The sequence below is a fragment of the Pleurodeles waltl genome, chromosome 12, assembly GCF_031143425.1.
Source record: "Pleurodeles waltl isolate 20211129_DDA chromosome 12, aPleWal1.hap1.20221129, whole genome shotgun sequence".
Taxonomy (NCBI): domain Eukaryota; kingdom Metazoa; phylum Chordata; class Amphibia; order Caudata; family Salamandridae; genus Pleurodeles; species Pleurodeles waltl.
Genome location: NC_090451.1, coordinates 114656000 through 114716947, shown reverse-complemented (window position 1 = coordinate 114716947; position 60948 = coordinate 114656000). Strand labels below are relative to the sequence as shown.

Genomic DNA, 60948 nt, shown 5'->3' with positions numbered 1-60948 from the left:
TCAGACTCTAACCGACTGAGCTAACCAACCTTGCTCATGTAGCATCTTCTCGTGACACTGAAAGGGAGGATGTACAACACACACCAGGCTTCACATTGAAGAAAACACAAAAGCCGAGATACGTGGAGGCGATGTGTGGTAGTGATTGGTCACACGTTTTGAGGTCACGGGGCACTGGTTACATTGCCTCTCAGTGACATCACTTCCTCTGAGGGACAGGTTCACTTTTGAAATGGTCTCTTGATGCCAATAAATACATCACAGCTTCTTATTGGCAGGTTTAGTGACATCATTGTTTCTGATTCGTAGTGACGTCACGGCCTCTTGTTGGTAGGTTTAGTGACACAAGTGCCTTTCACCGGCAGGGGCCAGGCTGCATCTCTGTGGTAGGATCATTTATAGCAGTTCCTGACGGTGGCCTGTTAGTGACAGGCAGGTGGTGTCTCTGCCACAGTTTTTGAGTCAGTGCCATCAGTGGCTCATTTTGTCCGTGTCGTTACCCCATCAGTGGCCAGTGACATAATGTTCTCCAAGTTAATCTGCCCTTAGACCCCTCACACTTAAGGCATATTGACTAACACACTGTGCACTGGGACTGTTTTCGGCATGTGAGGTACCATTAATTATTTATTATTATGAACTATTTATATTATTCAGTAAAAACACAAGATTCTTTGTTCTATACCTACCGCATTTCACACACCTCTACTGTCCGTCACCAGATATAGAGAGCTGGTAAAGGTCGGTTTACGGTGGACGAGGTGGCCGAGTGGTTAAGGCGATGGACTGCTAATCCATTGTGCTCTGCACACGTGGGTTCGAATCCCATCCTCGTCGAGTGTTTTGCTTTACTATGCATGGTGTGTGTTTCTGTAAAATACTGCATTCACCAACATCCATATTTCTTGAAAAAGAATAGGATTGGTTGTCCTTGCTAGTCAACTCCGACCCTCAAGGCTCAACCACCACTCCCTTCAAAGCTGTGATTCTGAACAAAATCACTCAATTTGTGACTAAAACGACAACAACAACAACAACAAAAAACAACCTGACCTTGTGTAATCTGATGCTCACGTAAAGAGCTCCAATACCATTGGACGGAGCTCGCGCTATAGTTTGCAGGTTTATAACGTTCGCGTTATATTAAAAAAAGCTGGAGGCAGCGCGAACTCGGTCACATTACACGTCACACTCATTTCTTATTTGCACAGAATCTCATGTTGAGTCCACGCCAAGACTCCGACCACTTTTCTATTCTGTAGCAAATCAATTCAATCACCGCATTTTCCCTCTCTCCTCCATTCACTGTTGTATCGAGGACCAGATTTATAACCCCCTTTTTGTTTTTCCTGTACTTGTCAATCATATTTTTACTGTGCTTTGCATTTATAAACTTTTCTAATCTGTGCCAATTCCATAAATGGCCTGCAGATGTCGCTGTGCTACACCCTGTAGAAATCTCCTGCCCTGGTGCGGCAGGTGAACTGCACCATAGGCAGCTCCTGGAAACTGCATCTGTGAAACAGTCAATTACGGGTCTAGGTAGAATTTAGTGTTTTAGGAGGTGCTGCTCATGCTGTCACCATATGATTCACGATGCAGTAAGGAGCAGTCACCACTCTTTATTATTGTGTGGACACGTTACTTCTCACGCAAATCTGATAGAATGACGTATATGATCCTTTGGGCAATATTATGTGATGATGCTAAATGCTACTTTGGTATTCCTCTGTGCTGTAAGAGGAGTCGTCGTCTTACACGTAGTTTAGAGATGAAAAGGAAATGGATTTCCATGTGAGATCTGGTAAAACTAGTCTCGTCCCCCCGGGTGGGCTCGAACCACCAACCTTTCGGTGAACAGCCGAACGCGCTAACCGATTGCGCCACAGAGACGGGGTAGTGAGAGCTTTTCCGGTTTGGTTCTGGAACAAAGGACAAGGACCGTGTGTCACCACATTGTACAGTGTGGATGTGAATTGTGGCCGCGCAGTCAGCATTAACTGATTATCTCAAGCACCACAAAGCTAAACATTGCTATGGAAATGACCTACTCTTCAAGGTAATCTCTGGGGTTCTTCGGGAGGGGGTTGTAAAGGCGCATTTCAGTCGATACTGGGGAGCGCTTTGGATTTAAGTCTTATTGTTAATCTATGTTGTGTGGCAGTGACACAGGTTTGGCACCGTTCAGTGGCTTTGTCATTGCAGGTTTCAATTCCAGGGGTAATTGCACTTCACTGAATTTTATGAAGGTGGCTCAACCTCTGCCAGGTGGGCTCTCTTGAATGTCAGATGCTGAGATCTTAGGCCAAAGTTTGTCTATTTTGTCTCAAGAAAGCATAGAGTGTTCCACAATCATTACAAATGGCCACAATTGAGGAGCTTGGAGTGAAGGTAGCTTGCTGGTGGTCTCTTGACTAGTCCTTGGGCGAGGAAGACTGATTATACAGGACAAGTTGGAAAGGGATTGATGGAGGGGAAATCCTACTGTTCTAATCACAGATCAAGGTCAAGGGAAGGTTTGATTTCCTTAAGCACCTGTCCAGGGGCTCGTCAACATTTCAGGAGGAGTTTATATGTGCAGGATGTATTGCTCGTCGATGCAGATGAGTGTATAGTTAGTTGGGCTTCTCATAGGGGTGAAGCAGTGTTCACCGACAAGACCAGGATATCTGAGGGTGCACAGACCTGCACAGGAGTGCCAGAGCATAGATGGCAGCACTTGGACAGGTTCTGGCCCACATACTGACTAGTTTCTTAGCCAGTAGTTTCAATTTTATGGTTGTATGAAATTCGTGTAAAGTCTTTTGACATAAATAATGCAGCAGTTAGGAAGAATTATAAAAAAAATTGGGCAATAAAAAGATGGCACAAGGATGCACTTCACACTATAAAACAGAACGAAAACACAAGAGTTGCAAACAGCAGTCATTCACATTCTGTTCTTTGATGTTGTTCCAATGTTCCAACTACAGAATAAACATTTGGATTATCTGTGTATTGTGAAGCAATTGGATCCGGCGTGGTTGATGCAAGTGCATGCCTAATCTCTAAAGGTTGGCTCGGCTGCCACTATGAGTACCGGTACTCAGGAGGAGAAAAAAAGTGCCTGTACTCAGTACCTGCGAGCACCGGTGCATTTAAAGCCCGGAGGACAGTGTATTAAAGCCGATTGTATACAAAGAGTTAAAGACGTGGCATGATGGGTGAACATTTCCACGTGAAACACCAGGGGCGGGCAGGAGCCCCTGCAGCTGCTTCCAATGAAGGACCCAGTGAACTGTTCTAGTTCACACATGAACAATTGATGCAGCGCGCTCTGTTTGCACAAATGTGTGTTTAGGCTGATTTGTAATCTTTGAAAATACTTCAGAATTTACATAATAAAAATAAATGTACAAACACAAACGTGCATTAGCCAGGAATTGAAATCGGACCTCCCGCATGCCAGGGGAGAATTCTACCACTGAGCCAGCAATGCTTCATGCAGTCAGAGGCAGGAGACTGTTCATAGAAGAATCCCATTCTCTAAAGACCATGATTTCTATATTTATTTTTGTCGTTGTATTATTGCAGACAACTGGCAAGCAGTTCTTGTCAATGTGTACTACAGAATTACAAAGTGCACAGTGGTTAAGTGCCACCTTACCACACCTTCAGTCAGCCTTAGTGTTTTTTTATCCATATGCGTCTTTCGAATTGACATGTTTTCAGCACATTCATACACTTTTAAGAGCGAAACAATACAATTTCCAGAATGCCGGTTTTGCTGTGGCAAATATTAGGGTCAGTTGAAGATTGCTCACCTCAATGTAACATTTTGTAGCAACTGGAGATTACAAATTTTTCTAGCTTTGCCTTAAGAATTTTAGATTCTATTGAGGACACGGAGGCGAGGATTACGCTTCTCAATCTTTCCTACTAAAAAGAACAGCAGCCTATAAAAAAGCAGTAAACACTTATTGAGGCTGTGAACCCCGCCTCCCATGACCACGAATAGCAGACCAACATAGTCTATAAACTGGTGAGGCATCATCTGACTTCCTCTTTCTTTGTATACTGGCTATACCATTCAGTGCCCACGTCCAGAAACAGTCTCCTGACCGCAAGGAACATCAACCAAGGATTCATGCTTGCCAAAAAGAAAAAAGGATGTTCCACCAAAACTAAACCCTTTTTTGGAATCAGATTCTAAAAAAAATAAAAAAACATGAGGAGACAAGTATATTAAAACCAGTAATTTCAAGGGTGGGAAATATGCTTGCATCACAAACCAAATTGTGTAAATAACATTTTAATTCAATGTATTTACTGGGTGGGATAATCCTGGTCTCCGTGTCCTTAATAGAATCTAAAATTCTTAACACAATTTTGTATGCTATGTCAGGACCGGAGGCTCTGATTATGCTGGTTCAAGGCTGGCCCACCACCAAATTAGAAACATGCACTACTGGTTTATAATAAAACCTTTTAAACATGGGATTCCAGGAAGAAACTGTGCCATGTAATACAGAGTCCAACAGGTCACAGCACGCCAAGACTGTCTTTAGGACCTCAAGCAACACCAACACTCCTGACGCGCCCTGTTTTGAACTATTGACACCAACCACAAATCATCCTCAGCAGAGTGGATCAGCTCCAGATGAGGGACATGATTCCACCCGGTGTGCTGCCAGAATGTCACTGATCTGTGCGAGCCAGCATCTATGTCCTGAACCATTATGGTTAAATTATGAAGGTGAATGGAGATATCCTAGTCAGCCAACATCATCTGTCCATGTACTCACTGCTATCCTGCTGACTGACTATAGAGACTGATGGACTATGTGGTATCCAGTTTGTTTTGTTTCGTTTTCCACAGTTTGCACGTGTCTTTTTGTTTGGATTTTTCCAGGGATGTAGTGTCCTGCTGGGCATGTAATGAGGCAGCCCCTACCCAAGGGCCGTGCTAACACCCACTCCTCACCCATCAAACACCGGCGTCACCAGTCAGCTGACCTGGACTGGACTCACGTGTCCTGGGCCAGATATGTATCCACCATACTAGCTACTGACGATGGGTCTGCTTGCAGAGGGCGTAGGTTAAGCAAAAATGAACACAAGCAAAAACTAGACAAAACATATGAGGGTGACGTACAGGTATGACACCCGTGACCTTATTGGTCTTGTCAGCTACCCAACTGAGGTTACATACATCTCCTAATCGTGAAGCTGTTTTTCTGTCTCCTCGGCGGGAATCTGTTTTTTTTTTCTGTTTTGAAGACGGAAAGGTAGCAGCGCGTTGCAAGAACTTTCCTTTGAAACGAGACATTATAGAGGGGGGTGGGGGGCATAAGGAGGCATTTTCTTCCTCGCACTGAGATCAAACAATGGCGGTATTAACACCAGACTCTAACCAACTGAGCTATCAAAACATCAGACTCTAACCGACTGAGCTAACCAACCTTGCTCATGTAGCATCTTCTCGTGACACTGAAAGGGAGGATGTACAACACACACCAGGCTTCACATTGAAGAAAACACAAAAGCCGAGATACGTGGAGGCGATGTGTGGTAGTGATTGGTCACACGTTTTGAGGTCACGGGGCACTGGTTACATTGCCTCTCAGTGACATCACTTCCTCTGAGGGACAGGTTCACTTTTGAAATGGTCTCTTGATGCCAATAAATACATCACAGCTTCTTATTGGCAGGTTTAGTGACATCATTGTTTCTGATTCGTAGTGACGTCACGGCCTCTTGTTGGTAGGTTTAGTGACACAAGTGCCTTTCACCGGCAGGGGCCAGGCTGCATCTCTGTGGTAGGATCATTTATAGCAGTTCCTGACGGTGGCCTGTTAGTGACAGGCAGGTGGTGTCTCTGCCACAGTTTTTGAGTCAGTGCCATTAGTGGCTCATTTTGTCTGTGTCGTTACCCCATCAGTGGCCAGTGACATAATGTTCTCCAAGTTAATCTGCCCTTAGACCCCTCACACTTAAGGCATATTGACTAACACACTCTGCACTGGGACTGTTTTCGGCATGTGAGGTACCATTAATTATTTATTATTATGAACTATTTATATTATTCAGTAAAAACACAAGATTCTTTGTTCTATACCTACCGCATTTCACACACCTCTACTGTCCGTCACCAGATATAGAGAGCTGGTAAAGGTCGGTCTACAGTGGACGAGGTGGCCGAGTGGTTAAGGCGATGGACTGCTAATCTACTGTGCTCTGCACACGTGGGTTCGAATCCCATCCTCGTCGAGTGTTTTGCTTTACTATGCATGGTGTGTGTTTCTGTAAAATACTGCATTCACCAACATCCATATTTCTTGAAAAAGAATAGGATTGGTTGTCCTTGCTAGTCAACTCCGACCCTCAAGGCTCAACCACCACTCCCTTCAAAGCTGTGATTCTGAACAAAATCACTCAATTTGTGACTAAAACAACAACAACAACAACAACAAACAACCTGACCTTGTGTAATCTGATGCTCACGTAAAGATCTCCAATACCATTGGACCGAGCTCGCGCTATAGTTTGCAGGTTTATAACGTTCGCGTTATATTAAAAAAAGCTGGAGGCAGCGCGAACTCGGCCACATTACACGTCACATTCATTTCTTATTTGCACAGAATCACATGTTGAGTCCACGCCAAGACTCCGACCACTTTTCTATTCTGTAGCAAATCAATTCAATCACCGCATTTTCCCTCTCTCCTCCATTCACTGTTGTATCGAGGACAAGATTTATAAACCCCTTTTTGTTTTTCCTGTACTTGTCAATCATATTTTTACTGTGCTTTGCATTTATAAACTTTTCTAATCTGTGCTAATTCCATAAATGGCCTGCAGACGTCGCTGTGCTACACCCAGTAGAAATCTCCTGCCCTGGTGCGGCAGGTGAACTGCACCATAGGCAGCTCCAGGAAACTGCATCTGTGAAACAGTCAATTACGGGTCTAGATAGAATTTAGTGTTTTAGGAGGTGCTGCTCATGCTGTCACCATATGATTCACGATGCAGTAAGGAGCAGTCACCACTCTTTATTATTGTGTGGACACGTTACTTCTCACGCAAATCTGATAGAATGACGTAAATGATCCTTTGGGTAATATTAGGTGATGATGCCAAATGCTACTTTGGTATTCCTCTGTGCCGTAAGAGGAGTCGTGGTCTTACACGTAGTTTAGAGATGAAAAGGAAATGGATTTCCATGTGAGATCTGGTAAAACTGGTCTCGTCCCTGGGTGGGCTCGAACCACCAACCTTTCTGTTAACAGCCGAACGCGCTAACCGATTGCGCCACAGAGACGGTGTAATAAGAGCCTTTCCGGTTTGGTTCTGTAACGAAGGACAAGGACCGTGTGTCACCACATTGTACAGTGTGGATGTGAATTGTGGCTGCGCAGTCAGCATTAACTGAGCACCACAAAGCTAAACATTGCTATGGAAATGACCTACTCTTCAAGGTAATCTCTGGGGTTCTTCGGGAGGGGGTTGTAAAGGCGCATTTCAGTCGATACTGGGGAGCGCTTTGGATTTAAGTCTTATTGTTAATCTATGTTGTGTGGCAGTGACACAGGGTTGGCACCGTTCAGTGGCTTTGTCATTGCAGGTTTCAATTCCAGGGGTAATTGCACTTCACTGAATTTTATGAAGGTGGCTCAACCTCTGCCAGGTGGGCTCTCTTGAATGTCAGATGCTGAGATCTTAGGCCAAAGTTTGTCTATTTTGTCTCAAGAAAGCATAGAATGTTCCACAATCATTACAAATGGCCACAATTGAGGAGCTTGGAGTGAAGGTAGCTTGCTGGTGGTCCCTTGACTAGTCCTTGGGCGAGGAAGACTGATTATACAGGACAAGTTGGAAAGGGATTGATGGAGGGGAAATCCTAATGTTCTAATCACAGATCAAGGGGAGGTTTGATTTCCTTAAGCACCTGTCCAGGGGCTCGTCAACATTTCAGGAGGAGTTTATATGTGCAGGATGTATTGCTCGTCGATGGAGATGAGTATATAGTTAGTTGGGCTTCTCATAGGGGTGAAGCAGTGTTCACCGACAAGACCAGGATATCTGAGGGTGCACAGACCTGCACAGGAGTGCCAGAGCATAGATGGCAGCACTTGGACATGTTCTGGCCCACATACTGACTAGTTTCTTAGCCAGTAGTTTCAATTTTATGGTTGTATGAAATTCGTGTAAAGTCTTTTGACATAAATAATGCAGCAGTTAGGAAGAATTATAAAAAAATGTGGGCAATAAAAAGATGGCACAAGGATGCACTTCACACTATAAAACAGAACGAAAACACAAGAGTTGCAAACAGCAGTCATTCACATTCTGTTCTTTGATGTTGTTCCAATGTTCCAACTACAGAATAAACATTTAGATTATCTGTGTATTGTGAAGCAATTGGATCCGGCGTGGTTGATGCAAGTGCATGCCTAATCTCTAAAGGTTGGCTCGGCTGCCACTATGAGTACCGGTACTCAGGAGGAGAAAAAAAGTGCCTGTACTCAGTACCTGCGAGCACCGGTGCATTTAAAGCCCGGAGGACAGTGTATTAAAGCCGATTGTATACAAAGAGTTAAAGACGTGTCATGATGGGTGAACATTTCCACGTGAAACACCAGGGGCGGGCAGGAGCCCCTGCAGCTGCTTCCAATGAAGGACCCAGTGAACTGTTCTAGTTCACACATGAACAATTGATGCAGCGCGCTCTGTTTGCACAAATGTGTGTTTAGGCTCATTTGTAATCTTTGAAAATACTTCAGAATTTACATAATAAAAATAAATGTACAAACACAAACGTGCATTAGCCAGGAATTGAAATCGGACCTCCCGCATGCCAGGGGAGAATTCTACCACTGAGCCAGCAATGCTTCATGCAGTCAGAGGCAGGAGACTGTTCATAGAAGAATCCCATTCTCTAAAGACCATGATTTCTATATTTATTTTTGTCGTTGTATTATTGCAGACAACTGGCAAGCAGTTCTTGTCAATGTGTACTACAGAATTACAAAGTGCACAGTGGTTAAGTGCCGCCTTACCACACCTTCAGTCAGCCTTAGTGTTTTTTTATCCATATGCGTCTTTCGAATTGACATGTTTTCAGCACATTCATACACTTTTAAGAGCGAAACAATACAATTTCCAGAATGCCGGTTTTGCTGTGGCAAATATTAGGGTCAGTTGAAGATAGCTCACCGCAATGTAACATTTTGTAGCAACTGGAGATTACAAATTTTTCTAGCTTTGCCTTAAGAATTTTAGATTCTATTGAGGACACGGAGGCGAGGATTACGCTTCTCAATCTTTCCTACTAAAAAGAACAGCAGCCAATAAAAAAGCAGTAAACACTTATTGTGGCTGTGAACCCCGCCTCCCATGACCACGAATAGCAGACCAACATAGTCTATAAACTGGTGAGGCATCATCTGACTTCCTCTTTCTTTGTATACGGGCTATACCATTCAGTGCCCACGTCCAGAAACAGTCTCCTGACCGCAAGGAACATCAACCAAGGATTCATGCTTGCCAAAACGAAAAAAGGATGTTCCACCAAAACTAAACCCTTTTTTGGAATCAGATTCTAAAAAAAAAAAAAAAACATGAGGAGACAAGTATATTAAAACCAGTAATTTCAAGGTTGGGAAATATGCTTGCATCACAAACCAAATTGTGTAAATAACATTTTAATTCAATGTATTTACTGGGTGGGATAATCCTGGTCTCCGTGTCCTTAATAGAATCTAAAATTCTTAACACAATTTTGTATTCTATGTCAGGACCGGAGGCTCTGATTCTGCTGGTTCAAGGCTGTCCCACCACCAAATTAGAAACATGCACTACTGGTTTATAATAAAACCTTTTAAACATGGGATTCCAGGAAGAAACCGTGCCATGTAATACAGAGTCCAACAGGTCACAGCACGCCAAGACTGTCTTTAGGGCCTCAAGCAACACCAACACTCCTGACGCGCCCTGTTTTGAACTATTGACACCAACCACAAATCATCCTCAGCAGAGTGGATCAGCTCCAGATGAGGGACATGATTCCACCCGGTATGCTGCCAGAATGTCACTGATCTGTGCGAGCCAGCGTCTATGTCCTGAACCATTATGGTTAAATTATGAAGGTGAATGGAGATATCCTAGTCAGCCAACAACATCTGTCCATGTACTCACTGCTATCCTGCTGACTGACTATAGAGCCTGATGGACTATGTGGTATCCTGTTTGTTTTGTTTCGTTTTCCACAGTTTGCACGTGTCTTTTTGTTTGGATTTTGGCAGGGATGTAGTGTCCTGCTGGGCATGTAATGAGGCAGCCCCTACCCAAGGGCCGTGCTAACACCCACTCCTCACCCATCAAACACTGGCGTCATCAGTCAGCTGACCTGGACTGGACTCACGTGTCCTGGGCCAGATATGTATCCACCATACTAGCTACTGACGATGGGTCTGCTTGCAGCGGGCGTAGGTTAAGCAAAAATTAACACAAGCAAAAACTAGACAAAACATATGAGGGTGACGTACAGGTATGACACCCGTGACCTTATTGGTCTTGTCAGCTACCCAACTGAGGTTACATACATCTCCTAATCGTGAAGCTGTTTTTCTGTCTCCTCGGCGGGAATCTGTTTTTTTTTTCTGTTTTGAAGACGGAAAGGTAGCAGCGCGTTGCAAGAACTTTCCTTTGAAACGAGACATTATAGAGGGGGGTGGGGGGCATAAGGAGGCATTTTCTTCCTCGCACTGAGATCAAACAATGGCGGTATTAACACCAGACTCTAACCAACTGAGCTATCAAAACATCAGACTCTAACCGACTGAGCTAACCAACCTTGCTCATGTAGCATCTTCTCGTGACACTGAAAGGGAGGATGTACAACACACACCAGGCTTCACATTGAAGAAAACACAAAAGCCGAGATACGTGGAGGCGATGTGTGGTAGTGATTGGTCACACGTTTTGAGGTCACGGGGCACTGGTTACATTGCCTCTCAGTGACATCACTTCCTCTGAGGGACAGGTTCACTTTTGAAATGGTCTCTTGATGCCAATAAATACATCACAGCTTCTTATTGGCAGGTTTAGTGACATCATTGTTTCTGATTCGTAGTGACGTCACGGCCTCTTGTTGGTAGGTTTAGTGACACAAGTGCCTTTCACCGGCAGGGGCCAGGCTGCATCTCTGTGGTAGGATCATTTATAGCAGTTCCTGACGGTGGCCTGTTAGTGACAGGCAGGTGGTGTCTCTGCCACAGTTTTTGAGTCATTGCCATCAGTGGCTCATTTTGTCCGTGTCGTTACCCCATCAGTGGCCAGTGACATAATGTTCTCCAAGTTAATCTGCCCTTAGACCCCTCACACTTAAGGCATATTGACTAACACACTGTGCACTGGGACTGTTTTCGGCATGTGAGGTACCATTAATTATTTATTATTATGAACTATTTATATTATTCAGTAAAAACACAAGATTCCTTGTTCTATACCTAACGCATTTCACACGCCTCTACTGTCCGTCACCAGATATAGAGAGCTGGAAAAGGTCGGTCTACAGTGGACGAGGTGGCCGAGTGGTTAAGGCGATGGACTGCTAATCCATTGTGCTCTGCACACGTGGGTTCGAATCCCATCCTCGTCGAGTGTTTTGCTTTACTATGCATGGTGTGTGTTTCTGTAAAATACTGCATTCACCAACATCCATATTTCTTGAAAAAGAATAGGATTGGTTGTCCTTGCTAGTCAACTCCGACCCTCAAGGCTCAACCACCACTCCCTTCAAAGCTGTGATTCTGAACAAAATCACTCAATTTGTGACTAAAACAACAACAACAACAACAAAAAACAACCTGACCTTGTGTAATCTGATGCTCACGTAAAGATCTCCAATACCATTGGACCGAGCTCGCGCTATAGTTTGCAGGTTTATAACGTTCGCGTTATATTAAAAAAAGCTGGAGGCAGCGCGAACTCGGCCACATTACACGTCACATTCATTTCTTATTTGCACAGAATCACATGTTGAGTCCACGCCAAGACTCCGACCACTTTTCTATTCTGTAGCAAATCAATTCAATCACCGCATTTTCCCTCTCTCCTCCATTCACTGTTGTATCGAGGACAAGATTTATAAACCCCTTTTTGTTTTTCCTGTACTTGTCAATCATATTTTTACTGTGCTTTGCATTTATAAACTTTTCTAATCTGTGCTAATTCCATAAATGGCCTGCAGACGTCGCTGTGCTACACCCAGTAGAAATCACCTGCCCTGGTGCGGCAGGTGAACTGCACCATAGGCAGCTCCAGGAAACTGCATCTGTGAAACAGTCAATTACGGGTCTAGATAGAATTTAGTGTTTTAGGAGGTGCTGCTCATGCTGTCACCATATGATTCACGATGCAGTAAGGAGCAGTCACCACTCTTTATTATTGTGTGGACACATTACTTCTCACGCAAATCTGATAGAATGACGTAAATGATCCTTTGGGTAATATTATGTGATGATGCCAAATGCTACTTTGGTATTCCTCTGTGCCGTAAGAGGAGTCGTGGTCTTACACGTAGTTTAGAGATGAAAAGGAAATGGATTTCCATGTGAGATCTGGTAAAACTGGTCTCGTCCCTGGGTGGGCTCGAACCACCAACCTTTCGGTTAACAGCCGAACGCGCTAACCGATTGCGCCACAGAGACGGTGTAATAAGAGCCTTTCCGGTTTGGTTCTGTAACGAAGGACAAGGACCGTGTGTCACCACATTGTACAGTGTGGATGTGAATTGTGGCTGCGCAGTCAGCATTAACTGATTATCTCAAGCACCACAAAGCTAAACATTGCTATGGAAATGACCTACTCTTCAAGGTAATCTCTGGGGTTCTTCGGGAGGGGGTTGTAAAGGCGCATTTCAGTCGATACTGGGGAGCGCTTTGGATTTAAGTCTTATTGTTAATCTATGTTGTGTGGCAGTGACACAGGGTTGGCACCGTTCAGTGGCTTTGTCATTGCAGGTTTCAATTCCAGGGGTAATTGCACTTCACTGAATTTTATGAAGGTGGCTCAACCTCTGCCAGGTGGGCTCTCTTGAATGTCAGATGCTGAGATCTTAGGCCAAAGTTTGTCTATTTTGTCTCAAGAAAGCATAGACTGTTCCACAATCATTACAAATGGCCACAATTGAGGAGCTTGGAGTGAAGGTAGCTTGCTGGTGGTCCCTTGACTAGTCCTTGGGCGAGGAAGACTGATTATACAGGACAAGTTGGAAAGGGATTGATGGAGGGGAAATCCTAATGTTCTAATCACAGATCAAGGGGAGGTTTGATTTCCTTAAGCACCTGTCCAGGGGCTCGTCAACATTTCAGGAGGAGTTTATATGTGCAGGATGTATTGCTCGTCGATGCAGATGAGTGTATAGTTAGTTGGGCTTCTCATAGGGGTGAAGCAGTGTTCACCGACAAGACCAGGATATCTGAGGGTGCACAGACCTGCACAGGAGTGCCAGAGCATAGATGGCAGCACTTGGACATGTTCTGGCCCACATACTGACTAGTTTCTTAGCCAGTAGTTTCAATTTTATGGTTGTATGAAATTCGTGTAAAGTCTTTTGACATAAATAATGCAGCAGTTAGGAAGAATTATAAAAAAATGTGGGCAATAAAAAGATGGCACAAGGATGCACTTCACACTATAAAACAGAACGAAAACACAAGAGTTGCAAACAGCAGTCATTCACATTCTGTTCTTTGATGTTGTTCCAATGTTCCAACTACAGAATAAACATTTAGATTATCTGTGTATTGTGAAGCAATTGGATCCGGCGTGGTTGATGCAAGTGCATGCCTAATCTCTAAAGGTTGGCTCGGCTGCCACTATGAGTACCGGTACTCAGGAGGAGAAAAAAAGTGCCTGTACTCAGTACCTGCGAGCACCGGTGCATTTAAAGCCCGGAGGACAGTGTATTAAAGCCGATTGTATACAAAGAGTTAAAGACGTGGCATGATGGGTGAACATTTCCACGTGAAACACCAGGGGCGGGCAGGAGCCCCTGCAGCTGCTTCCAATGAAGGACCCAGTGAACTGTTCTAGTTCACACATGAACAATTGATGCAGCGCGCTCTGTTTGCACAAATGTGTGTTTAGGCTCATTTGTAATCTTTGAAAATACTTCAGAATTTACATAATAAAAATAAATGTACAAACACAAACGTGCATTAGCCAGGAATTGAAATCGGACCTCCCGCATGCCAGGGGAGAATTCTACCACTGAGCCAGCAATGCTTCATGCAGTCAGAGGCAGGAGACTGTTCATAGAAGAATCCCATTCTCTAAAGACCATGATTTCTATATTTATTTTTGTCGTTGTATTATTGCAGACAACTGGCAAGCAGTTCTTGTCAATGTGTACTACAGAATTACAAAGTGCACAGTGGTTAAGTGCCGCCTTACCACACCTTCAGTCAGCCTTAGTGTTTTTTTATCCATATGCGTCTTTTGAATTGACATGTTTTCAGCACATTCATACACTTTTAAGAGCGAAACAATACAATTTCCAGAATGCCGGTTTTGCTGTGGCAAATATTAGGGTCAGTTGAAGATAGCTCACCGCAATGTAACATTTTGTAGCAACTGGAGATTACAAATTTTTCTAGCTTTGCCTTAAGAATTTTAGATTCTATTGAGGACACGGAGGCGAGGATTACGCTTCTCAATCTTTCCTACTAAAAAGAACAGCAGCCAATAAAAAAGCAGTAAACACTTATTGTGGCTGTGAACCCCGCCTCCCATGACCACGAATAGCAGACCAACATAGTCTATAAACTGGTGAGGCATCATCTGACTTCCTCTTTCTTTGTATACGGGCTATACCATTCAGTGCCCACGTCCAGAAACAGTCTCCTGACCGCAAGGAACATCAACCAAGGATTCATGCTTGCCAAAACGAAAAAAGGATGTTCCACCAAAACTAAACCCTTTTTTGGAATCAGATTCTAAAAAAAAAAAAAAAACATGAGGAGACAAGTATATTAAAACCAGTAATTTCAAGGTTGGGAAATATGCTTGCATCACAAACCAAATTGTGTAAATAACATTTTAATTCAATGTATTTACTGGGTGGGATAATCCTGGTCTCCGTGTCCTTAATAGAATCTAAAATTCTTAACACAATTTTGTATTCTATGTCAGGACCGGAGGCTCTGATTCTGCTGGTTCAAGGCTGTCCCACCACCAAATTAGAAACATGCACTACTGGTTTATAATAAAACCTTTTAAACATGGGATTCCAGGAAGAAACCGTGCCATGTAATACAGAGTCCAACAGGTCACAGCACGCCAAGACTGTCTTTAGGGCCTCAAGCAACACCAACACTCCTGACGCGCCCTGTTTTGAACTATTGACACCAACCACAAATCATCCTCAGCAGAGTGGATCAGCTCCAGATGAGGGACATGATTCCACCCGGTATGCTGCCAGAATGTCACTGATCTGTGCGAGCCAGCGTCTATGTCCTGAACCATTATGGTTAAATTATGAAGGTGAATGGAGATATCCTAGTCAGCCAACAACATCTGTCCATGTACTCACTGCTATCCTGCTGACTGACTATAGAGCCTGATGGACTATGTGGTATCCTGTTTGTTTTGTTTCGTTTTCCACAGTTTGCACGTGTCTTTTTGTTTGGATTTTGGCAGGGATGTAGTGTCCTGCTGGGCATGTAATGAGGCAGCCCCTACCCAAGGGCCGTGCTAACACCCACTCCTCACCCATCAAACACTGGCGTCATCAGTCAGCTGACCTGGACTGGACTCACGTGTCCTGGGCCAGATATGTATCCACCATACTAGCTACTGACGATGGGTCTGCTTGCAGAGGGCGTAGGTTAAGCAAAAATTAACACAAGCAAAAACTAGACAAAACATATGAGGGTGACGTACAGGTATGACACCCGTGACCTTATTGGTCTTGTCAGCTACCCAACTGAGGTTACATACATCTCCTAATCGTGAAGCTGTTTTTCTGTCTCCTCGGCGGGAATCTGTTTTTTTTTTCTGTTTTGAAGACGGAAAGGTAGCAGCGCGTTGCAAGAACTTTCCTTTGAAACGAGACATTATAGAGGGGGGTGGGGGGCATAAGGAGGCATTTTCTTCCTCGCACTGAGATCAAACAATGGCGGTATTAACACCAGACTCTAACCAACTGAGCTATCAAAACATCAGACTCTAACCGACTGAGCTAACCAACCTTGCTCATGTAGCATCTTCTCGTGACACTGAAAGGGAGGATGTACAACACACACCAGGCTTCACATTGAAGAAAACACAAAAGCCGAGATACGTGGAGGCGATGTGTGGTAGTGATTGGTCACACGTTTGAGGTCACGGGGCACTGGTTACATTGCCTCTCAGTGACATCACTTCCTCTGAGGGACAGGTTCACTTTTGAAATGGTCTCTTGATGCCAATAAATACATCACAGCTTCTTATTGGCAGGTTTAGTGACATCATTGTTTCTGATTCGTAGTGACGTCACGGCCTCTTGTTGGTAGGTTTAGTGACACAAGTGCCTTTCACCGGCAGGGGCCAGGCTGCATCTCTGTGGTAGGATCATTTATAGCAGTTCCTGACGGTGGCCTGTTAGTGACAGGCAGGTGGTGTCTCTGCCACAGTTTTTGAGTCATTGCCATCAGTGGCTCATTTTGTCCGTGTCGTTACCCCATCAGTGGCCAGTGACATAATGTTCTCCAAGTTAATCTGCCCTTAGACCCCTCACACTTAAGGCATATTGACTAACACACTGTGCACTGGGACTGTTTTCGGCATGTGAGGTACCATTAATTATTTATTATTATGAACTATTTATATTATTCAGTAAAAACACAAGATTCCTTGTTCTATACCTAACGCATTTCACACGCCTCTACTGTCCGTCACCAGATATAGAGAGCTGGTAAAGGTCGGTCTACAGTGGACGAGGTGGCCGAGTGGTTAAGGCGATGGACTGCTAATCTATTGTGCTCTGCACACGTGGGTTCGAATCCCATCCTCGTCGAGTGTTTTGCTTTACTATGCATGGTGTGTGTTTCTGTAAAATACTGCATTCACCAACATCCATATTTCTTGAAAAAGAATAGGATTGGTTGTCCTTGCTAGTCAACTCCGACCCTCAAGGCTCAACCACCACTCCCTTCAAAGCTGTGATTCTGAACAAAATCACTCAATTTGTGACTAAAACAACAACAACAACAACAAAAAACAACCTGACCTTGTGTAATCTGATGCTCACGTAAAGATCTCCAATACCATTGGACCGAGCTCGCGCTATAGTTTGCAGGTTTATAACGTTCGCGTTATATTAAAAAAAGCTGGAGGCAGCGCGAACTCGGCCACATTACACGTCACATTCATTTCTTATTTGCACAGAATCACATGTTGAGTCCACGCCAAGACTCCGACCACTTTTCTATTCTGTAGCAAATCAATTCAATCACCGCATTTTCCCTCTCTCCTCCATTCACTGTTGTATCGAGGACAAGATTTATAAACCCCTTTTTGTTTTTCCTGTACTTGTCAATCATATTTTTACTGTGCTTTGCATTTATAAACTTTTCTAATCTGTGCTAATTCCATAAATGGCCTGCAGATGTCGCTGTGCTACACCCAGTAGAAATCTCCTGCCCTGGTGCGGCAGGTGAACTGCACCATAGGCAGCTCCAGGAAACTGCATCTGTGAAACAGTCAATTACGGGTCTAGATAGAATTTAGTGTTTTAGGAGGTGCTGCTCATAGTGTCACCATATGATTCACGATGCAGTAAGGAGCAGTCACCACTCTTTATTATTGTGTGGACACGTTACTTCTCACGCAAATCTGATAGAATGACGTATATGATCCTTTGGGTAATATTATGTGATGATGCCAAATGCTACTTTGGTATTCCTCTGTGCCGTAAGAGGAGTCGTGGTCTTACACGTAGTTTAGAGATGAAAAGGAAATGGATTTCCATGTGAGATCTGGTAAAACTGGTCTCGTCCCTGGGTGGGCTCGAACCACCAACCTTTCGGTTAACAGCCGAACGCGCTAACCTTGCGCCACAGAGCCGGTGTAATAAGAGCCTTTCCGGTTTGGTTCTGTAACGAAGGACAAGGACCGTGTGTCACCACATTGTACAGTGTGGATGTGAATTGTGGCTGCGCAGTCAGCATTAACTGATTATCTCAAGCACCACAAAGCTAAACATTGCTATGGAAATGACCTACTCTTCAAGGTAATCTCTGGGGTTCTTCGGGAGGGGGTTGTAAAGGCGCATTTCAGTCGATACTGGGGAGCGCTTTGGATTTAAGTCTTATTGTTAATCTATGTTGTGTGGCAGTGACACAGGGTTGGCACCGTTCAGTGGCTTTGTCATTGCAGGTTTCAATTCCAGGGGTAATTGCACTTCACTGAATTTTATGAAGGTGGCTCAACCTCTGCCAGGTGGGCTCTCTTGAATGTCAGATGCTGAGATCTTAGGCCAAAGTTTGTCTATTTTGTCTCAAGAAAGCATAGAGTGTTCCACAATCATTACAAATGGCCACAATTGAGGAGCTTGGAGTGAAGGTAGCTTGCTGGTGGTCCCTTGACTAGTCCTTGGGCGAGGAAGACTGATTATACAGGACAAGTTGGAAAGGGATTGATGGAGGGGAAATCCTAATGTTCTAATCACAGATCAAGGGGAGGTTTGATTTCCTTAAGCACCTGTCCAGGGGCTCGTCAACATTTCAGGAGGAGTTTATATGTGCAGGATGTATTGCTCGTCGATGCAGATGAGTGTATAGTTAGTTGGGCTTCTCATAGGGGTGAAGCAGTGTTCACCGACAAGACCAGGATATCTGAGGGTGCACAGACCTGCACAGGAGTGCCAGAGCATAGATGGCAGCACTTGGACAGGTTCTGGCTCACATACTGACTAGTTTCTTAGCCAGTAGTTTCAATTTTATGGTTGTATGAAATTCGTGTAAAGTCTTTTGACATAAATAATGCAGCAGTTAGGAAGAATTATAAAAAAATTTGGGCAATAAAAAGATGGCACAAGGATGCACTTCACACTATAAAACAGAACGAAAACACAAGAGTTGCAAACAGCAGTCATTCACATTCTGTTCTTTGATGTTGTTCCAATGTTCCAACTACAGAATAAACATTTGGATTATCTGTGTATTGTGAAGCAATTGGATCCGGCGTGGTTGATGCAAGTGCATGCCTAATCTCTAAAGGTTGGCTCGGCTGCCACTATGAGTACCGGTACTCAGGAGGAGAAAAAAAGTGCCTGTACTCAGTACCTGCGAGCACCGGTGCATTTAAAGCCCGGAGGACAGTGTATTAAAGCCGATTGTATACAAAGAGTTAAAGACGTGGCATGATGGGTGAACATTTCCACGTGAAACACCAGGGGCGGGCAGGAGCCCCTGCAGCTGCTTCCAATGAAGGACCCAGTGAACTGTTCTAGTTCACACATGAACAATTGATGCAGCGCGCTCTGTTTGCACAAATGTGTGTTTAGGCTCATTTGTAATCTTTGAAAATACTTCAGAATTTACATAATAAAAATAAATGTACAAACACAAACGTGCATTAGCCAGGAATTGAAATCGGACCTCCCGCATGCCAGGGGAGAATTCTACCACTGAGCCAGCAATGCTTCATGCAGTCAGAGGCAGGAGACTGTTCATAGAAGAATCCCATTCTCTAAAGACCATGATTTCTATATTTATTTTTGTCGTTGTATTATTGCAGACAACTGGCAAGCAGTTCTTGTCAATGTGTACTACAGAATTACAAAGTGCACAGTGGTTAAGTGCCGCCTTACCACACCTTCAGTCAGCCTTAGTGTTTTTTTATCCATATGCGTCTTTCGAATTGACATGTTTTCAGCACATTCATACACTTTTAAGAGCGAAACAATACAATTTCCAGAATGCCGGTTTTGCTGTGGCAAATATTAGGGTCAGTTGAAGATAGCTCACCGCAATGTAACATTTTGTAGCAACTGGAGATTACAAATTTTTCTAGCTTTGCCTTAAGAATTTTAGATTCTATTGAGGACACGGAGGCGAGGATTACGCTTCTCAATCTTTCCTACTAAAAAGAACAGCAGCCAATAAAAAAGCAGTAAACACTTATTGTGGCTGTGAACCCCGCCTCCCATGACCACGAATAGCAGACCAACATAGTCTATAAACTGGTGAGGCATCATCTGACTTCCTCTTTCTTTGTATACGGGCTATACCATTCAGTGCCCACGTCCAGAAACAGTCTCCTGACCGCAAGGAACATCAACCAAGGATTCATGCTTGCCAAAACGAAAAAAGGATGTTCCACCAAAACTAAACCCTTTTTTGGAATCAGATTCTAAAAAAAAAAAAAAAACATGAGGAGACAAGTATATTAAAACCAGTAATTTCAAGGTTGGGAAATATGCTTGCATCACAAACCAAATTGTGTAAATAACATTTTAATTCAATGTATTTACTGGGTGGGATAATCCTGGTCTCCGTGTCCTTAATAGAATCTAAAATTCTTAACACAATTTTGTATTCTATGTCAGGACCGGAGGCTCTGATTCTGCTGGTTCAAGGCTGTCCCACCACCAAATTAGAAACATGCACTACTGGTTTATAATAAAACCTTTTAAACATGGGATTCCAGGAAGAAACCGTGCCATGTAATACAGAGTCCAACAGGTCACAGCACGCCAAGACTGTCTTTAGGGCCTCAAGCAACACCAACACTCCTGACGCGCCCTGTTTTGAACTATTGACACCAACCACAAATCATCCTCAGCAGAGTGGATCAGCTCCAGATGAGGGACATGATTCCACCCGGTATGCTGCCAGAATGTCACTGATCTGTGCGAGCCAGCGTCTATGTCCTGAACCATTATGGTTAAATTATGAAGGTGAATGGAGATATCCTAGTCAGCCAACATCATCTGTCCATGTACTCACTGCTATCCTGCTGACTGTCTATAGAGCCTGATGGACTATGTGGTATCCTGTTTGTTTTGTTTCGTTTTCCACAGTTTGCACGTGTCTTTTTGTTTGGATTTTGGCAGGGATGTAGTGTCCTGCTGGGCATGTAATGAGGCAGCCCCTACCCAAGGGCCGTGCTAACACCCACTCCTCACCCATCAAACACTGGCGTCATCAGTCAGCTGACCTGGACTGGACTCACGTGTCCTGGGCCAGATATGTATCCACCATACTAGCTACTGACGATGGGTCTGCTTGCAGAGGGCGTAGGTTAAGCAAAAATTAACACAAGCAAAAACTAGACAAAACATATGAGGGTGACGTACAGGTATGACACCCGTGACCTTATTGGTCTTGTCAGCTACCCAACTGAGGTTACATACATCTCCTAATCGTGAAGCTGTTTTTCTGTCTCCTCGGCGGGAATCTGTTTTTTTTTTCTGTTTTGAAGACGGAAAGGTAGCAGCGCGTTGCAAGAACTTTCCTTTGAAACGAGACATTATAGAGGGGGGGGGGGGGCATAAGGAGGCATTTTCTTCCTCGCACTGAGATCAAACAATGGCGGTATTAACACCAGACTCTAACCAACTGAGCTATCAAAACATCAGACTCTAACCGACTGAGCTAACCAACCTTGCTCATGTAGCATCTTCTCGTGACACTGAAAGGGAGGATGTACAACACACACCAGGCTTCACATTGAAGAAAACACAAAAGCCGAGATACGTGGAGGCGATGTGTGGTAGTGATTGGTCACACGTTTTGAGGTCACGGGGCACTGGTTACATTGCCTCTCAGTGACATCACTTCCTCTGAGGGACAGGTTCACTTTTGAAATGGTCTCTTGATGCCAATAAATACATCACAGCTTCTTATTGGCAGGTTTAGTGACATCATTGTTTCTGATTCGTAGTGACGTCACGGCCTCTTGTTGGTAGGTTTAGTGACACAAGTGCCTTTCACCGGCAGGGGCCAGGCTGCATCTCTGTGGTAGGATCATTTATAGCAGTTCCTGACGGTGGCCTGTTAGTGACAGGCAGGTGGTGTCTCTGCCACAGTTTTTGAGTCAGTGCCATCAGTGGCTCATTTTGTCCGTGTCGTTACCCCATCAGTGGCCAGTGACATAATGTTCTCCAAGTTAATCTGCCCTTAGACCCCTCACACTTAAGGCATATTGACTAACACACTGTGCACTGGGACTGTTTTCGGCATGTGAGGTACCATTAATTATTTATTATTATGAACTATTTATATTATTCAGTAAAAACACAAGATTCCTTGTTCTATACCTAACCCATTTCACACGCCTCTACTGTCCGTCACCAGATATAGAGAGCTGGTAAAGGTCAGTCTACAGTGGACGAGGTGGCCGAGTGGTTAAGGCGATGGACTGCTAATCCATTGTGCTCTGCACGCGTGGGTTTGAATCCCATCTTCGTCGAGTGTTTTGCTTTACTATGCATGGTGTGTGTTTCCGTAAAATACTGCATTCACCAACATCCATATTTCTTGAAAAAGAATAGGATTGGTTGTCCTTGCTAGTCAACTCCGACCCTCAAGGCTCAACCACCACTCCCTTCAAAGCTGTGATTCTGAACAAAATCACTCAATTTGTGACTAAAACGACAACAACAACAACAACAAAAAACAACCTGACCTTGTGTAATCTGATGCTCACGTAAAGAGCTCCAATACCATTGGACCGAGCTCACGCTATAGTTTGCAGCTTTATAACGTTCGCGTTATATTAAAAAAAGCTGGAGGCAGCGCGAACTCGGCCACAATACACGTCACATTCATTTCTTATTTGCACAGAATCACATGTTGAGTCCACGCCAAGACTCCGACCACTTTTCTATTCTGTAGCAAATCAATTCAATCACCGCATTTTCCCTCTCTCCTCCATTCACTGTTGTATCGAGGACCAGATTTATAACCCCCTTTTTGTTTTTCCTGTACTTGTCAATCATATTTTTACTGTGCTTTGCATTTATAAACTTTTCTAAGCTGTGCCAATTCCATAAATGGCCTGCAGATGTCGCTGTGCTACACCCAGTAGAAATCTCCTGCCCTGGTGAGGCAGGTGAACTGCACCATAGGCAGCTCCAGGAAACTGCATCTGTGAAACAGTCAATTACAGATCTAGATAGAATTTAGTGTTTTAGGAGGTGCTGCTCATGCTGTCACCATATGATTCACGATGCAATAAGGAGCAGTCACCACTCTTTATTATTGTGTGGACACGTTAATTCTCACGCAAATCTGATAGAATGACGTAAATGATCCTTTGTGCAATATTATGTGATGATGCCAAATGCTACTTTGGTATTCCTCTGTGCCGTAAGAGTCGTCGTCGTTTTACACGTAGTTTAGAGATGAAAAGGAAATGGATTTCCATGTGAGATCTGGTAAAACTGGTCTCGTCCCTGGGTGGGCTCGAACCACCAACCTTTCGGTTAACAGTCGAACGCGCTAACCGATTGCCACAGAGACGGTGTAGTAACAGCCTTTCCGGTTGGGTTCTGTAACGAAGGACAAGGACCGTGTGTCACCACATTGTACAGTGTGGATGTGAATTGTGGCCGCGCAGTCAGCATTAACTGATTATCTCAAGCACCACAAAGCTACACATTGCTATGGAAATGACCTACTCTTCAAGGTAATCTCTGGGGTTTTTCGGGAGGGGGTTGTAAAGGCGCATTTCAGTCGATACTGGGGAGCGCTTTGGATTTAAGTCTTATTGTTAATCTATGTTGTGTGGCAGTGACACAGGTTTGGCACTGTTCAGTGGCTTTGTCATTGCAGGTTTCAAATCCAGGGGTAATTGCACTTCACTGAATTTTATGAAGGTGGCTCAACCTCTGCCAGGTGGGCTCTCTTGAATGTCAGATGCTGAGATCTTAGGCCAAAGTTTGTCTATTTTGTCTCAAGAAAGCATAGAGTGTTCCACAATCATTACAAATGGACACAATTGAGGAGCTTGGAGTGAAGGTAGCTTGCTGGTGGTCCCTTGACTAGTCCTTGGGCGAGGAAGACTGATTATACAGGACAAGTTGGAAAGGGATTGATGGAGGGGAAATCCTAATGTTCTAATCACAGATCAAGGGGAGGTTTGATTTCCTTAAGCACCTGTCCAGGGGCTCGTCAACATTTCAGGAGGAGTTTATATGTGCAGGATGTATTGCTCGTCGATGCAGATGAGTGTATAGTTAGTTGGGCTTCTCATAGGGGTGAAGCAGTGTTCACCGACAAGACCAGGATATCTGAGGGTGCACAGACCTGCACAGGAGTGCCAGAGCATAGATGGCAGCACTTGGACAGGTTCTGGCCCACATACTGACTAGTTTCTTAGCCAGTAGTTTCAATTTTATGGTTGTATGAAATTCGTGTAAAGTCTTTTGACATAAATAATGCAGCAGTTAGGAAGAATTATAAAAAAAATTGGGCAATAAAAAGATGGCACAAGGATGCACTTCACACTATAAAACAGAACGAAAACACAAGAGTTGCAAACAGCAGTCATTCACATTCTGTTCTTTGATGTTGTTCCAATGTTCCAACTACAGAATAAACATTTGGATTATCTGTGTATTGTGAAGCAATTGGATCCGGCGTGGTTGATGCAAGTGCATGCCTAATCTCTAAAGGTTGGCTCGGCTGCCACTTTGAGTACCGGTACTCAGGAGGAGAAAAAAAGTGCCTGTACTCAGTACCTGCGAGCACCGGTGCATTTAAAGCCCGGAGGACAGTGTATTAAAGCCGATTGTATACAAAGAGTTAAAGACGTGGCATGATGGGTGAACATTTCCACGTGAAACACCAGGGGCGGGCAGGAGCCCCTGCAGCTGCTTCCAATGAAGGACCCAGTGAACTGTTCTAGTTCACACATGAACAATTGATGCAGCGCGCTCTGTTTGCACAAATGTGTGTTTAGGCTGATTTGTAATCTTTGAAAATACTTCAGAATTTACATAATAAAAATAAATGTACAAACACAAACGTGCATTAGCCAGGAATTGAAATCGGACCTCCCGCATGCCAGGGGAGAATTCTACCACTGAGCCAGCAATGCTTCATGCAGTCAGAGGCAGGAGACTGTTCATAGAAGAATCCCATTCTCTAAAGACCATGATTTCTATATTTATTTTTGTCGTTGTATTATTGCAGACAACTGGCAAGCAGTTCTTGTCAATGTGTACTACAGAATTACAAAGTGCACAGTGGTTAAGTGCCACCTTACCACACCTTCAGTCAGCCTTAGTGTTTTTTTATCCATATGCGTCTTTCGAATTGACATGTTTTCAGCACATTCATACACTTTTAAGAGCGAAACAATACAATTTCCAGAATGCCGGTTTTGCTGTGGCAAATATTAGGGTCAGTTGAAGATGGCTCACCGCAATGTAACATTTTGTAGCAACTGGAGATTACAAATTTTTCTAGCTTTGCCTTAAGAATTTTAGATTCTATTGAGGACACGGAGGCGAGGATTACGCTTCTCAATCTTTCCTACTAAAAAGAACAGCAGCCTATAAAAAAGCAGTAAACACTTATTGAGGCTGTGAACCCCGCCTCCCATGACCACGAATAGCAGACCAACATAGTCTATAAACTGGTGAGGCATCATCTGACTTCCTCTTTCTTTGTATACTGGCTATACCATTCAGTGCCCACGTCCAGAAACAGTCTCCTGACCGCAAGGAACATCAACCAAGGATTCATACTTGCCAAAAAGAAAAAAGGATGTTCCACCAAAACTAAACCCTTTTTTGGAATCAGATTCTAAAAAAAATAAAAAACATGAGGAGACAAGTATATTAAAACCAGTAATTTCAGGGGTGGGAAATATGCTTGCATCACAAACCAAATTGTGTAAATAACATTTTAATTCAATGTATTTACTGGGTGGGATAATCCTGGTCTCCGTGTCCTTAATAGAATCTAAAATTCTTAACACAATTTTGTTTGCTATGTCGGGACCGGAGGCTCTGATTATGCTGGTTCAAGGCTGGCCCACCACCAAATTAGAAACATGCACTACTGGTTTATAATAAAACCTTTTAAACATGGGATTCCAGGAAGAAACTGTGCCATGTAATACAGAGTCCAACAGGTCACAGCACGCCAAGACTGTCTTTAGGACCTCAAGCAACACCAACACTCCTGACGCGCCCTGTTTTGAACTATTGACACCAACCACAAATCATCCTCAGCAGAGTGGATCAGCTCCAGATGAGGGACATGATTCCACCCGGTGTGCTGCCAGAATGTCACTGATCTGTGCGAGCCAGCATCTATGTCCTGAACCATTATGGTTAAATTATGAAGGTGAATGGAGATATCCTAGTCAGCCAACATCATCTGTCCATGTACTCACTGCTATCCTGCTGACTGACTATAGAGACTGATGGACTATGTGGTATCCTGTTTGTTTTGTTTCGTTTTCCACAGTTTGCACGTGTCTTTTTGTTTGGATTTTTCCAGGGATGTAGTGTCCTGCTGGGCATGTAATAAGGCAGCCCCTACCCAAGGGCCGTGCTAACACCCACTCCTCACCCATCAAACACCGGTGTCACCAGTCAGCTGACCTGGACTGGACTCACGTGTCCTGGGCCAGATATGTATCCACCATACTAGCTACTGACGATGGGTCTGCTTGCAGAGGGCGTAGGTTAAGCAAAAATGAACACAAGCAAAAACTAGACAAAACATATGAGGGTGACGTACAGGTATGACACCCGTGACCTTATTGGTCTTGCCAGCTACCCAACTGAGGTTACATACATCTCCTAATCGTGGAGCTGTTTTTCTGTCTCCTCGGCGGGAATCTGTTTTTTTTTTCTGTTTTGAAGACGGAAAGGTAGCAGCGCGTTGCAAGAACTTTCCTTTGAAACGAGACATTATAGAGGGGGGTGGGGGGCATAAGGAGGCATTTTCTTCCTCGCACTGAGATCAAACAATGGCGGTATTAACACCAGACTCTAACCAACTGAGCTATCAAAACATCAGACTCTAACCGACTGAGCTAACCAACCTTGCTCATGTAGCATCTTCTCGTGACACTGAAAGGGAGGATGTACAACACACACCAGGCTTCACATTGAAGAAAACACAAAAGCCGAGATACGTGGAGGCGATGTGTGGTAGTGATTGGTCACACGTTTTGAGGTCACGGGGCACTGGTTACATTGCCTCTCAGTGACATCACTTCCTCTGAGGGACAGGTTCACTTTTGAAATGGTCTCTTGATGCCAATAAATACATCACAGCTTCTTATTGGCAGGTTTAGTGACATCATTGTTTCTGATTCGTAGTGACGTCACGGCCTCTTGTTGGTAGGTTTAGTGACACAAGTGCCTTTCACCGGCAGGGGCCAGGCTGCATCTCTGTGGTAGGATCATTTATAGCAGTTCCTGACGGTGGCCTGTTAGTGACAGGCAGGTGGTGTCTCTGCCACAGTTTTTGAGTCAGTGCCATCAGTGGCTCATTTTGTCCGTGTCGTTACCCCATCAGTGGCCAGTGACATAATGTTCTCCAAGTTAATCTGCCCTTAGACCCCTCACACTTAAGGCATATTGACTAACACACTGTGCACTGGGACTGTTTTCGGCATGTGAGGTACCATTAATTATTTATTATTATGAACTATTTATATTATTCAGTAAAAACACAAGATTCCTTGTTCTATACCTAACCCATTTCACACGCCTCTACTGTCCGTCACCAGATATAGAGAGCTGGTAAAGGTCAGTCTACAGTGGACGAGGTGGCCGAGTGGTTAAGGCGATGGACTGCTAATCCATTGTGCTCTGCACGCGTGGGTTTGAATCCCATCTTCGTCGAGTGTTTTGCTTTACTATGCATGGTGTGTGTTTCCGTAAAATACTGCATTCACCAACATCCATATTTCTTGAAAAAGAATAGGATTGGTTGTCCTTGCTAGTCAACTCCGACCCTCAAGGCTCAACCACCACTCCCTTCAAAGCTGTGATTCTGAACAAAATCACTCAATTTGTGACTAAAACGACAACAACAACAACAACAAAAAACAACCTGACCTTGTGTAATCTGATGCTCACGTAAAGAGCTCCAATACCATTGGACCGAGCTCACGCTATAGTTTGCAGCTTTATAACGTTCGCGTTATATTCAAAAAAGCTGGAGGCAGCGCGAACTCGGCCACAATACACGTCACATTCATTTCTTATTTGCACAGAATCACATGTTGAGTCCACGCCAAGACTCCGACCACTTTTCTATTCTGTAGCAAATCAATTCAATCACCGCATTTTCCCTCTCTCCTCCATTCACTGTTGTATCGAGGACCAGATTTATAACCCCCTTTTTGTTTTTCCTGTACTTGTCAATCATATTTTTACTGTGCTTTGCATTTATAAACTTTTCTAAGCTGTGCCAATTCCATAAATGGCCTGCAGATGTCGCTGTGCTACACCCAGTAGAAATCTCCTGCCCTGGTGCGGCAGGTGAACTGCACCATAGGCAGCTCCAGGAAACTGCATCTGTGAAACAGTCAATTACAGATCTAGATAGAATTTAGTGTTTTAGGAGGTGCTGCTCATGCTGTCACCATATGATTCACGATGCAATAAGGAGCAGTCACCACTCTTTATTATTGTGTGGACACGTTAATTCTCACGCAAATCTGATAGAATGACGTAAATGATCCTTTGTGCAATATTATGTGATGATGCCAAATGCTACTTTGGTATTCCTCTGTGCCGTAAGAGTCGTCGTCGTTTTACACGTAGTTTAGAGATGAAAAGGAAATGGATTTCCATGTGAGATCTGGTAAAACTGGTCTCGTCCCTGGGTGGGCTCGAACCACCAACCTTTCGGTTAACAGTCGAACGCGCTAACCGATTGCCACAGAGACGGTGTAGTAACAGCCTTTCCGGTTGGGTTCTGTAACGAAGGACAAGGACCGTGTGTCACCACATTGTACAGTGTGGATGTGAATTGTGGCCGCGCAGTCAGCATTAACTGATTATCTCAAGCACCACAAAGCTACACATTGCTATGGAAATGACCTACTCTTCAAGGTAATCTCTGGGGTTTTTCGGGAGGGGGTTGTAAAGGCGCATTTCAGTCGATACTGGGGAGCGCTTTGGATTTAAGTCTTATTGTTAATCTATGTTGTGTGGCAGTGACACAGGTTTGGCACCGTTCAGTGGCTTTGTCATTGCAGGTTTCAAATCCAGGGGTAATTGCACTTCACTGAATTTTATGAAGGTGGCTCAACCTCTGCCAGGTGGGCTCTCTTGAATGTCAGATGCTGAGATCTTAGGCCAAAGTTTGTCTATTTTGTCTCAAGAAAGCATAGAGTGTTCCACAATCATTACAAATGGCCACAATTGAGGAGCTTGGAGTGAAGGTAGCTTGCTGGTGGTCCCTTGACTAGTCCTTGGGCGAGGAAGACTGATTATACAGGACAAGTTGGAAAGGGATTGATGGAGGGGAAATCCTAATGTTCTAATCACAGATCAAGGGGAGGTTTGATTTCCTTAAGCACCTGTCCAGGGGCTCGTCAACATTTCAGGAGGAGTTTATATGTGCAGGATGTATTGCTCGTCGATGCAGATGAGTGTATAGTTAGTTGGGCTTCTCATAGGGGTGAAGCAGTGTTCACCGACAAGACCAGGATATCTGAGGGTGCACAGACCTGCACAGGAGTGCCAGAGCATAGATGGCAGCACTTGGACAGGTTCTGGCCCACATACTGACTAGTTTCTTAGCCAGTAGTTTCAATTTTATGGTTGTATGAAATTCGTGTAAAGTCTTTTGACATAAATAATGCAGCAGTTAGGAAGAATTATAAAAAAAATTGGGCAATAAAAAGATGGCACAAGGATGCACTTCACACTATAAAACAGAACGAAAACACAAGAGTTGCAAACAGCAGTCATTCACATTCTGTTCTTTGATGTTGTTCCAATGTTCCAACTACAGAATAAACATTTGGATTATCTGTGTATTGTGAAGCAATTGGATCCGGCGTGGTTGATGCAAGTGCATGCCTAATCTCTAAAGGTTGGCTCGGCTGCCACTATGAGTACCGGTACTCAGGAGGAGAAAAAAAGTGCCTGTACTCAGTACCTGCGAGCACCGGTGCATTTAAAGCCCGGAGGACAGTGTATTAAAGCCGATTGTATACAAAGAGTTAAAGACGTGGCATGATGGGTGAACATTTCCACGTGAAACACCAGGGGCGGGCAGGAGCCCCTGCAGCTGCTTCCAATGAAGGACCCAGTGAACTGTTCTAGTTCACACATGAACAATTGATGCAGCGCGCTCTGTTTGCACAAATGTGTGTTTAGGCTGATTTGTAATCTTTGAAAATACTTCAGAATTTACATAATAAAAATAAATGTACAAACACAAACGTGCATTAGCCAGGAATTGAAATCGGACCTCCCGCATGCCAGGGGAGAATTCTACCACTGAGCCAGCAATGCTTCATGCAGTCAGAGGCAGGAGACTGTTCATAGAAGAATCCCATTCTCTAAAGACCATGATTTCTATATTTATTTTTGTCGTTGTATTATTGCAGACAACTGGCAAGCAGTTCTTGTCAATGTGTACTACAGAATTACAAAGTGCACAGTGGTTAAGTGCCACCTTACCACACCTTCAGTCAGCCTTAGTGTTTTTTTATCCATATGCGTCTTTCGAATTGACATGTTTTCAGCACATTCATACACTTTTAAGAGCGAAACAATACAATTTCCAGAATGCCGGTTTTGCTGTGGCAAATATTAGGGTCAGTTGAAGATGGCTCACCGCAATGTAACATTTTGTAGCAACTGGAGATTACAAATTTTTCTAGCTTTGCCTTAAGAATTTTAGATTCTATTGAGGACACGGAGGCGAGGATTACGCTTCTCAATCTTTCCTACTAAAAAGAACAGCAGCCTATAAAAAAGCAGTAAACACTTATTGAGGCTGTGAACCCCGCCTCCCATGACCACGAATAGCAGACCAACATAGTCTATAAACTGGTGAGGCATCATCTGACTTCCTCTTTCTTTGTATACTGGCTATACCATTCAGTGCCCACGTCCAGAAACAGTCTCCTGACCGCAAGGAACATCAACCAAGGATTCATACTTGCCAAAAAGAAAAAAGGATGTTCCACCAAAACTAAACCCTTTTTTGGAATCAGATTCTAAAAAAAATAAAAAACATGAGGAGACAAGTATATTAAAACCAGTAATTTCAGGGGTGGGAAATATGCTTGCATCACAAACCAAATTGTGTAAATAACATTTTAATTCAATGTATTTACTGGGTGGGATAATCCTGGTCTCCGTGTCCTTAATAGAATCTAAAATTCTTAACACAATTTTGTTTGCTATGTCGGGACCGGAGGCTCTGATTATGCTGGTTCAAGGCTGGCCCACCACCAAATTAGAAACATGCACTACTGGTTTATAATAAAACCTTTTAAACATGGGATTCCAGGAAGAAACTGTGCCATGTAATACAGAGTCCAACAGGTCACAGCACGCCAAGACTGTCTTTAGGACCTCAAGCAACACCAACACTCCTGACGCGCCCTGTTTTGAACTATTGACACCAACCACAAATCATCCTCAGCAGAGTGGATCAGCTCCAGATGAGGGACATGATTCCACCCGGTGTGCTGCCAGAATGTCACTGATCTGTGCGAGCCAGCATCTATGTCCTGAACCATTATGGTTAAATTATGAAGGTGAATGGAGATATCCTAGTCAGCCAACATCATCTGTCCATGTACTCACTGCTATCCTGCTGACTGACTATAGAGACTGATGGACTATGTGGTATCCTGTTTGTTTTGTTTCGTTTTCCACAGTTTGCACGTGTCTTTTTGTTTGGATTTTTCCAGGGATGTAGTGTCCTGCTGGGCATGTAATAAGGCAGCCCCTACCCAAGGGCCGTGCTAACACCCACTCCTCACCCATCAAACACCGGTGTCACCAGTCAGCTGACCTGGACTGGACTCACGTGTCCTGGGCCAGATATGTATCCACCATACTAGCTACTGACGATGGGTCTGCTTGCAGAGGGCGTAGGTTAAGCAAAAATGAACACAAGCAAAAACTAGACAAAACATATGAGGGTGACGTACAGGTATGACACCCGTGACCTTATTGGTCTTGCCAGCTACCCAACTGAGGTTACATACATCTCCTAATCGTGGAGCTGTTTTTCTGTCTCCTCGGCGGGAATCTGTTTTTTTTTTCTGTTTTGAAGACGGAAAGGTAGCAGCGCGTTGCAAGAACTTTCCTTTGAAACGAGACATTATAGAGGGGGGTGGGGGGCATAAGGAGGCATTTTCTTCCTCGCACTGAGATCAAACAATGGCGGTATTAACACCAGACTCTAACCAACTGAGCTATCAAAACATCAGACTCTAACCGACTGAGCTAACCAACCTTGCTCATGTAGCATCTTCTCGTGACACTGAAAGGGAGGATGTACAACACACACCAGGCTTCACATTGAAGAAAACACAAAAGCCGAGATACGTGGAGGCGATGTGTGGTAGTGATTGGTCACACGTTTTGAGGTCACGGGGCACTGGTTACATTGCCTCTCAGTGACATCACTTCCTCTGAGGGACAGGTTCACTTTTGAAATGGTCTCTTGATGCCAATAAATACATCACAGCTTCTTATTGGCAGGTTTAGTGACATCATTGTTTCTGATTCGTAGTGACGTCACGGCCTCTTGTTGGTAGGTTTAGTGACACAAGTGCCTTTCACCGGCAGGGGCCAGGCTGCATCTCTGTGGTAGGATCATTTATAGCAGTTCCTGACGGTGGCCTGTTAGTGACAGGCAGGTGGTGTCTCTGCCACAGTTTTTGAGTCAGTGCCATCAGTGGCTCATTTTGTCCGTGTCGTTACCCCATCAGTGGCCAGTGACATAATGTTCTCCAAGTTAATCTGCCCTTAGACCCCTCACACTTAAGGCATATTGACTAACACACTGTGCACTGGGACTGTTTTCGGCATGTGAGGTACCATTAATTATTTATTATTATGAACTATTTATATTATTCAGTAAAAACACAAGATTCCTTGTTCTATACCTAACCCATTTCACACGCCTCTACTGTCCGTCACCAGATATAGAGAGCTGGTAAAGGTCAGTCTACAGTGGACGAGGTGGCCGAGTGGTTAAGGCGATGGACTGCTAATCCATTGTGCTCTGCACGCGTGGGTTTGAATCCCATCTTCGTCGAGTGTTTTGCTTTACTATGCATGGTGTGTGTTTCCGTAAAATACTGCATTCACCAACATCCATATTTCTTGAAAAAGAATAGGATTGGTTGTCCTTGCTAGTCAACTCCGACCCTCAAGGCTCAACCACCACTCCCTTCAAAGCTGTGATTCTGAACAAAATCACTCAATTTGTGACTAAAACGACAACAACAACAACAACAAAAAACAACCTGACCTTGTGTAATCTGATGCTCACGTAAAGAGCTCCAATACCATTGGACCGAGCTCACGCTATAGTTTGCAGCTTTATAACGTTCGCGTTATATTAAAAAAAGCTGGAGGCAGCGCGAACTCGGCCACAATACACGTCACATTCATTTCTTATTTGCACAGAATCACATGTTGAGTCCACGCCAAGACTCCGACCACTTTTCTATTCTGTAGCAAATCAATTCAATCACCGCATTTTCCCTCTCTCCTCCATTCACTGTTGTATCGAGGACCAGATTTATAACCCCCTTTTTGTTTTTCCTGTACTTGTCAATCATATTTTTACTGTGCTTTGCATTTATAAACTTTTCTAAGCTGTGCCAATTCCATAAATGGCCTGCAGATGTCGCTGTGCTACACCCAGTAGAAATCTCCTGCCCTGGTGAGGCAGGTGAACTGCACCATAGGCAGCTCCAGGAAACTGCATCTGTGAAACAGTCAATTACAGATCTAGATAGAATTTAGTGTTTTAGGAGGTGCTGCTCATGCTGTCACCATATGATTCACGATGCAATAAGGAGCAGTCACCACTCTTTATTATTGTGTGGACACGTTAATTCTCACGCAAATCTGATAGAATGACGTAAATGATCCTTTGTGCAATATTATGTGATGATGCCAAATGCTACTTTGGTATTCCTCTGTGCCGTAAGAGTCGTCGTCGTTTTACACGTAGTTTAGAGATGAAAAGGAAATGGATTTCCATGTGAGATCTGGTAAAACTGGTCTCGTCCCTGGGTGGGCTCGAACCACCAACCTTTCGGTTAACAGTCGAACGCGCTAACCGATTGCCACAGAGACGGTGTAGTAACAGCCTTTCCGGTTGGGTTCTGTAACGAAGGACAAGGACCGTGTGTCACCACATTGTACAGTGTGGATGTGAATTGTGGCCGCGCAGTCAGCATTAACTGATTATCTCAAGCACCACAAAGCTACACATTGCTATGGAAATGACCTACTCTTCAAGGTAATCTCTGGGGTTTTTCGGGAGGGGGTTGTAAAGGCGCATTTCAGTCGATACTGGGGAGCGCTTTGGATTTAAGTCTTATTGTTAATCTATGTTGTGTGGCAGTGACACAGGTTTGGCACCGTTCAGTGGCTTTGTCATTGCAGGTTTCAAATCCAGGGGTAATTGCACTTCACTGAATTTTATGAAGGTGGCTCAACCTCTGCCAGGTGGGCTCTCTTGAATGTCAGATGCTGAGATCTTAGGCCAAAGTTTGTCTATTTTGTCTCAAGAAAGCATAGAGTGTTCCACAATCATTACAAATGGACACAATTGAGGAGCTTGGAGTGAAGGTAGCTTGCTGGTGGTCCCTTGACTAGTCCTTGGGCGAGGAAGACTGATTATACAGGACAAGTTGGAAAGGGATTGATGGAGGGGAAATCCTAATGTTCTAATCACAGATCAAGGGGAGGTTTGATTTCCTTAAGCACCTGTCCAGGGGCTCGTCAACATTTCAGGAGGAGTTTATATGTGCAGGATGTATTGCTCGTCGATGCAGATGAGTGTATAGTTAGTTGGGCTTCTCATAGGGGTGAAGCAGTGTTCACCGACAAGACCAGGATATCTGAGGGTGCACAGACCTGCACAGGAGTGCCAGAGCATAGATGGCAGCACTTGGACAGGTTCTGGCCCACATACTGACTAGTTTCTTAGCCAGTAGTTTCAATTTTATGGTTGTATGAAATTCGTGTAAAGTCTTTTGACATAAATAATGCAGCAGTTAGGAAGAATTATAAAAAAAATTGGGCAATAAAAAGATGGCACAAGGATGCACTTCACACTATAAAACAGAACGAAAACACAAGAGTTGCAAACAGCAGTCATTCACATTCTGTTCTTTGATGTTGTTCCAATGTTCCAACTACAGAATAAACATTTGGATTATCTGTGTATTGTGAAGCAATTGGATCCGGCGTGGTTGATGCAAGTGCATGCCTAATCTCTAAAGGTTGGCTCGGCTGCCACTTTGAGTACCGGTACTCAGGAGGAGAAAAAAAGTGCCTGTACTCAGTACCTGCGAGCACCGGTGCATTTAAAGCCCGGAGGACAGTGTATTAAAGCCGATTGTATACAAAGAGTTAAAGACGTGGCATGATGGGTGAACATTTCCACGTGAAACACCAGGGGCGGGCAGGAGCCCCTGCAGCTGCTTCCAATGAAGGACCCAGTGAACTGTTCTAGTTCACACATGAACAATTGATGCAGCGCGCTCTGTTTGCACAAATGTGTGTTTAGGCTGATTTGTAATCTTTGAAAATACTTCAGAATTTACATAATAAAAATAAATGTACAAACACAAACGTGCATTAGCCAGGAATTGAAATCGGACCTCCCGCATGCCAGGGGAGAATTCTACCACTGAGCCAGCAATGCTTCATGCAGTCAGAGGCAGGAGACTGTTCATAGAAGAATCCCATTCTCTAAAGACCATGATTTCTATATTTATTTTTGTCGTTGTATTATTGCAGACAACTGGCAAGCAGTTCTTGTCAATGTGTACTACAGAATTACAAAGTGCACAGTGGTTAAGTGCCACCTTACCACACCTTCAGTCAGCCTTAGTGTTTTTTTATCCATATGCGTCTTTCGAATTGACATGTTTTCAGCACATTCATACACTTTTAAGAGCGAAACAATACAATTTCCAGAATGCCGGTTTTGCTGTGGCAAATATTAGGGTCAGTTGAAGATGGCTCACCGCAATGTAACATTTTGTAGCAACTGGAGATTACAAATTTTTCTAGCTTTGCCTTAAGAATTTTAGATTCTATTGAGGACACGGAGGCGAGGATTACGCTTCTCAATCTTTCCTACTAAAAAGAACAGCAGCCTATAAAAAAGCAGTAAACACTTATTGAGGCTGTGAACCCCGCCTCCCATGACCACGAATAGCAGACCAACATAGTCTATAAACTGGTGAGGCATCATCTGACTTCCTCTTTCTTTGTATACTGGCTATACCATTCAGTGCCCACGTCCAGAAACAGTCTCCTGACCGCAAGGAACATCAACCAAGGATTCATACTTGCCAAAAAGAAAAAAGGATGTTCCACCAAAACTAAACCCTTTTTTGGAATCAGATTCTAAAAAAAATAAAAAACATGAGGAGACAAGTATATTAAAACCAGTAATTTCAGGGGTGGGAAATATGCTTGCATCACAAACCAAATTGTGTAAATAACATTTTAATTCAATGTATTTACTGGGTGGGATAATCCTGGTCTCCGTGTCCTTAATAGAATCTAAAATTCTTAACACAATTTTGTTTGCTATGTCGGGACCGGAGGCTCTGATTATGCTGGTTCAAGGCTGGCCCACCACCAAATTAGAAACATGCACTACTGGTTTATAATAAAACCTTTTAAACATGGGATTCCAGGAAGAAACTGTGCCATGTAATACAGAGTCCAACAGGTCACAGCACGCCAAGACTGTCTTTAGGACCTCAAGCAACACCAACACTCCTGACGCGCCCTGTTTTGAACTATTGACACCAACCACAAATCATCCTCAGCAGAGTGGATCAGCTCCAGATGAGGGACATGATTCCACCCGGTGTGCTGCCAGAATGTCACTGATCTGTGCGAGCCAGCATCTATGTCCTGAACCATTATGGTTAAATTATGAAGGTGAATGGAGATATCCTAGTCAGCCAACATCATCTGTCCATGTACTCACTGCTATCCTGCTGACTGACTATAGAGACTGATGGACTATGTGGTATCCTGTTTGTTTTGTTTCGTTTTCCACAGTTTGCACGTGTCTTTTTGTTTGGATTTTTCCAGGGATGTAGTGTCCTGCTGGGCATGTAATAAGGCAGCCCCTACCCAAGGGCCGTGCTAACACCCACTCCTCACCCATCAAACACCGGTGTCACCAGTCAGCTGACCTGGACTGGACTCACGTGTCCTGGGCCAGATATGTATCCACCATACTAGCTACTGACGATGGGTCTGCTTGCAGAGGGCGTAGGTTAAGCAAAAATGAACACAAGCAAAAACTAGACAAAACATATGAGGGTGACGTACAGGTATGACACCCGTGACCTTATTGGTCTTGCCAGCTACCCAACTGAGGTTACATACATCTCCTAATCGTGGAGCTGTTTTTCTGTCTCCTCGGCGGGAATCTGTTTTTTTTTTCTGTTTTGAAGACGGAAAGGTAGCAGCGCGTTGCAAGAACTTTCCTTTGAAACGAGACATTATAGAGGGGGGTGGGGGGCATAAGGAGGCATTTTCTTCCTCGCACTGAGATCAAACAATGGCGGTATTAACACCAGACTCTAACCAACTGAGCTATCAAAACATCAGACTCTAACCGACTGAGCTAACCAACCTTGCTCATGTAGCATCTTCTCGTGACACTGAAAGGGAGGATGTACAACACACACCAGGCTTCACATTGAAGAAAACACAAAAGCCGAGATACGTGGAGGCGATGTGTGGTAGTGATTGGTCACACGTTTTGAGGTCACGGGGCACTGGTTACATTGCCTCTCAGTGACATCACTTCCTCTGAGGGACAGGTTCACTTTTGAAATGGTCTCTTGATGCCAATAAATACATCACAGCTTCTTATTGGCAGGTTTAGTGACATCATTGTTTCTGATTCGTAGTGACGTCACGGCCTCTTGTTGGTAGGTTTAGTGACACAAGTGCCTTTCACCGGCAGGGGCCAGGCTGCATCTCTGTGGTAGGATCATTTATAGCAGTTCCTGACGGTGGCCTGTTAGTGACAGGCAGGTGGTGTCTCTGCCACAGTTTTTGAGTCAGTGCCATCAGTGGCTCCTTTTGTCCGTGTCGTTACCCCATCAGTGGCCAGTGACATAATGTTCTCCAAGTTAATCTGCCCTTAGACCCCTCACACTTAAGGCATATTGACTAACACACTGTGCACTGGGACTGTTTTCGGCATGTGAGGTACCATTAATTATTTATTATTATGAACTATTTATATTATTCAGTAAAAACACAAGATTCCTTGTTCTATACCTAACCCATTTCACACGCCTCTACTGTCCGTCACCAGATATAGAGAGCTGGTAAAGGTCAGTCTACAGTGGACGAGGTGGCCGAGTGGTTAAGGCGATGGACTGCTAATCCATTGTGCTCTGCACGCGTGGGTTTGAATCCCATCTTCGTCGAGTGTTTTGCTTTACTATGCATGGTGTGTGTTTCCGTAAAATACTGCATTCACCAACATCCATATTTCTTGAAAAAGAATAGGATTGGTTGTCCTTGCTAGTCAACTCCGACCCTCAAGGCTCAACCACCACTCCCTTCAAAGCTGTGATTCTGAACAAAATCACTCAATTTGTGACTAAAACGACAACAACAACAACAACAAAAAACAACCTGACCTTGTGTAATCTGATGCTCACGTAAAGAGCTCCAATACCATTGGACCGAGCTCACGCTATAGTTTGCAGCTTTATAACGTTCGCGTTATATTAAAAAAAGCTGGAGGCAGCGCGAACTCGGCCACAATACACGTCACATTCATTTCTTATTTGCACAGAATCACATGTTGAGTCCACGCCAAGACTCCGACCACTTTTCTATTCTGTAGCAAATCAATTCAATCACCGCATTTTCCCTCTCTCCTCCATTCACTGTTGTATCGAGGACCAGATTTATAACCCCCTTTTTGTTTTTCCTGTACTTGTCAATCATATTTTTACTGTGCTTTGCATTTATAAACTTTTCTAAGCTGTGCCAATTCCATAAATGGCCTGCAGATGTCGCTGTGCTACACCCAGTAGAAATCTCCTGCCCTGGTGAGGCAGGTGAACTGCACCATAGGCAGCTCCAGGAAACTGCATCTGTGAAACAGTCAATTACAGATCTAGATAGAATTTAGTGTTTTAGGAGGTGCTGCTCATGCTGTCACCATATGATTCACGATGCAATAAGGAGCAGTCACCACTCTTTATTATTGTGTGGACACGTTAATTCTCACGCAAATCTGATAGAATGACGTAAATGATCCTTTGTGCAATATTATGTGATGATGCCAAATGCTACTTTGGTATTCCTCTGTGCCGTAAGAGTCGTCGTCGTTTTACACGTAGTTTAGAGATGAAAAGGAAATGGATTTCCATGTGAGATCTGGTAAAACTGGTCTCGTCCCTGGGTGGGCTCGAACCACCAACCTTTCGGTTAACAGTCGAACGCGCTAACCGATTGCCACAGAGACGGTGTAGTAACAGCCTTTCCGGTTGGGTTCTGTAACGAAGGACAAGGACCGTGTGTCACCACATTGTACAGTGTGGATGTGAATTGTGGCCGCGCAGTCAGCATTAACTGATTATCTCAAGCACCACAAAGCTACACATTGCTATGGAAATGACCTACTCTTCAAGGTAATCTCTGGGGTTTTTCGGGAGGGGGTTGTAAAGGCGCATTTCAGTCGATACTGGGGAGCGCTTTGGATTTAAGTCTTATTGTTAATCTATGTTGTGTGGCAGTGACACAGGTTTGGCACTGTTCAGTGGCTTTGTCATTGCAGGTTTCAAATCCAGGGGTAATTGCACTTCACTGAATTTTATGAAGGTGGCTCAACCTCTGCCAGGTGGGCTCTCTTGAATGTCAGATGCTGAGATCTTAGGCCAAAGTTTGTCTATTTTGTCTCAAGAAAGCATAGAGTGTTCCACAATCATTACAAATGGACACAATTGAGGAGCTTGGAGTGAAGGTAGCTTGCTGGTGGTCCCTTGACTAGTCCTTGGGCGAGGAAGACTGATTATACAGGACAAGTTGGAAAGGGATTGATGGAGGGGAAATCCTAATGTTCTAATCACAGATCAAGGGGAGGTTTGATTTCCTTAAGCACCTGTCCAGGGGCTCGTCAACATTTCAGGAGGAGTTTATATGTGCAGGATGTATTGCTCGTCGATGCAGATGAGTGTATAGTTAGTTGGGCTTCTCATAGGGGTGAAGCAGTGTTCACCGACAAGACCAGGATATCTGAGGGTGCACAGACCTGCACAGGAGTGCCAGAGCATAGATGGCAGCACTTGGACAGGTTCTGGCCCACATACTGACTAGTTTCTTAGCCAGTAGTTTCAATTTTATGGTTGTATGAAATTCGTGTAAAGTCTTTTGACATAAATAATGCAGCAGTTAGGAAGAATTATAAAAAAAATTGGGCAATAAAAAGATGGCACAAGGATGCACTTCACACTATAAAACAGAACGAAAACACAAGAGTTGCAAACAGCAGTCATTCACATTCTGTTCTTTGATGTTGTTCCAATGTTCCAACTACAGAATAAACATTTGGATTATCTGTGTATTGTGAAGCAATTGGATCCGGCGTGGTTGATGCAAGTGCATGCCTAATCTCTAAAGGTTGGCTCGGCTGCCACTTTGAGTACCGGTACTCAGGAGGAGAAAAAAAGTGCCTGTACTCAGTACCTGCGAGCACCGGTGCATTTAAAGCCCGGAGGACAGTGTATTAAAGCCGATTGTATACAAAGAGTTAAAGACGTGGCATGATGGGTGAACATTTCCACGTGAAACACCAGGGGCGGGCAGGAGCCCCTGCAGCTGCTTCCAATGAAGGACCCAGTGAACTGTTCTAGTTCACACATGAACAATTGATGCAGCGCGCTCTGTTTGCACAAATGTGTGTTTAGGCTGATTTGTAATCTTTGAAAATACTTCAGAATTTACATAATAAAAATAAATGTACAAACACAAACGTGCATTAGCCAGGAATTGAAATCGGACCTCCCGCATGCCAGGGGAGAATTCTACCACTGAGCCAGCAATGCTTCATGCAGTCAGAGGCAGGAGACTGTTCATAGAAGAATCCCATTCTCTAAAGACCATGATTTCTATATTTATTTTTGTCGTTGTATTATTGCAGACAACTGGCAAGCAGTTCTTGTCAATGTGTACTACAGAATTACAAAGTGCACAGTGGTTAAGTGCCACCTTACCACACCTTCAGTCAGCCTTAGTGTTTTTTTATCCATATGCGTCTTTCGAATTGACATGTTTTCAGCACATTCATACACTTTTAAGAGCGAAACAATACAATTTCCAGAATGCCGGTTTTGCTGTGGCAAATATTAGGGTCAGTTGAAGATGGCTCACCGCAATGTAACATTTTGTAGCAACTGGAGATTACAAATTTTTCTAGCTTTGCCTTAAGAATTTTAGATTCTATTGAGGACACGGAGGCGAGGATTACGCTTCTCAATCTTTCCTACTAAAAAGAACAGCAGCCTATAAAAAAGCAGTAAACACTTATTGAGGCTGTGAACCCCGCCTCCCATGACCACGAATAGCAGACCAACATAGTCTATAAACTGGTGAGGCATCATCTGACTTCCTCTTTCTTTGTATACTGGCTATACCATTCAGTGCCCACGTCCAGAAACAGTCTCCTGACCGCAAGGAACATCAACCAAGGATTCATACTTGCCAAAAAGAAAAAAGGATGTTCCACCAAAACTAAACCCTTTTTTGGAATCAGATTCTAAAAAAAATAAAAAACATGAGGAGACAAGTATATTAAAACCAGTAATTTCAGGGGTGGGAAATATGCTTGCATCACAAACCAAATTGTGTAAATAACATTTTAATTCAATGTATTTACTGGGTGGGATAATCCTGGTCTCCGTGTCCTTAATAGAATCTAAAATTCTTAACACAATTTTGTTTGCTATGTCGGGACCGGAGGCTCTGATTATGCTGGTTCAAGGCTGGCCCACCACCAAATTAGAAACATGCACTACTGGTTTATAATAAAACCTTTTAAACATGGGATTCCAGGAAGAAACTGTGCCATGTAATACAGAGTCCAACAGGTCACAGCACGCCAAGACTGTCTTTAGGACCTCAAGCAACACCAACACTCCTGACGCGCCCTGTTTTGAACTATTGACACCAACCACAAATCATCCTCAGCAGAGTGGATCAGCTCCAGATGAGGGACATGATTCCACCCGGTGTGCTGCCAGAATGTCACTGATCTGTGCGAGCCAGCATCTATGTCCTGAACCATTATGGTTAAATTATGAAGGTGAATGGAGATATCCTAGTCAGCCAACATCATCTGTCCATGTACTCACTGCTATCCTGCTGACTGACTATAGAGACTGATGGACTATGTGGTATCCTGTTTGTTTTGTTTCGTTTTCCACAGTTTGCACGTGTCTTTTTGTTTGGATTTTTCCAGGGATGTAGTGTCCTGCTGGGCATGTAATAAGGCAGCCCCTACCCAAGGGCCGTGCTAACACCCACTCCTCACCCATCAAACACCGGTGTCACCAGTCAGCTGACCTGGACTGGACTCACGTGTCCTGGGCCAGATATGTATCCACCATACTAGCTACTGACGATGGGTCTGCTTGCAGAGGGCGTAGGTTAAGCAAAAATGAACACAAGCAAAAACTAGACAAAACATATGAGGGTGACGTACAGGTATGACACCCGTGACCTTATTGGTCTTGCCAGCTACCCAACTGAGGTTACATACATCTCCTAATCGTGGAGCTGTTTTTCTGTCTCCTCGGCGGGAATCTGTTTTTTTTTTCTGTTTTGAAGACGGAAAGGTAGCAGCGCGTTGCAAGAACTTTCCTTTGAAACGAGACATTATAGAGGGGGGTGGGGGGCATAAGGAGGCATTTTCTTCCTCGCACTGAGATCAAACAATGGCGGTATTAACACCAGACTCTAACCAACTGAGCTATCAAAACATCAGACTCTAACCGACTGAGCTAACCAACCTTGCTCATGTAGCATCTTCTCGTGACACTGAAAGGGAGGATGTACAACACACACCAGGCTTCACATTGAAGAAAACACAAAAGCCGAGATACGTGGAGGCGATGTGTGGTAGTGATTGGTCACACGTTTTGAGGTCACGGGGCACTGGTTACATTGCCTCTCAGTGACATCACTTCCTCTGAGGGACAGGTTCACTTTTGAAATGGTCTCTTGATGCCAATAAATACATCACAGCTTCTTATTGGCAGGTTTAGTGACATCATTGTTTCTGATTCGTAGTGACGTCACGGCCTCTTGTTGGTAGGTTTAGTGACACAAGTGCCTTTCACCGGCAGGGGCCAGGCTGCATCTCTGTGGTAGGATCATTTATAGCAGTTCCTGACGGTGGCCTGTTAGTGACAGGCAGGTGGTGTCTCTGCCACAGTTTTTGAGTCAGTGCCATCAGTGGCTCATTTTGTCCGTGTCGTTACCCCATCAGTGGCCAGTGACATAATGTTCTCCAAGTTAATCTGCCCTTAGACCCCTCACACTTAAGGCATATTGACTAACACACTGTGCACTGGGACTGTTTTCGGCATGTGAGGTACCATTAATTATTTATTATTATGAACTATTTATATTATTCAGTAAAAACACAAGATTCCTTGTTCTATACCTAACCCATTTCACACGCCTCTACTGTCCGTCACCAGATATAGAGAGCTGGTAAAGGTCAGTCTACAGTGGACGAGGTGGCCGAGTGGTTAAGGCGATGGACTGCTAATCCATTGTGCTCTGCACGCGTGGGTTTGAATCCCATCTTCGTCGAGTGTTTTGCTTTACTATGCATGGTGTGTGTTTCCGTAAAATACTGCATTCACCAACATCCATATTTCTTGAAAAAGAATAGGATTGGTTGTCCTTGCTAGTCAACTCCGACCCTCAAGGCTCAACCACCACTCCCTTCAAAGCTGTGATTCTGAACAAAATCACTCAATTTGTGACTAAAACGACAACAACAACAACAACAAAAAACAACCTGACCTTGTGTAATCTGATGCTCACGTAAAGAGCTCCAATACCATTGGACCGAGCTCACGCTATAGTTTGCAGCTTTATAACGTTCGCGTTATATTAAAAAAAGCTGGAGGCAGCGCGAACTCGGCCACAATACACGTCACATTCATTTCTTATTTGCACAGAATCACATGTTGAGTCCACGCCAAGACTCCGACCACTTTTCTATTCTGTAGCAAATCAATTCAATCACCGCATTTTCCCTCTCTCCTCCATTCACTGTTGTATCGAGGACCAGATTTATAACCCCCTTTTTGTTTTTCCTGTACTTGTCAATCATATTTTTACTGTGCTTTGCATTTATAAACTTTTCTAAGCTGTGCCAATTCCATAAATGGCCTGCAGATGTCGCTGTGCTACACCCAGTAGAAATCTCCTGCCCTGGTGCGGCAGGTGAACTGCACCATAGGCAGCTCCAGGAAACTGCATCTGTGAAACAGTCAATTACAGATCTAGATAGAATTTAGTGTTTTAGGAGGTGCTGCTCATGCTGTCACCATATGATTCACGATGCAATAAGGAGCAGTCACCACTCTTTATTATTGTGTGGACACGTTAATTCTCACGCAAATCTGATAGAATGACGTAAATGATCCTTTGTGCAATATTATGTGATGATGCCAAATGCTACTTTGGTATTCCTCTGTGCCGTAAGAGTCGTCGTCGTTTTACACGTAGTTTAGAGATGAAAAGGAAATGGATTTCCATGTGAGATCTGGTAAAACTGGTCTCGTCCCTGGGTGGGCTCGAACCACCAACCTTTCGGTTAACAGTCGAACGCGCTAACCGATTGCCACAGAGACGGTGTAGTAACAGCCTTTCCGGTTGGGTTCTGTAACGAAGGACAAGGACCGTGTGTCACCACATTGTACAGTGTGGATGTGAATTGTGGCCGCGCAGTCAGCATTAACTGATTATCTCAAGCACCACAAAGCTACACATTGCTATGGAAATGACCTACTCTTCAAGGTAATCTCTGGGGTTTTTCGGGAGGGGGTTGTAAAGGCGCATTTCAGTCGATACTGGGGAGCGCTTTGGATTTAAGTCTTATTGTTAATCTATGTTGTGTGGCAGTGACACAGGTTTGGCACCGTTCAGTGGCTTTGTCATTGCAGGTTTCAAATCCAGGGGTAATTGCACTTCACTGAATTTTATGAAGGTGGCTCAACCTCTGCCAGGTGGGCTCTCTTGAATGTCAGATGCTGAGATCTTAGGCCAAAGTTTGTCTATTTTGTCTCAAGAAAGCATAGAGTGTTCCACAATCATTACAAATGGCCACAATTGAGGAGCTTGGAGTGAAGGTAGCTTGCTGGTGGTCCCTTGACTAGTCCTTGGGCGAGGAAGACTGATTATACAGGACAAGTTGGAAAGGGATTGATGGAGGGGAAATCCTAATGTTCTAATCACAGATCAAGGGGAGGTTTGATTTCCTTAAGCACCTGTCCAGGGGCTCGTCAACATTTCAGGAGGAGTTTATATGTGCAGGATGTATTGCTCGTCGATGCAGATGAGTGTATAGTTAGTTGGGCTTCTCATAGGGGTGAAGCAGTGTTCACCGACAAGACCAGGATATCTGAGGGTGCACAGACCTGCACAGGAGTGCCAGAGCATAGATGGCAGCACTTGGACAGGTTCTGGCCCACATACTGACTAGTTTCTTAGCCAGTAGTTTCAATTTTATGGTTGTATGAAATTCGTGTAAAGTCTTTTGACATAAATAATGCAGCAGTTAGGAAGAATTATAAAAAAAATTGGGCAATAAAAAGATGGCACAAGGATGCACTTCACACTATAAAACAGAACGAAAACACAAGAGTTGCAAACAGCAGTCATTCACATTCTGTTCTTTGATGTTGTTCCAATGTTCCAACTACAGAATAAACATTTGGATTATCTGTGTATTGTGAAGCAATTGGATCCGGCGTGGTTGATGCAAGTGCATGCCTAATCTCTAAAGGTTGGCTCGGCTGCCACTATGAGTACCGGTACTCAGGAGGAGAAAAAAAGTGCCTGTACTCAGTACCTGCGAGCACCGGTGCATTTAAAGCCCGGAGGACAGTGTATTAAAGCCGATTGTATACAAAGAGTTAAAGACGTGGCATGATGGGTGAACATTTCCACGTGAAACACCAGGGGCGGGCAGGAGCCCCTGCAGCTGCTTCCAATGAAGGACCCAGTGAACTGTTCTAGTTCACACATGAACAATTGATGCAGCGCGCTCTGTTTGCACAAATGTGTGTTTAGGCTGATTTGTAATCTTTGAAAATACTTCAGAATTTACATAATAAAAATAAATGTACAAACACAAACGTGCATTAGCCAGGAATTGAAATCGGACCTCCCGCATGCCAGGGGAGAATTCTACCACTGAGCCAGCAATGCTTCATGCAGTCAGAGGCAGGAGACTGTTCATAGAAGAATCCCATTCTCTAAAGACCATGATTTCTATATTTATTTTTGTCGTTGTATTATTGCAGACAACTGGCAAGCAGTTCTTGTCAATGTGTACTACAGAATTACAAAGTGCACAGTGGTTAAGTGCCACCTTACCACACCTTCAGTCAGCCTTAGTGTTTTTTTATCCATATGCGTCTTTCGAATTGACATGTTTTCAGCACATTCATACACTTTTAAGAGCGAAACAATACAATTTCCAGAATGCCGGTTTTGCTGTGGCAAATATTAGGGTCAGTTGAAGATGGCTCACCGCAATGTAACATTTTGTAGCAACTGGAGATTACAAATTTTTCTAGCTTTGCCTTAAGAATTTTAGATTCTATTGAGGACACGGAGGCGAGGATTACGCTTCTCAATCTTTCCTACTAAAAAGAACAGCAGCCTATAAAAAAGCAGTAAACACTTATTGAGGCTGTGAACCCCGCCTCCCATGACCACGAATAGCAGACCAACATAGTCTATAAACTGGTGAGGCATCATCTGACTTCCTCTTTCTTTGTATACTGGCTATACCATTCAGTGCCCACGTCCAGAAACAGTCTCCTGACCGCAAGGAACATCAACCAAGGATTCATACTTGCCAAAAAGAAAAAAGGATGTTCCACCAAAACTAAACCCTTTTTTGGAATCAGATTCTAAAAAAAATAAAAAACATGAGGAGACAAGTATATTAAAACCAGTAATTTCAGGGGTGGGAAATATGCTTGCATCACAAACCAAATTGTGTAAATAACATTTTAATTCAATGTATTTACTGGGTGGGATAATCCTGGTCTCCGTGTCCTTAATAGAATCTAAAATTCTTAACACAATTTTGTTTGCTATGTCGGGACCGGAGGCTCTGATTATGCTGGTTCAAGGCTGGCCCACCACCAAATTAGAAACATGCACTACTGGTTTATAATAAAACCTTTTAAACATGGGATTCCAGGAAGAAACTGTGCCATGTAATACAGAGTCCAACAGGTCACAGCACGCCAAGACTGTCTTTAGGACCTCAAGCAACACCAACACTCCTGACGCGCCCTGTTTTGAACTATTGACACCAACCACAAATCATCCTCAGCAGAGTGGATCAGCTCCAGATGAGGGACATGATTCCACCCGGTGTGCTGCCAGAATGTCACTGATCTGTGCGAGCCAGCATCTATGTCCTGAACCATTATGGTTAAATTATGAAGGTGAATGGAGATATCCTAGTCAGCCAACATCATCTGTCCATGTACTCACTGCTATCCTGCTGACTGACTATAGAGACTGATGGACTATGTGGTATCCTGTTTGTTTTGTTTCGTTTTCCACAGTTTGCACGTGTCTTTTTGTTTGGATTTTTCCAGGGATGTAGTGTCCTGCTGGGCATGTAATAAGGCAGCCCCTACCCAAGGGCCGTGCTAACACCCACTCCTCACCCATCAAACACCGGTGTCACCAGTCAGCTGACCTGGACTGGACTCACGTGTCCTGGGCCAGATATGTATCCACCATACTAGCTACTGACGATGGGTCTGCTTGCAGAGGGCGTAGGTTAAGCAAAAATGAACACAAGCAAAAACTAGACAAAACATATGAGGGTGACGTACAGGTATGACACCCGTGACCTTATTGGTCTTGCCAGCTACCCAACTGAGGTTACATACATCTCCTAATCGTGGAGCTGTTTTTCTGTCTCCTCGGCGGGAATCTGTTTTTTTTTTCTGTTTTGAAGACGGAAAGGTAGCAGCGCGTTGCAAGAACTTTCCTTTGAAACGAGACATTATAGAGGGGGGTGGGGGGCATAAGGAGGCATTTTCTTCCTCGCACTGAGATCAAACAATGGCGGTATTAACACCAGACTCTAACCAACTGAGCTATCAAAACATCAGACTCTAACCGACTGAGCTAACCAACCTTGCTCATGTAGCATCTTCTCGTGACACTGAAAGGGAGGATGTACAACACACACCAGGCTTCACATTGAAGAAAACACAAAAGCCGAGATACGTGGAGGCGATGTGTGGTAGTGATTGGTCACACGTTTTGAGGTCACGGGGCACTGGTTACATTGCCTCTCAGTGACATCACTTCCTCTGAGGGACAGGTTCACTTTTGAAATGGTCTCTTGATGCCAATAAATACATCACAGCTTCTTATTGGCAGGTTTAGTGACATCATTGTTTCTGATTCGTAGTGACGTCACGGCCTCTTGTTGGTAGGTTTAGTGACACAAGTGCCTTTCACCGGCAGGGGCCAGGCTGCATCTCTGTGGTAGGATCATTTATAGCAGTTCCTGACGGTGGCCTGTTAGTGACAGGCAGGTGGTGTCTCTGCCACAGTTTTTGAGTCAGTGCCATCAGTGGCTCATTTTGTCCGTGTCGTTACCCCATCAGTGGCCAGTGACATAATGTTCTCCAAGTTAATCTGCCCTTAGACCCCTCACACTTAAGGCATATTGACTAACACACTGTGCACTGGGACTGTTTTCGGCATGTGAGGTACCATTAATTATTTATTATTATGAACTATTTATATTATTCAGTAAAAACACAAGATTCCTTGTTCTATACCTAACCCATTTCACACGCCTCTACTGTCCGTCACCAGATATAGAGAGCTGGTAAAGGTCAGTCTACAGTGGACGAGGTGGCCGAGTGGTTAAGGCGATGGACTGCTAATCCATTGTGCTCTGCACGCGTGGGTTTGAATCCCATCTTCGTCGAGTGTTTTGCTTTACTATGCATGGTGTGTGTTTCCGTAAAATACTGCATTCACCAACATCCATATTTCTTGAAAAAGAATAGGATTGGTTGTCCTTGCTAGTCAACTCCGACCCTCAAGGCTCAACCACCACTCCCTTCAAAGCTGTGATTCTGAACAAAATCACTCAATTTGTGACTAAAACGACAACAACAACAACAACAAAAAACAACCTGACCTTGTGTAATCTGATGCTCACGTAAAGAGCTCCAATACCATTGGACCGAGCTCACGCTATAGTTTGCAGCTTTATAACGTTCGCGTTATATTAAAAAAAGCTGGAGGCAGCGCGAACTCGGCCACAATACACGTCACATTCATTTCTTATTTGCACAGAATCACATGTTGAGTCCACGCCAAGACTCCGACCACTTTTCTATTCTGTAGCAAATCAATTCAATCACCGCATTTTCCCTCTCTCCTCCATTCACTGTTGTATCGAGGACCAGATTTATAACCCCCTTTTTGTTTTTCCTGTACTTGTCAATCATATTTTTACTGTGCTTTGCATTTATAAACTTTTCTAAGCTGTGCCAATTCCATAAATGGCCTGCAGATGTCGCTGTGCTACACCCAGTAGAAATCTCCTGCCCTGGTGCGGCAGGTGAACTGCACCATAGGCAGCTCCAGGAAACTGCATCTGTGAAACAGTCAATTACAGATCTAGATAGAATTTAGTGTTTTAGGAGGTGCTGCTCATGCTGTCACCATATGATTCACGATGCAATAAGGAGCAGTCACCACTCTTTATTATTGTGTGGACACGTTAATTCTCACGCAAATCTGATAGAATGACGTAAATGATCCTTTGTGCAATATTATGTGATGATGCCAAATGCTACTTTGGTATTCCTCTGTGCCGTAAGAGTCGTCGTCGTTTTACACGTAGTTTAGAGATGAAAAGGAAATGGATTTCCATGTGAGATCTGGTAAAACTGGTCTCGTCCCTGGGTGGGCTCGAACCACCAACCTTTCGGTTAACAGTCGAACGCGCTAACCGATTGCCACAGAGACGGTGTAGTAACAGCCTTTCCGGTTGGGTTCTGTAACGAAGGACAAGGACCGTGTGTCACCACATTGTACAGTGTGGATGTGAATTGTGGCCGCGCAGTCAGCATTAACTGATTATCTCAAGCACCACAAAGCTACACATTGCTATGGAAATGACCTACTCTTCAAGGTAATCTCTGGGGTTTTTCGGGAGGGGGTTGTAAAGGCGCATTTCAGTCGATACTGGGGAGCGCTTTGGATTTAAGTCTTATTGTTAATCTATGTTGTGTGGCAGTGACACAGGTTTGGCACCGTTCAGTGGCTTTGTCATTGCAGGTTTCAAATCCAGGGGTAATTGCACTTCACTGAATTTTATGAAGGTGGCTCAACCTCTGCCAGGTGGGCTCTCTTGAATGTCAGATGCTGAGATCTTAGGCCAAAGTTTGTCTATTTTGTCTCAAGAAAGCATAGAGTGTTCCACAATCATTACAAATGGCCACAATTGAGGAGCTTGGAGTGAAGGTAGCTTGCTGGTGGTCCCTTGACTAGTCCTTGGGCGAGGAAGACTGATTATACAGGACAAGTTGGAAAGGGATTGATGGAGGGGAAATCCTAATGTTCTAATCACAGATCAAGGGGAGGTTTGATTTCCTTAAGCACCTGTCCAGGGGCTCGTCAACATTTCAGGAGGAGTTTATATGTGCAGGATGTATTGCTCGTCGATGCAGATGAGTGTATAGTTAGTTGGGCTTCTCATAGGGGTGAAGCAGTGTTCACCGACAAGACCAGGATATCTGAGGGTGCACAGACCTGCACAGGAGTGCCAGAGCATAGATGGCAGCACTTGGACAGGTTCTGGCCCACATACTGACTAGTTTCTTAGCCAGTAGTTTCAATTTTATGGTTGTATGAAATTCGTGTAAAGTCTTTTGACATAAATAATGCAGCAGTTAGGAAGAATTATAAAAAAAATTGGGCAATAAAAAGATGGCACAAGGATGCACTTCACACTATAAAACAGAACGAAAACACAAGAGTTGCAAACAGCAGTCATTCACATTCTGTTCTTTGATGTTGTTCCAATGTTCCAACTACAGAATAAACATTTGGATTATCTGTGTATTGTGAAGCAATTGGATCCGGCGTGGTTGATGCAAGTGCATGCCTAATCTCTAAAGGTTGGCTCGGCTGCCACTATGAGTACCGGTACTCAGGAGGAGAAAAAAAGTGCCTGTACTCAGTACCTGCGAGCACCGGTGCATTTAAAGCCCGGAGGACAGTGTATTAAAGCCGATTGTATACAAAGAGTTAAAGACGTGGCATGATGGGTGAACATTTCCACGTGAAACACCAGGGGCGGGCAGGAGCCCCTGCAGCTGCTTCCAATGAAGGACCCAGTGAACTGTTCTAGTTCACACATGAACAATTGATGCAGCGCGCTCTGTTTGCACAAATGTGTGTTTAGGCTGATTTGTAATCTTTGAAAATACTTCAGAATTTACATAATAAAAATAAATGTACAAACACAAACGTGCATTAGCCAGGAATTGAAATCGGACCTCCCGCATGCCAGGGGAGAATTCTACCACTGAGCCAGCAATGCTTCATGCAGTCAGAGGCAGGAGACTGTTCATAGAAGAATCCCATTCTCTAAAGACCATGATTTCTATATTTATTTTTGTCGTTGTATTATTGCAGACAACTGGCAAGCAGTTCTTGTCAATGTGTACTACAGAATTACAAAGTGCACAGTGGTTAAGTGCCACCTTACCACACCTTCAGTCAGCCTTAGTGTTTTTTTATCCATATGCGTCTTTCGAATTGACATGTTTTCAGCACATTCATACACTTTTAAGAGCGAAACAATACAATTTCCAGAATGCCGGTTTTGCTGTGGCAAATATTAGGGTCAGTTGAAGATGGCTCACCGCAATGTAACATTTTGTAGCAACTGGAGATTACAAATTTTTCTAGCTTTGCCTTAAGAATTTTAGATTCTATTGAGGACACGGAGGCGAGGATTACGCTTCTCAATCTTTCCTACTAAAAAGAACAGCAGCCTATAAAAAAGCAGTAAACACTTATTGAGGCTGTGAACCCCGCCTCCCATGACCACGAATAGCAGACCAACATAGTCTATAAACTGGTGAGGCATCATCTGACTTCCTCTTTCTTTGTATACTGGCTATACCATTCAGTGCCCACGTCCAGAAACAGTCTCCTGACCGCAAGGAACATCAACCAAGGATTCATACTTGCCAAAAAGAAAAAAGGATGTTCCACCAAAACTAAACCCTTTTTTGGAATCAGATTCTAAAAAAAATAAAAAACATGAGGAGACAAGTATATTAAAACCAGTAATTTCAGGGGTGGGAAATATGCTTGCATCACAAACCAAATTGTGTAAATAACATTTTAATTCAATGTATTTACTGGGTGGGATAATCCTGGTCTCCGTGTCCTTAATAGAATCTAAAATTCTTAACACAATTTTGTTTGCTATGTCGGGACCGGAGGCTCTGATTATGCTGGTTCAAGGCTGGCCCACCACCAAATTAGAAACATGCACTACTGGTTTATAATAAAACCTTTTAAACATGGGATTCCAGGAAGAAACTGTGCCATGTAATACAGAGTCCAACAGGTCACAGCACGCCAAGACTGTCTTTAGGACCTCAAGCAACACCAACACTCCTGACGCGCCCTGTTTTGAACTATTGACACCAACCACAAATCATCCTCAGCAGAGTGGATCAGCTCCAGATGAGGGACATGATTCCACCCGGTGTGCTGCCAGAATGTCACTGATCTGTGCGAGCCAGCATCTATGTCCTGAACCATTATGGTTAAATTATGAAGGTGAATGGAGATATCCTAGTCAGCCAACATCATCTGTCCATGTACTCACTGCTATCCTGCTGACTGACTATAGAGACTGATGGACTATGTGGTATCCTGTTTGTTTTGTTTCGTTTTCCACAGTTTGCACGTGTCTTTTTGTTTGGATTTTTCCAGGGATGTAGTGTCCTGCTGGGCATGTAATAAGGCAGCCCCTACCCAAGGGCCGTGCTAACACCCACTCCTCACCCATCAAACACCGGTGTCACCAGTCAGCTGACCTGGACTGGACTCACGTGTCCTGGGCCAGATATGTATCCACCATACTAGCTACTGACGATGGGTCTGCTTGCAGAGGGCGTAGGTTAAGCAAAAATGAACACAAGCAAAAACTAGACAAAACATATGAGGGTGACGTACAGGTATGACACCCGTGACCTTATTGGTCTTGCCAGCTACCCAACTGAGGTTACATACATCTCCTAATCGTGGAGCTGTTTTTCTGTCTCCTCGGCGGGAATCTGTTTTTTTTTTCTGTTTTGAAGACGGAAAGGTAGCAGCGCGTTGCAAGAACTTTCCTTTGAAACGAGACATTATAGAGGGGGGTGGGGGGCATAAGGAGGCATTTTCTTCCTCGCACTGAGATCAAACAATGGCGGTATTAACACCAGACTCTAACCAACTGAGCTATCAAAACATCAGACTCTAACCGACTGAGCTAACCAACCTTGCTCATGTAGCATCTTCTCGTGACACTGAAAGGGAGGATGTACAACACACACCAGGCTTCACATTGAAGAAAACACAAAAGCCGAGATACGTGGAGGCGATGTGTGGTAGTGATTGGTCACACGTTTTGAGGTCACGGGGCACTGGTTACATTGCCTCTCAGTGACATCACTTCCTCTGAGGGACAGGTTCACTTTTGAAATGGTCTCTTGATGCCAATAAATACATCACAGCTTCTTATTGGCAGGTTTAGTGACATCATTGTTTCTGATTCGTAGTGACGTCACGGCCTCTTGTTGGTAGGTTTAGTGACACAAGTGCCTTTCACCGGCAGGGGCCAGGCTGCATCTCTGTGGTAGGATCATTTATAGCAGTTCCTGACGGTGGCCTGTTAGTGACAGGCAGGTGGTGTCTCTGCCACAGTTTTTGAGTCAGTGCCATCAGTGGCTCATTTTGTCCGTGTCGTTACCCCATCAGTGGCCAGTGACATAATGTTCTCCAAGTTAATCTGCCCTTAGACCCCTCACACTTAAGGCATATTGACTAACACACTGTGCACTGGGACTGTTTTCAGCATGTGAGGTACCATTAATTATTTATTATTATGAACTATTTATATTATTCAGTAAAAACACAAGATTGCTTGTTCTATACCTACAGCATGTTACACACCTCTACTGTTCGTTACCAGATATAGAGAGCTGGTGAACCACGGTGTACAGTGGACGAGGTGGCCGGGTGGTTAAGGCGATGGACTGCTAATCCATTGTACTCTGCACGTGTGAGTTCGAACCCCATCTTCGTCGAGTGTTTTGTTTTACTATGCATGGTGTGTGTTTCCGTAAAATACTGCATTCGCCAACATCCATATTTCTTGAAAAAGAATAGGATTGGTTGTCCTTGCTAGTCAACTCCGACCCTCAAGGCTCAACCACCACTCCCTTCAAAGCTGTGATTCTGAACAAAATCACTCAATTTGTGACTAAAACGACAACAACAAAAAACAACCTGACCTTGTGTAATCTGATGCTCACGTAAAGAGCTCCAATACCATTGGACCGAGCTCGCGCTGTAGTTTGCAGGTTTATAACGTTCGCGTTATATTAAAAAAAGCTGGAGGCAGCGCGAGCTCGGCCACATTACACGTCACATTAATTTCTTATTTGCACAGAATCACATGTTGAGTCCACGCCAAGACTCCGACCACTTTTCTATTCTGTAGCAAATCAATTCAATCACTGCATTTTCCCTCTCTCCTCCATTCACTGTTGTATCGAGGACCAGATTTATAACCCCCTTTTTGTTTGTCCTGTGCTTGTCAATCATATTTTTACTGTGCATTGCATTTATAAACTTTTCTAAGCTGTGCCAATTCCATAAATGGCCTGCAGATGTCGCTGTGCTACACCCAGTAGAAATCTCCTGCCCTGGTGCGGCAGGTGAACTGCACCATAGGCAGCTCCAGGAAACTGCATCTGTGAAACAGTCAATTACGGGTCTAGATAGAATGTAGTGTTTTAGGAGGTGCTGCTCATGCTGTCACCATATGATTCACGATGCAATAAGGAGCAGTCACCACTCTTTATTATTGTGTGGACACGTTACTCCTCACGCAAATCTGATAGAATGACGTAAATGATCCTTTGGGCAATATTATGTGATGATGCTAAATGCTACTTTGGTATTCCTCTGTGCTGTAAGAGGAGTCGTCGTCTTACACGTAGTTTAGAGATGAAAAGGAAATGGATTTCCATGTGAGATCTGGTAAAACTAGTCTCTTCCCTGGGTGGGCTCGAACCTCCAACCTTTCGGTTAACAGCCGAACGCGCTAACCGATTGCGCCACAGAGACGTTGTAGTAAGAGCCTTTCTGGTTTTGCTCTGTAACAAAGGACAAGGACCGTGTGTCACCACATTGTACAGTGTGGATGTGAATTGTGGCTGGCAGTCAGCATTAACTGATTATCTCAAGCACCACAAAGCTACACATTGCTATGGAAATGACCTACTCTTCAAGGTAATCTCTGGGGTTCTTCGGGAGGGGGTTGTAAAGGCGCATTTCAGTCGATACTGGGGAGCGCTTTGGATTTAAGTCTTATTGTTAATCTATGTTGTGTGGCAGTGACACAGGGTTGGCACCGTTCAGTGGCTTTGTCATTGCAGGTTTCAATTCCAGGGGTAATTGCACTTCACTGAATTTTATGAAGGTGGCTCAACCTCTGCCAGGTGGGCTCTCTTGAATGTCAGATGCTGAGATCTTAGGCCAAAGTTTGTCTATTTTGTCTCAAGAAAGCATAGAGTGTTCCACAATCATTACAAATGGCCACAATTGAGGAGCTTGGAGTGAAGGTAGCTTGCTGGTGGTCCCTTGACTAGTCCTTGGGCGAGGAAGACTGATTATACAGGACAAGTTGGAAAGGGATTGATGGAGGGGAAATCCTACTGTTCTAATCACAGATCAAGGTCAAGGGGAGGTTTGATTTCCTTAAGCACCTGTCCAGGGGCTCGTCAACATTTCAGGAGGAGTTTATATGTGCAGGATGTATTGCTCGTGTGATCCAGATGAGTGTATAGTTAGTTGGGCTTCTCATAGGGGTGAAGCAGTGTTCACCGACAAGACCAGGATATCTGAGGGTGCACAGACCTGCACAGGAGTGCCAGAGCATAGATGGCAGCACTTGGACAGGTTCTGGCCCACATACTGACTAGTTTCTTAGCCAGTAGTTTCAATTTTATGGTTGTATGAAATTCGTGTAAAGTCTTTTTACATAAATAATTCAGCAGTTAGGAAGAATTATAAACAAAATTGGGCAATAAAAAGATGGCACAAGGATGCACTTCACACTATAAAACAGAACGAAAACACAAGAGTTGCAAACAGCAGTCATTCACATTCTGTTCTTTGATGTTGTTCCAATGTTCCAACTACAGAATAAACATTTGGATTATCTGTGTATTGTGAAGCAATTGGATCCGGCGTGGTTGATGCAAGTGCATGCCTAATCTCTAAAGGTTGGCTCGGCTGCCACTATGAGTACCGGTACTCAGGAGGAGAAAAAAAGTGCCTGTACTCAGTACCTGCGAGCACCGGTGCATTTAAAGCCCGGAGGACAGTGTATTAAAGCCGATTGTATACAAAGAGTTAAAGGCGTGGCATGATGGGTGAACATTTCCACGTGAAACACCAGGGGCGGGCAGGAGCCCCTGCAGCTGCTTCCAATGAAGGACCCAGTGAACTGTTCTAGTTCACACATGAACAATTGATGCAGCGCGCTCTGTTTGCACAAATGTGTGTTTAGGCTCATTTGTAATCTTTGAAAATACTTCAGAATTTACATAATAAAAATAAATGTACAAACACAAACGTGCATTAGCCAGGAATTGAAATCGGACCTCCTGCATGGCAGGGGAGAATTCTACCACTGAGCCAGCAATGCTTCATGCAGTCAGAGGCAGGAGACTGTTCATAGAAGAATCACATTCTCTAAAGACCATGATTTCTATATTTATTTTTGTCGTTGTATTATTGCAGACAACTGGCAAGCAGTTCTTGTCAATGTGTACTACGGAATTACAAAGTGTACAGTGGTTAAGTGCCACCTTACCACACCTTCAGTCAGCCTTAGTGTTTTTTTATCCATATGCGTCTTTCGAATTGACATGTTTTCAGCACATTCATACACTTTTAAAAGCGAAACAATACAATTTCCAGAATGCCGGTTTTGCTGTGGCAAATATTAGGGTCAGTTGAAGATGGCTTACCGCAATGTAACATTTTGTAGCAACTGGAGATTACTAATTTTTCTAGCTTTGCATAAAGAATTTTAGATTCTATTGAGGACACGGAGGCGAGGATTACGCTTCTCAATCTTTCCTACTAAAAAGAACAGCAGCCAATAAAAAAGCAGTAAACACTTATTGTGGCTGTGAACCCCGCCTCCCATGACCACGAATAGCAGACCAACATAGTCTATAAACTGTTGAGGCATCATCTGACTTCCTCTTTCTTTGTATACTGGCTGTACCATTCAGTGCCCACGTCCAGAAACAGTCTCCTGACCGCAAGGAACATCAACCATGGATTCATGCCTGCCAAAACGAAAAAAGGATGTTCCACCAAAACTAAACCCTTTTTTGGAATCAGATTCTAAAAAAAAAAAAAAAACATGAGGAGACAAGTATATTAAAACCAGTAATTTCAAGGGTGGGAAATATGCTTGCATCACAAACCAAATTGTGTAAATAACATTTTAATTCAATGTATTTACTGGGTGGGATAATCCTGGTCTCCGTGTCCTTAATAGAATCTAAAATTCTTAACACAATTTTGTATGCTATGTCAGGACCGGAGGCTCTGATTATGCTGGTTCAAGGCTGGCCCACCACCAAATTAGAAACATGCACTACTGGTTTATAATAAAACCTTTTAAACATGGGATTCCAGGAAGAAACCGTGCCATGTAATACAGAGTCCAACAGGTCACAGCACGCCAAGACTGTCTTTAGGACCTAAAGCAACACCAACACTCCTGACGCGCCCTGTTTTGAACTATTGACACCAACCACAAATCATCCTCAGCAGAGTGGATCAGCTCCAGATGAGGGACATGATTCCACCCGGTGTGCTGCCAGAATGTCACTGATCTGTGCGAGCCAGCATCTATGTCCTGAACCATTATGGTTAAATTATGAAGGTGAATGGAGATATCCTAGTCAGCCAACATCATCTGTCCATGTACTCACTGCTATCCTGCTGACTGACTATAGAGACTGATGGACTATGTGGTATCCTGTTTGTTTTGTTTCGTTTTCCACAGTTTGCACGTGTCTTTTTGTTTGGATTTTTCCAGGGATGTAGTGTCCTGCTGGGCATGTAATGAGGCAGCCCCTACCCAAGGGCCCCACTCCTCACCCATCAAACACCGGCGTCACCAGTCAGCTGACCTGGACTGGACTCACGTGTCCTGGGCCAGATATGTATCCACCATACTAGCTACTGACGATGGGTCTGCTTGCAGAGGGCGTAGGTTAAGCAAAAATGAACACAAGCAAAAACTAGACAAAACATATGAGGGTGACGTACAGGTATGACACCCGTGACCTTATTGGTCTTGTCAGCTACCCAACTGAGGTTACATACATCTCCTAATCGTGAAGCTGTTTTTCTGTCTCCTCGGCGGGAATCTGTTTTTTTTTTCTGTTTTGAAGACGGAAAGGTAGCAGCGCGTTGCAAGAACTTTCCTTTGAAACGAGACATTATGGAGGGGGGTGGGGGGCATAAGGAGGCATTTTCTTCCTCGCACTGAGATCAAACAATGGCGGTATTAACACCAGACTCTAACCAACTGAGCTATCAAAACATCAGACTCTAACCGACTGAGCTAACCAACCTTGCTCATGTAGCATCTTCTCGTGACACTGAAAGGAAGGATGTACAACAGACAACAGGCTTCACATTGAAGAAAACACAAAAGCCGAGATACGTGGAGGCGATGTGTGGTAGTGATTGGCCACACGTTTTGAGGTCACGGGGCACTGGTTACATTGCCTCTCAGTGACATCACTTCCTCTGAGGGACAGGTTCACTTTTGAAATGGTCTCTTGATGCCAATAAATACATCACAGCTTCTTATTGGCAGGCTTAGTGACATCATTGTTTCTGATTCATAGTGACGTCACGGCCTCTTGTTGGTAGGTTTAGTGACACAAGTGCCTTTCACCGGCAGGGGCCAGGCTGCATCTCTGTGGTAGGATCATTTGTAGCAGTTCCTGACGGTGGCCTGTTAGTGACAGGCATCTGGCGTCTCTGCCACAGTTTTTTGAGTCAGTGCCATCAGTGGCTCATTTTGTCTGTGTGGTTACCCCATCAGTGGCCAGTGACATAATGTTCTCCAAGTTAATCTGCCCTTAGACCCCACACACTTAAGGCATATTGACTAACACACTGTGCACTGGGACTGTTTTCGGCATGTGAGGTACCATTAATTATTTATTATTATGAACTATTTATATTATTCAGTAAAAACTCAAGATTGCTTGTTCTATACCTACCGCATGTTACACACCTCTACTGTCCGTTACCAGATATAGAGAGCTGGTGAACCACGGTGTACAGTGGACGAGGTGGCCGGGTGGTTAAGGTGATGGACTGCTAATCCATTGTGCTCTGCACACGTGGGTTCGAAACCCATCCTAGTCGAGTGTTTTGCTTTACTATGCATGGTGTGTGTTTCTGTAAAATACTGCATTCACCAACATCCATATTTCTTGAAAAAGAATAGGATTGGTTGTCCTTGCTAGTCAACTCCGACCCTCAAGGCTCAACCACCACTCCCTTCAAAGCTGTGATTCTGAACAAAATCACTCAATTTGTTACTAAAACAACAACAACAACAACAAAAAACAACCTGACCTTGTGTAATCTGATGCTCACGTAAAGATCTCCAATACCATTGGACCGAGCTCGCGCTATAGTTTGCAGGTTTATAACGTTCGCGTTATATTAAAAAAAGCTGGAGGCAGCGCGAACTCGGCCACATTACACGTCACATTCATTTCTTATTTGCACAGAATCACATGTTGAGTCCACGCCAAGACTCCGACCACTTTTCTATTCTGTAGCAAATCAATTCAATCACCGCATTTTCCCTCTCTCCTCCATTCACTGTTGTATCGAGGACAAGATTTATAACCCCCTTTTTGTTTTTCCTGTACTTGTCAATCATATTTTGACTGTGCATTGCATTTATAAACTTTTCTAAGCTGTGCCAATTCCATAAATGGCCTGCAGATGTCGCTGTGCTACACCCAGTAGAAATCTCCTGCCCTGGTGCGGCAGGTGAACTGCACCATAGGTAGCTCCAGGAAACTGCATCTGCGAAACAGTCAATTACAGGTCTAGATAGAATT

The 60948-nt window shown here is 44.0% G+C and overlaps 12 non-coding genes across 12 annotated transcripts; 11 read left to right on the top strand and 1 right to left on the bottom strand.

Annotated features, from left to right (window-relative positions):
- The first annotated feature begins 755 nt into the window (after window positions 1–755).
- TRNAS-GCU (transfer RNA serine (anticodon GCU)) lies at window positions 756–837 on the top strand. The gene has a single exon. It is a non-coding gene; the product is annotated as a tRNA-Ser (tRNA).
- Window positions 838–6167: 5330 nt separating this feature from the next.
- Window positions 6168–6249, top strand: TRNAS-GCU (transfer RNA serine (anticodon GCU)). The gene has a single exon. It is a non-coding gene; the product is annotated as a tRNA-Ser (tRNA).
- Window positions 6250–11559: 5310 nt separating this feature from the next.
- On the top strand, window positions 11560–11641 carry TRNAS-GCU (transfer RNA serine (anticodon GCU)). Its single transcript has one exon. It is a non-coding gene; the product is annotated as a tRNA-Ser (tRNA).
- Window positions 11642–12618: 977 nt separating this feature from the next.
- Window positions 12619–12692, bottom strand: TRNAN-GUU (transfer RNA asparagine (anticodon GUU)). Its single transcript has one exon. It is a non-coding gene; the product is annotated as a tRNA-Asn (tRNA).
- A 4267-nt stretch (window positions 12693–16959) lies between these two features.
- On the top strand, window positions 16960–17041 carry TRNAS-GCU (transfer RNA serine (anticodon GCU)). The gene has a single exon. It is a non-coding gene; the product is annotated as a tRNA-Ser (tRNA).
- Window positions 17042–22358: 5317 nt separating this feature from the next.
- Window positions 22359–22440, top strand: TRNAS-GCU (transfer RNA serine (anticodon GCU)). Its single transcript has one exon. It is a non-coding gene; the product is annotated as a tRNA-Ser (tRNA).
- A 5319-nt stretch (window positions 22441–27759) lies between these two features.
- TRNAS-GCU (transfer RNA serine (anticodon GCU)) lies at window positions 27760–27841 on the top strand. Its single transcript has one exon. It is a non-coding gene; the product is annotated as a tRNA-Ser (tRNA).
- A 5319-nt stretch (window positions 27842–33160) lies between these two features.
- On the top strand, window positions 33161–33242 carry TRNAS-GCU (transfer RNA serine (anticodon GCU)). Its single transcript has one exon. It is a non-coding gene; the product is annotated as a tRNA-Ser (tRNA).
- A 5319-nt stretch (window positions 33243–38561) lies between these two features.
- Window positions 38562–38643, top strand: TRNAS-GCU (transfer RNA serine (anticodon GCU)). The gene has a single exon. It is a non-coding gene; the product is annotated as a tRNA-Ser (tRNA).
- A 5319-nt stretch (window positions 38644–43962) lies between these two features.
- TRNAS-GCU (transfer RNA serine (anticodon GCU)) lies at window positions 43963–44044 on the top strand. Its single transcript has one exon. It is a non-coding gene; the product is annotated as a tRNA-Ser (tRNA).
- A 5319-nt stretch (window positions 44045–49363) lies between these two features.
- On the top strand, window positions 49364–49445 carry TRNAS-GCU (transfer RNA serine (anticodon GCU)). Its single transcript has one exon. It is a non-coding gene; the product is annotated as a tRNA-Ser (tRNA).
- A 10711-nt stretch (window positions 49446–60156) lies between these two features.
- On the top strand, window positions 60157–60238 carry TRNAS-GCU (transfer RNA serine (anticodon GCU)). The gene has a single exon. It is a non-coding gene; the product is annotated as a tRNA-Ser (tRNA).
- Window positions 60239–60948: the final 710 nt, after the last annotated feature.